At 51.2% G+C, this 70,397-nt stretch overlaps 3 protein-coding genes across 4 annotated transcripts in view; 2 read left to right on the forward strand and 1 right to left on the reverse strand.

The window, feature by feature from the left end:
• Window positions 1–7,048, reverse strand: part of Cib3 (calcium and integrin binding family member 3) — a 9,398-nt gene extending 2,350 nt beyond the window's left edge. The window contains exons 1-3 of the mRNA XM_075984368.1: window positions 6,945–7,048; window positions 3,397–3,508; window positions 458–605 (exon numbers count right to left, since the gene is read on the reverse strand). Of these exons, the coding sequence (XP_075840483.1) occupies window positions 458–605; window positions 3,397–3,508; window positions 6,945–7,048 (364 nt within the window). The remainder of the gene's footprint in view (window positions 1–457; window positions 606–3,396; window positions 3,509–6,944) is intronic.
• Window positions 7,049–27,679: 20,631 nt separating this feature from the next.
• Window positions 27,680–32,950, forward strand: Fam32a (family with sequence similarity 32 member A). Of its 2 annotated transcripts, none has more exons than XR_012911876.1 (4): window positions 27,680–27,831; window positions 27,910–28,476; window positions 28,672–32,532; window positions 32,745–32,950. XR_012911876.1 is itself a non-coding variant. In XM_075986967.1 (4 exons), exons 1-4 carry the CDS (start codon window positions 27,758–27,760, stop codon window positions 32,811–32,813), a joined length of 339 nt encoding a protein of 112 aa, XP_075843082.1. In that variant the 5' UTR covers window positions 27,743–27,757; the 3' UTR covers window positions 32,814–32,950. The 2 variants fall into 2 exon arrangements, 1 of the variants encoding a protein (XP_075843082.1); XM_075986967.1 differs by having other exon boundaries at window positions 27,743–27,831; window positions 27,910–28,051; window positions 32,479–32,532.
• Window positions 32,951–35,777: 2,827 nt separating this feature from the next.
• Ap1m1 (adaptor related protein complex 1 subunit mu 1) lies at window positions 35,778–55,724 on the forward strand. Its single transcript, XM_075986968.1, has 12 exons — window positions 35,778–35,938; window positions 41,871–42,027; window positions 44,797–44,864; window positions 45,863–45,993; window positions 46,567–46,714; window positions 50,811–50,937; window positions 51,973–52,115; window positions 52,346–52,417; window positions 52,677–52,835; window positions 54,523–54,648; window positions 54,910–54,985; window positions 55,100–55,724. The coding sequence occupies exons 1-12, from the start codon at window positions 35,897–35,899 to the stop codon at window positions 55,120–55,122; spliced, it is 1,272 nt and encodes a 423-aa protein (XP_075843083.1). The 5' UTR covers window positions 35,778–35,896; the 3' UTR covers window positions 55,123–55,724.
• The last annotated feature ends 14,673 nt before the right edge of the window (window positions 55,725–70,397 follow it).

Here is a 70,397-nt window from a genome sequence, read left to right on the forward strand (position 1 = left end):
ACATGCCCTCATTCAGAAAATACCGAACACCTATATGCACTCTGAACAGAGACAGATGGGGATATGGCTCAGGGCGGAGCCCCTGCCTAGAATCCCCAGTAAGGGACTGCGGGCGGGCTCAGGGGTGGAGCCCCTGCCTACAACCCCCCCCCAGTGAGATGCTGAGGGCGTGGCTCGGGGCGGAGCCTCTGCCTACACCCCCCCCCAGTGAGATGCTGGGAGCGTGGCCCAGGGGTGGAGCCCCTGCATAGGCTCCCCAGTAAGGGGCTGTAGATGGTGTTACAAGCAGAGAGCACAGCAAAAGCAAACGTCCTGAGGCTGGAAGCATTTGACAAATTCAAGAAAGGATGAACCTAATGTGGCTGGAATAGGGTACAAGGAGGTCTAGGATAGGGTGGAGGTCAGGGATGAGCATTAGATGGTCTCTGTCTGGTTCCCACCCCAGGGCCCCACGCACCATAAATCTTAAAGGCGTAGTAGGCCTTCAGGTCCCGGGGAGCCATCTCACTCATCACTGAGAACATATCGAGGAAGTTCTCTAAGGTCATGTGACCATCCCCATCTTGAGAGAAGACCTGTGCAATCCTCTGGCGGAAAGGGTTGTCCTGGCGACAAGAAGACAAATACCTGCTCTGCAGGGCCCCCCATCCCCACGGGTATCATCCCTGCCCCAATCCCCAGGACCTAGGGGTCTGGGACAGGAAGCCAGGCTCCTACACCTGCGCACCCCAGGCCCAGTTCCACAAGATCCTTGTGACCCAAGGGAGCCAATCAGAACCTGACATTCACTTGCAAGCCATAATGGACCAGAGAGGGACACGTGACTCAAACTAACCAATCAGATACTTCCTGAGGTTTGTGCCTCTTTCCAGAGGGGAGTTTTCTAATCTAATTTTAGTGTGTGTGTGTGTGTGTGTGTGTGTGTGTGTGTGTGTGTGTGTACATGTGAGTGCAGGTACCCTCTTATATCCCCTCTTGGAGGGAAACATCTTTGTTCCTTTGTTGTTTTTGAGACAGGGGTTCTCTGTGAATCCCTGGCCTCGAACTCACAAAATCCTCCTGCCTCTGCCTCCTGAGCGCTGGGATTAAAGGCATGTGCCACCACTGCCCGGCAGAAGGAAACTTCTTAAGGCACAGATGTAGAAAGGGAAGAGAAATGAAGAAATGCTCTAGGACTGTGGTTCTCACTCAGCCTTCCCAGTGCTGTGACCCTTGACACAGTTCCTCATGTTGTAGTGACCCCCAACCATAAAACTATTTTCGTTGCTACTTTATAACTAATTTTGATACTGTTATGAGTCATAATGTAAATATCTGTGTTTTCCAATGGTCTTGGACCACTGTCAAAGGGTCATTTGACCCCCCCAAAGGGATCACTGGTCTAAGGGAAGGAGAAACATTTCACCCTGCAGGGTAGTTCATTAAGACCTGAAGCACATGACTCAATGTAGCCTCAGAAAGTCCCTGAAACTAACCGGATTCACTGGCCCCTTCTTCTCCAAGAGCAGAGATCTCTAAGGACTGCTGAGAGATGCTCTCAGACAAGCCGGACTGCTTAAAAGAGGCTCAGCCATAAAGAGGTCTAGGCCAACTGAGTCACTTGGAGGGGACACTCTCAAACCTGCTGAGCTGCCTGCAGGCTGTGCAGGGCACTCCAGGTTCCCAGCTCTGAAAGACGTCACTTGCACTGGGGTGGACTTTGGTGATGCAGCTGTCTGTGTGTCATTTTTGCTTCTGTAAGGAACTGGGATGGTTAGAATAAGAATGGCCCCCTTAGGCTCATATATTTGAGTGCTTAGTCATCAGGGATTGGCACTACTTGAGAAGAACTAGAAGGTGTGACCATGTTGGAGGAAGAGTGTCATAGAAGGCAGGCTTTGAGGTTTCCAAAGCCCAAGCCAGGCCCAGTGGCTCTCCTTCATCCCGCTACCTGTGGATCCAGATGTAGAAATCTCAACCTCTCCAGCACCACCTTGTTCCCTGCCATGGTAAAGGACTAAACCTCTGAAACCGCAAGCAAGTTCCGATAAGAGCTGCCATGGTAAAGGTGTCCCTTCACAGCAACAAACAGTGACCAAGACAGAACTCCACTGGTTCACCAAATTGGGCTTTGGTAATAATGTGCTTTGGTCTGCCAGCTGGGTGTGTAAATGTCTATTCATATTTCCCCAGATTGATGCCACAACCATCTCTGAGTGACACCACAAGACAGTGTCAGATCCCATGGAGCTGGGTTACAGGTGGTTTTCTCCATACACACACACACATTCTCCCCATCCACACGAGCCCATATTCCCAACACACATCACCCCACACACACACTGCCCCTACACACACACACACACACACACACACTCCACACACACATATGCTGCCACCACCACACAAACACATTCCCCTTTCCCACACAAAACACGGATTCTGCATCAACACATACACATACCCACACATTTTGCCCACACATACATACATTCCCCTCAGAACACACCCGCATAACCTCCTGCATCCCCTCCACACACATCCTCACACACACAAACATCGCCCCCCACATACACATCCCCCACACTGCCCACGCACATCCCCACACACTGCCCACACACATCCTCACACACACACATCCTCCCACACTGCCCACACACATCCCCCACACTGCCCACACACATCCCCCACACTGCCCACACACATCCCCCATACACACACACATCCCCCATACACACACACATCCCCCATACACACACACATCCCCCACACTGCCCACACACATCCCCCATACACACACACATCCCCCATACACACACACATCCCCCATACACACACACATCCCCCACACTGCCCACACACATCCCCCATACACACACACATCCCCCATACACACACACATCCCCCATACACACACACATCCCCCATACACACACACATCCCCCATACACACACACATCCCCCATACACACACACATCCCCCCACACTGCCCACACACATCCCCCCACACTGCCTTATCCTCCCGCACCCTTAGATGTCTCCTTCCCAACTTTCTGAATTCATCTTCCTTTCTTTGTTTTCTTCTTTTCTTTTTCTTTTTCTTTTTCTTTTCTTTCTCTCTCTCTCTCTCTCTCTCTCTCTCTCTCTCTCTTTTCTTTTCTTTTTCTTTTTCGGTAGCAGCTCACTGCGTTACTGACTTGGAACTTGCTATGTAGCTCAGCCCAGCCTCACACTCAAACAGAGACCTACTTGCCTCTGCAGGAGATCCGTGTGCCACCACACTCCAGCCCACGGCCTCGTCTCTCTCGTGGCAGCTATGTGTCTCTCTGAGCCCCATTTTCTTTTCTGTGGGTGCCAGCAGCTCCCACTTCACAAGAACATGATGCAGACACCTCTGTCCCCAGGCCCAGGCATACCTTCAGCTCTGGCATGCTGCCAATCAGCTCGTAGGGAACCTTCACCTCAGGACAAGTGGTATAGTCTAGGGGTACCAGCTGGGGAGCCAGGTCCTGGTAGCGATAGAAGATTCTGGTGTGGGGAGAGAGAAGCCAGGAAAGGCTGAGAGCCAGGAAGCAGTAGGGACTTATCCCTCCCCTTACACACTTGCAGTTCCTCCACAAGGAAGGACACTGGGTCCCCAGGAGCCCAGGCCGGAGTCTGACCCTTGAGCACACAGAGCCAGAGATTGGCACCTCTATTGCCCTCCCCACAGACAAGGCCACGGTGGAGAGGGGAAGCAGAAACAAGGGAAGGAGGAAGAAGGGCTTCCTGGAGGAGGAGGCATTGGTGTTGGGCTTACAAGTAGGAGCAGGAGTTGACTTGGAAGATGGAGCTAGAGGGAGGTACCAATGACTGATCGATCATTCCAGAGCCAATATTTGAGGGACCTGGCTATAGAACCTATACAATTGATTATTACATCAGCAGGATCCTGCCTCTACTGACTCCCCCACCCAAGTCTCAGGCTTCCTTCATTCTCTCCATGCTAGGAGGCAGGTTTCCCCAAGGGTCAGGGCACAAACAGCTAGTTTTTGAAACAAAGTCTCCCTATATAGTCTAGGCTATCTCCTTATATAGTCTAGACTATCTTCCTATGTAGTCTAGGCTATCTCCCTATGTAGTCTAGGCTATCTCCCTATGTAGTCTAGGCTATCTCCCTATGTAGTCTAGGCTATCTCCCTATGTAGTCTAGGCTATCTCCCTATGTAGTCTAGGCTATCTCCCTATGTAGTCTAGGCTATCTCCCTATGTAGTCTAGGCTATCTCCCTATGTAGTCTAGGCTATCTCCCTATGTAGTCTAGGCTATCTCCCTATGTAGTCTAGGCTATATCACACTCTTTCTGCTTCGGCTCCCTAAGGATGGGGATGGCAGGCCTCTAGTTGGATTTTTTAAAAAGAGAATCTACAAAACATTGGTGATGGTGTACCCTCCTTAAGGTGCACAATAAACCTCAAAAAGGCCATCCTTAGCATCTCTGATGTTCCCAAGTTGATAAGAACTTTCTCAGAGGGACAAGGATGTCCCCGGGTTTTCTCATGACTACATACCTGAGGACAGCTGGTGAGCCTCAGTCCTAACCCCATCCCCTTGTATGGGCTGCTCCGGGGAATGCCCTGAGAGTGTTTATCTCTCCTCTGAAAATATTTTTACAGTTATGTATTTATTTGTGTATCTATATGTATATGTACATGTTACAGTGCATATATCAGGGTCAGAGGACAGCTTATGGGAGTGGATTCTCTCCTACCGTATGAGCCCTGGGGTTTGAACTTAGTTCTCAGGCTTGGCAGCAAGTCTCTTTTTTTGCTGAGCTGTATCGAGGACCCACAGTTTGTCTTTCTTTGTGGCATCCAGCGAGTCCCTCTTTGCTCCCAGTCTCAGTTTTTCTGTTTGACAGTCTGGAAGTTGGAGCCAGTCGAAATGTCAGACTCACCAGGATTCTGCTTGTGTGCCCCGGAAATGGAAGTCCTCCGTGCCCAGGCCTCATGATGGCCAACGTGGCCGTGCCAACTGTCCTCACACAGATAAAGGGCTGATGGGTGAGAAGTGTGCCCATCAATAATAGATGCTCTGTGTCCACACAAGAGGGGCTCGGCCCTGAGCACCCCAGAGCTGAACCCCAGCCAGCTTGGGTTTCATGGCTCCAAGTCACAGATAATGGTCCGACAGAAGGACGACACAGGAGGTTCATCTGGGCTCAAGCCAGGGACGCAGTCACCCAGGAGCCACCCACCCGCACCAGGACCTCCTCTACGCCACTCAACTCTGCCCTGAACCCCAGCCTCTAAATGCCAGTGAGCCTCCCCAAGGCTCGGCCCCTTCCTTGGCTCTTTGCTACCTTTGTACAAAACTCTGCCCGTGTGACAGAATGAGACTCCCCGGCCAGCCGTCTCTACCCTGGAGGCAACATCCACATCAAAGCTTTAAGCCTGCCGGTGCTACAGCTTGGCTCCCTTCACACCACAGAAGATCCCGAGCATGATGGAGCACACTGTGATCCCAGCACTCCGGGAGAGGCAGGCAGATCTCGGTGAGTTTGAGGCCAGCCTGGTCTATAGAGCAAGTTTCAGGATAGTCAGGGTTACACAGAGAAACCATGCTTTGAAATAAAAACAAAAATTGAAAAGGAAAAAAGAGAAACCATCCAAAAACAAACAAACAAAAAAAAACCCCAAAAAACAAAACCAAAAAACAAAACAAGGGGAACCAAAATGATGAAATGGATCATCTGGTAAAGACACTTGCTGACTTGCTGCCAAGCCTGATGACCCGAGTTTCACCCCCAAGACCCATATGGTGGGAGGAGAACATCTGAGCCATCTGGATTCCATCCCCAGCACCCAAGGGGGTAGAAAATAACTAACTCCACAAACTGTCATCTGACCGCTACACATGCATCATGGCACGTGTTACACACATCTGCACATTCACATCATACTCCCTGCAGGGCCCAGACCCTCACCCAACCCCTCCCTGCTTTGACAGCCATGACAGGCTGCGGAAAAGACCCAGCAAGATGTAGGCCCTGACTCGGCAGGATGTGCTGAGCCCCCAGCCTTGCCCGTCCTTACCTGCCAGGTGTCCTCCATGTGGTAGGGCGCCAATCAGAGGGTGGTGGAAGGCAGTGCCGCCCCATCCCCATGTCCTCCAGGTATAGCCACCAATCAGAGGGTGGTGGAAGGCAGTGCCGCCCCATCCCCATGTCCTCCAGGTATAGCCACCAATCAGAGGGTGGTGGAAGGCAGTGCCGCCCCCTCCCCATGTCCTCCATGTGGTAGGGCACCAATCAGAGGGTGGTGGAAGGCAGTGCCGCCCCATCCCCATGTCCTCCAGGTATAGCCACCTTTCCGCAGCTGACCAATCAGCTCAAGACAGAGTCCCAGAGTCCCCTAGCCCAGAGGTGTGTGCCAGTCCTGAGACTGTTACTCTGCCACTAGAAGACCTCCTTGCTCTACCCCCAATATATACCCTGCCCCATTGCAGCTCAGGGGGCTCTCCTACTCCACCCACTGTGTCGGATGGACAGAGGACCCAAATTAACTCATAATTAAAAAGACTCTTTGCTTTTGCATCGGATCTGGTCTCTTGGTGGTTTGTGGGGAGGTGGTCCATACTCTGGGCACAACACTCCCTACAATAATATTTAAAAAAAAAACCAACCTGCAACCAGCTACAATGGCACACACTTGAGAGGTAAATTTGAGGCTAGCCCGGGCTCCTTCTCAAACAAAACAGAACAACAATAAGATTTCACAAAGCCCAGGCAGTGACTAGAAGGTTGTTTTGGGGTGTCACCTCCCCCACTGACCTCATGATCTCCTTCCTCGTGAAGAAAGTACAGTCCTGTGGAAGAGAAATGGCTTGGCCCAGTCCTGTCTCTGGTGGTGTCTCCACGTACCCCTTCAGTAGCTCCGAACACACACAGATGTCACAAACGAGGCTCTGCTGAGACTCTTGGCTACCTGGAACCCAGACCAAGCTGCGCCAGCTGGCAGGATCCGCCACCCACACCCACCTGGTATTCCTCCAGCTGCTCATGAGTGAACACAGTCTGCTTGTTGCCCATGCTGGGGACCACAGTCTTGAATCCACTGGAACTGAAATTACAGGTGGCTTCTCAGGGGCACCCAGGCACATAGTGTCTGAGCCGATGTCCCTGCCCTGGCTGTCACCCGCCCACCCATCCAGTCACCCCAAGCTTAGTGAAGCTCAAGTTACAGTCTGGCTCTCTGGGCAACCATTTGAATGTGTCCCCAGGTGAGCAATGAGGGCTGTGGGAGGTCACAGAGGAGCCAGACTCATCTCCATCTGATGAGACTGGTGGCCAAGGACACCTTCAGGAGAAGGCCAAACACACACCCCAGCTCAAACCCCAGCTTTCCCCCTGTAGCTATGTGGCCCTGGATAACTGTAAATGGAAATTACATAAGCTTCTATATCATAGGATCAGTCTAAAGGTGACAGAGAGAGAGAGGGAGAGAGAGAGAGAGAGAGAGAGAGAGAGAGAGAGAGAGAGAGAGAGAGAGAGAGAGAGAGGGAGAAAGAGGAGGAGGATCCAGGCCATGGTTGCACACAACACTTGGGAGTCCATCTCTGTGAATCCAAGGCCAGCCTGGTCTACAGAGCAAGTTCCAGGATAGCCAGGGCCACATAGAGAAACCCATCTCAAAGAAAAAAAGAAGAGGAGGAAGAGGAGGAAGGAAGGGAGGGAGGGAGGGAAGGAGGGAAGTAGACTAGGGAGATGGCTCAGCCAATAAAGGTCTTTCTGTGTACATAAGAACCTTACTGGTGAGGTGTGGGTGAGGTGAATCTGGGTGGAAGAAGACAGGGCGATCCCTGGGGCTCACGGGCCAGCCAACCTGGCCAATCACTGAGCTCTGTGTTAGTGAGAGACTCTGGCTCAAAAAGAAAGGATAGTGAGCAATAGAGGAAGATACCAGGCCGTGCACAAACACTACACAAGGAAACAGGAGAGGAGGGACGACTGACTGGCTGCTGGTCAGGAGCAGGGACAGATGCAGCAAGATGAAACATGCGGTGAACGCTACAGTCCTTGTAGTGCTGAGTTAGATGAAGAAAGAGAGCCAAAGTCTAAAGCTGAGACCCTGCCGTGCTGGTGATCCGGGAAGAGGGAACAGCAACCGAGAAAATGCTGCCGTATGCTTTTGACCCAATTTACAATGCCAGGCACGAGTCCCCTAATGCAGCACACACATCTGGCCCAGCAGGTCAGTGGTGCAGCACACCACAGCCGCAGCTCAGGAAAACGATCGGCCCCGACACCAACCTCCAGTCTGGAATGGGAGAACTGGCTAGCCAGAGAGTCTGTCTCCTCAGCAAGAGGGTCTAATGTTCTAGTTCTGCCTGGATAACCAACAAGCCATTTCTTTTTCTTTTTCTTTTTTTTTTTTTTTTTGGATTTTTCGAGACAGGGTTTCTCCGTAGCTTTTGGTTCCTGTCCTGGAACTAGTTCTTGTAGACCAGGCTGGCCTCGAACTCACAGAGATCCGCCTGCCTCTGCCTCCCGAGTGGTGGGATTAAAGGCGTGCACCACCACCGCCTGGCCCAACAAGCCATTTCTAAGAGGCTGTTCGGGTGTATTTTATACTAAAAGTGGGGAATACGGTAAAAGGTTAAATAGTTCATTTTTCTTTCCTTCCTTTGAGATTACAAAGTAGCAGGTTTCCAACTGTGGTCCACACCCATAGCTCATTCTGGGTGGTAGTCCCCACTTCCCCACCCCTGATCCAGTGGGCCAGGATGTCAGAAGCTGCCTTTGTCACGCTCGGGTACAGGGAAGAAGCTGGACGTTATGCCTCTAGTTGTGGCCACTCCTTTCTACACAACCTGCTTTAGTTACTGCTGTGTGAAGATACTGGATGGCTCTTGCTCCTTTCTTCCTCCCAGCCTCCCCTCTGCTCCTCCTCCCTCTTCCTCCTAGTCCACCCCCTCTTCCTCTTGTCTCCTGTCAGGGACCAGCCGTGGCAAAAACCATTTCTCATCACAATAGCCACAAATAAAATAAGATATCTTGAAGTAACTCTTAACTAAACAAACGGGAAAACCTGTATGACAAGAATTTTTAATCTTTGAAGAAAGAAACTGAAGACACAGAAAATGGAAAGATCTCCTATATAGCGAAAATGACAATCTTACCAAAAGCAATTTACAGATTCAATGCAAATGCCCATTAAAATTACAGCAAAATTCTTTACCGACCTCGAAAGAACAAACTTAACTTTATATGGAGAAACAAAAACTCAGGATAGCCGAAACAACCCTGTACAATAAAGGAACTTCTAAGGGCATCACAATCTCTGACTTTAAAGTTCACTACACAGCCACAGTTACTGAAAACAGCTTGATATTGGCATAAAGACAGACAGGGGGACGCAAGGAACTGATATCAATCCATACACCTACCAACAGCAGATTTTTGACAAAGAAGCAAAAAAATGTGCAGTGGAAAAAAGAAGGCATAGTTAACCTGCTTATTTTTATTCCTAACTGTCCTGAAGCTGCAGCTTCCTGAGGCTACCGTTTTTGCAGCCTTTCTGTTTAGACTTGACTCTTAGCTGAAGCCTAGCTGTGCACCAAGGGGCAGGGCACAGTCCCTCAGTCCTCTGCTTGGCTTGGCTTTCCTGCTGTACTAGGGAGCAGGGAGTGCCCATTCCTCATTCCTTGCTCTGCCTGGGCATAGGCCATGCCGTGTTGGGGCAGCTGGGACATATGCAGGATCTCTGGTGTCTGCTGGCGTGACTACTCTAAGACCATAGCATGCGGTCACAAACTCCCGCAAGTGTAGCTGCGCCGATTTTTACTATCCTTGCCTTTTTATTTTAACTTGTAATCATAAAATTAGGAGAATTCTTGAACCCTCTCCTCTGTAAAAGCTCTGTAATTACCTGTATAAGCTCCTTGGCTCATGGGTCAAATCTTAGCTTCTATGCATTTCTATTGACCTGCTCTGTGCGCTGACTGGGAGTTAAAAATTAGCTCTCTAAACTTTCTTTGTCTCCTGCTTGCCTTTCTGGCTCCACTGCGCAGGCGGGGTAGACTCAGCTGGCTATGACGCTTGTGCACAGCCTTCCGCAATCTCAGAGGTAAACTAGGTGATTCTTGGGCCAAAAGCCGTATTCCCTTCGTTCTTCCCACCCTTTCAGAAGCTACAGGGGTGCCGGGCGATGGTGGCGCACGCCTTTAACCCCAGCACTCGGGAGGCAGAGGTAGGCGGATCTCTGTGAGTTCGAGACCAGCCTGGTCTACAGAGCTAGTTCCAGGACAGGCTCCAAAGCCACAGAGAAACCCTGTCTCGAAAAACCAAAAAAAACCCAAAAAAACAAAAAACAAAAACAGAAGCTACAGGGGGAAAAGCAGCAGCGTAGGAGAAGTCGGTCCTCACCCTGGCCTCTCCAAATCCGGGGGGTGGGGGTGGGGGGTGGGGTGGGGCAAAGCTGGTGCCTCTGGGTACACGGCCAGCACAAGAGCAGGAATATGCTATTTTCAAACTCTAAATATCTCTGCCCTTGTTTCTTCTGGTCCACTTTAGCCCCTTTAGCTATCAACATACATAACTGAATATGATCTCCTTGTCCCATATTTATAACTATAAAAGCTTTACTCCAGATTTACTCTCCTGCTTCTCTCTTTTGCCTTTTAAATTCTACTACTTAAATCTGAGCACTCATCACTCACTTACGTGGTGCAATTTTCTCTCACAGGTTCCTCACATCCTCCTCCGTATGTCTGGTCATTCTTTCATGTTTTTCAGGGTTCACCGGTAAGCCCCACATTGGGCGCCAATTGTTGGGGATCAGCCCTGACATAAATCATTTCTTATACCAGAGTGGAGGCTTGGGAATGAGACACTATTCAGACAGGATTGGGAGGGAGTTCGGGGATCATTCAGATCCTGACTATCTGAAATCACATTCTGAAAAATCACCTGCATTTATTTTCCAAAAAGCTTTTATATCAAGGTGAACAGAGGGAGCAGGTAATGCAAACTTCCTTAGCATTGTTTCCTAGTGGGGGAGGGGATGACTTTGGTCACGTCTATACCTGTGGTCATGTCTATGCCTATTTTGTCATATAGACTGAAAAACATCTCTTCCATCAAAAGGCTAGGCAACCACCTTCTGTGTGGCAGGTGCCAATTGCACCTTGTCAGTTGCTCAGAATTCTCTGACTACCAGACAGTGTAGGAATATGGGCCTGCATGATTTGGCCCCTACAGTCTCCCCTTCTCACCCCTCCTCTCCCCCTCCTCTTCCTCTCCTCTCTCCCTCCTCTCCCCTCCTCTTCCTCTCCTCTCCCCCTCCTCTCTCCCTCCTCTCCCCTCCTCTTCCTCTCCCCCTCCTCTCTCCCTCCTCTCCCCCTCCTCTCCCCTCCTCTCCCCCTCCTCTCCCCTCCTCTCCCCTCCTCTCTCCCTCCTCTCCCCTCCTCTTCCTCTCCCCCTCCTCTCTCCCTCCTCTCCCCTCCTCTCCCCCTCCTCTCCCCTCCTCGCCTCCTCCTCTCCCCTCCTCTCCCCCTTCTCTTCCCTCCTCTCCCCTTCTCACCCTTTGATGTGGGAGTGATTTCTTATTAATAAAGAAACTGCCTAGACCCATTTGATAGGCCAACCCTTAGGTAGGCGGAGAAAACAGAACAGAATGCTGGGAGAAAGAAGCTGAATCAGGAGTCGCCATGATTCTCCCACTCCAGGCAGATGCAGGTTAAGATCATTCCTGATAAGCCAGCTCATGGGCTACACAGATTAATAGAAATGGGTTAGATCGATATGTAAGAGCTAGCCAATAAGAAACTGAAACTAATGGGCCAGGCAGTGTTTAAAAGAATATAGTTTCAGTGTAATTATTTTGGGTAAAGCCAGCCGTGGCCGGGTGCCGGGGACGCAGCCCGCCGCTCTTATTTCAACAACCCTTGCCTCTCCCCCACCTCTCCCTGCCCTTCTCACTCCTTCCTCTCCCTTCCTCTCCCCTTTCTCTCCTCCTCCTCTCCCCTTCTCTCCTCCTCCTCTCCCCTCCTCTCCTCCTCCTCTCCCCTCCTCTTCCCCCTCTCCCCTTCTCACGCTTGCCTCTCCCCCACCTCTCCCTGCCTCTCCCCTTCTCACTCCTTCCTCTCCCCTCCTCTCCCCTTTCTCTTCCTCCTCTCCTCTCCTCTCCCCCTTCTCTTCCCTTCTCTCCTCTTCTCACCCTTGCCTCTCCCCCACCTCTCCCTGCCTCTCCCCTTCTCACTCTTTCCTCTCCCCTCCTCTCCCCTTTCTTTCCTCCTCCTCTCCCCCCTCTCCCCTCCTCCACCTCTTCTCCCCCTCCTCTCCCTGTCCTCTCCCTCTTCCGTTTCCTCCTCTTCCTCTCCTTCCCTTTGACTCTATCCTAGTCATTGTGCAGTGCTTACTTTACTGAGGGCACTGACAGAACTAGCAATGCATCACTAAGCAGAGGCTGGATAACGTCTGTGCCTCTGTTTCCCTATCTGTACAATGAGAATGTTCTATGTAAAGAAATGTCTGTGACTATGAAACGGACCAATCTGAATGAATCCATTCAGAGCATCAATTACTGCTGCCTCCATCTTGTCAGCATTGAAGGTTTATAAAGGAGGGACCAGAGCTCAGAGATGTCACACAGCTTCAGGTGGTCAAGTAAGGATCTCCAAAGTCAGTCACACTTACCTCTGAGGCCAAGCTGCTTGGCTGCCTGGGAAACAGCAGGACTTTATTTATTTATTTATTTAGAGAAGGTGTACGTGTGTGGGTGTATGTGCTGTGTGTGAATGCCAGAGTCTGTTTCTGGAGGTCTACCTTTTTTTTTAACTGCAATAACTACCATGACAAAAAGCAACGTAGGGAAGAACAGGCTCACGTCATCCTACAGTTCATAGTCCACCATGACAGGAAGGACAGGCTCACGTCATCCTATAGCTCATAGTCCACCATGACAGGAAGGACAGGCTCACGTCATCCTATAGCTCATAGTCCACCATGACAGAAAGGACAGGCTCACGTCATCCTACAGTTCATAGTCCACCATGATAGGAAGTGAGGGCAGGAACTCATGACAGGAACCCAGGGGCAGAAACCAGAGCAGAATGCATAGAGAAACACAGTTTTTTGGCTCATTCCTTATGGCTTGCTCAATAGTCTCTTTTCTTTTTAGATTTATTTTATTTTATGTGCACCATGTGTATGTGTGTTCCTGATGTCCACAGAGGTCAGAAGAGGGAATTAGATTCCCTGAAACCAGAGCTATATATGCCTGTGAGCTACCATGTTCGTGCTGGGAATTCAACCCCACTCTCTGCAAGAACAAGCGCTCTTAACCGCTGAGCCATCTTTCCATTCCCTCAGCCTGCTTTCATACAGCACCGAGGACCACCTGCCCAGGGATGGCACCACCCACAGTGGGCTGAGCCTGCCTGTATCAATAGTCCATTAAGGCACTGCTGTTAGGATTCAGGCATTATGCCGGCCCCATCACCTGGCAGGATGAAGCCAGGCAGTACCCTAGTCAGCTCAGGGTCCTATGGCTGCTATGTCATTACGCAGTTGCAAAGGTCCCTTTAAGAGATAAGCTCCGCCCACTCCCAATCTCTCCCGAAGCTCTTCTGAAAGGGCAGGCTGACCTTCCTTGTCTCCTCTCCTCGCCTCCCCTCCTCTCTCCTCCCCTCCCTTCCCCACCTCCCTCCTTCCCCCCCTCTTTCTCCTTCCTCTCTCTCCCTTCCCTTCCCCCAATAAAACTTCCCACTTAAGTTCTATCTGCCAGGCGTCTTAGGCCAGAGTCCCACTGGGGCCACATTCATAATAACCACCCCACAGATTTCCTTAGAGACCAGTCTAACAAGGGTGTTCTCTCTCTCTCTCCTCTCTCTCTCTCTCTCTCTCTCTCTCTCTCTCTCTCTCTCTCTCTCTCTCTCTCCTTTCCTTTTCTTTCTTCTGTTGTTGTTTGTTTTGTTTGTTTTGAGACATAATTTCTCTGTGTAACAGCCCTAGCTGTCCTGGAACTCGCTTTATAGACCAGGCTGGCCTCAAACTCAGAGATCCACCTGCTTCAGCCTCCCAAGTACTGGGATTAAAAGTGTGTGCCACCACTGCCAGGCAAAAGATTTCTTTATGTGTATGGGTGCTCTGCCTGCGTTCATGTCTGTGCACCATGTGAATGCAGTGCCCATGGAAGTCAGAAGAGGGTACTGAAGCCCTTAGAACTGGAGTTATAGACAGTTGTGAGTGCCATGTGGGTGCTGGGAACCAACCTGGGTTACTGCACTAGCAACAAGCTCTCTTGACCAGTGAGCCATCTCTCCAGCCCCACCCCCACAGTATTTTAGTCCATTTCCTACACTGTAACCAAATACTTAACGTGGACTTTCTATGAAGATACATACAAGCACACAGACACACCAGGTGTACAGACTAACCTCAATTCACTCTGCAGCCAGTAATAACCTTGATTCCTGATTCTTCTGTCTCTACCTCCCTATTTTAGGTGGTATATTCTACCACCAAATCCCAGGCCCACCCCTTCCTACTTTCATTAGTTTTGTTTTTTGAGACAGGGTCTCACTCTGTTGCCCAGGCTGGCCTGGAACTTTCCACAATCCTCCTTCCTCTGCTTTCTCCATCCTAGGATTAAGAGCAGGTGCCCTATTCATTCCCTCGCCCTATTTCTGAAAACTGCTTTACATATATGCTTTAAATGACCTGACTGTTCTTACAAAACACTTCTGTCAATGCAGCACACAGCCCACTTCCTCGTCTGTGGTTCCTGCCTTCCCTTGCTGGAACCCTGTGAGACGCAGGGCCTTTCTGAGCCTGAGGACACAACTCAGACCAAATTAATTTCTCTTAAGGGTCTAGATATGGAAGCTCCTTAGAGGTTTATCATGTTGTGTGTGTGTATTTGTGTGCGCGTGCCCGTGGAGGCCAGAAAGCAGGTGTTGAACCCCCTGGAACTGGTGTTATAGGTGATTGTGAGCCACCATGTGGGTGTTAGGAACAAAATTAACTGCTGAACCCTCTCTCCAGTCCCAACACATGGAAATAAAAGAAAAAGAAGGTTGGGGGAGCGGAGACTTGAACTCACCTGAGCAGAAAATAGAATAGCGATACGGAGAGAAGCTAAACACACACAGCTGAAGGTAGGAGGAGTCAGCTGAAGAGCTCTGTGGCGCGGCCTGACTATAACTGATAACAACAGCGCTAGCTTTCGTTGTTTTGAGACACAGTCTCACTATGCAGACCAGGCTGGTACACTTACTTTGATTCTCCTGCCTCCTCCTGCTCCTCTGAGTACTTGGATTGCAGGCCTTTATGACCACCCCTGGCTAGTTCTGACATTTTTTAATTTTATATTATTGGATCTATTTTACTTTTTAAAATGTGCTGTGTTTTCTCTGTGTCAGTGTATGCACCACATATGTGCCTATGGATGGTTGTGAGTCATCACGTGGGTGCTGGGAACTGAACCCTGGGCCTCTGCAAGAACAGAAAGTGCTCTTTTTTAAAAAAAAATATTTATTTATTTATTTATTTATTATGTATACAATATTCTTTCTGCGTGTATGCCTGAAGGCCAGAAGAGGGCACCAGACCTCATTACAGATGGTTGTGAGCCACCATGTGGTTGCTGGGAATTGAACTCAGGACCTTTGGAAGAGCATCTTAACTGCTGAGCCATCTCTCCAGCCCCCAGAAAGTGCTCTTAACTGCTAAGCTACCTCTCTAGCTCCTAGCTTTAAACTGTTTAAAAGAGATTTTAAATGTTCTTAACACACACACACACAAACACTATGGGATGGAGAGATGGCTCAGCAGTACCTGGGTTCTAGTCCCAGCACCAACATGGCAGCTCATAAGCATCTGTGACTTATTCAGGAGATCCAATGCCCTCTTCTCACTTCCCTGAACATTGGGCATATATAGGCAGAGTTTTCCTGTCCTGACCACCTGCTCCCAGATAACCAACATGAAGACTTATTGTTACTTATAAATGTTCAGCCAATAGCTTAGGCTTATTACTAACTAGCTTTTACAACTTAACCCATTTCTATTAATTTATGTGTTGCCTTGAGGCTTGTGGCTTTTACCTCTGTCTCATTTTGTGTGTCTGACTAATTCTCCATGTAGCTGGTGACTTCTCTGACTCCACCCTTCTTCATTCCAGCATTCTGGCTGTTTCTGGCTGTCTCGCCCAATCACTTCCTGCAGACATCGGCGAATCAGCTTTTTATTAACAACGAGAGCAATGCATATTTACAGTGTACAAAAGAATTATTCCACAGTAGGCATACACATGCTGCACTTATATACACGCAAGCAAAACACTCGAACATAGCATAATGAAAGACCCTCGATGAGGACCTTTTTTCAGGAGGAGACCTCCCCAACGCCAAGGAACAGGCTGAGACCGCACGGGTGCAAATCGCAAGAGGGCGGCAAGATCTCTCAGAAGACTTGCACACCTGCCAACTGGAGGGTGGGCTTTTTATAGGGAAGAGCAAAAAGCAAGTTTACAGAAGCAAAAGCGTGGTTATCGGAATGAGGCGGGGGGGGGGGGCATGAATGGTTTCCTCTCTCAGCATGGATGCCTGGCAACAGTCATCCTGTTCCTATCTTATAGATATCCTGTTTTGCAGTCAACCTGCTTTGTTGATGTCCTATCTTATTGATATCCTGCCTTGCAGTCTTCCTATCTCATAGACATCCTGCTCTCTCAAGCACATGGGATGTTCTTAAGCAAACAGGACGTTCCCCCAGGAGCATGCTAGCTGCAGGTTTTGAGGAGGGGTCTGTAGGGTCTTTCATTTCCCCCTTTTTCTTTTTATTATTGAGTTAAATCTTTTACTCAAAGCAATTACAGAACCTCGGTTTCTTGTTGTGGTAACATGTGATACTGATGGGTCAGTACTAGGGCCTGAATGACTGACAGCCTGTCTTTTATAAACTGGACCAGGCGGTTTAAGATGCAGGGCCCAAACAGGAGAATCAGAAGGAGGATAATCAAGGGACCCATCAAAGAAGACAATAGAGTTGTAAACCAGGGAGACTTGTTAAACCATCCTTCGAACCATCCTTGTTGTGATTCGAACATCTTTTGTCTCTGTCTTATCCTCTCTCTAAGCTTTGTCATATTGTCTCTCACCAGCCCAGTGTGGTCCGCATAGAAGCAGCATTCCTCTTTGAGTGCCTCACATAACCCTCCCTCTCGCAAGAACAACATGTCTAGCCCCTCCTGTTTTGTAGGACTACCTCTGAGAGGGAGGTTAAGGACTTTTTGAGTGCGCTAACCTATTCTTCCAGTGCCTTGACATCAGTATGCATGGCTGCCTGAAGTTGTCTAAACTGGCTGGTCTCCATAAGAGCAGTGGTCCCTGTGCCCACCCCCGCCATTATTCCCCCCATAGTGATGCCTCCCAGCAATAAGGCCAAAGTTAGGGAGGCTGGTTCTCTCCTAAATCGGGGTCTCCCTTCAAAATGACTATAGATGTATTCAGGATCATGGTATGTAACTTTGGGCCATAATTCAATTAGAACACAATAATCAGAGGCTTCACTGAGCACAGCAGCTGAAACGCATGGGGTTAATCCAGTACTGCATGCCCAATAGGTCCTGTTGGAGGCAGCTAGGTAATAGGTTCCTCTGGACACCTTTTGGGTAGAGTTACATAAGGCCTGGTGGGTTTTGGGAATAGTCCCTATGCAAAGTCCCTGCCCAGATACTTCAGACAGGGTCAGCTTATGCTGGGGGATGGAAGTGCAGCTGGTGGGTGCAGAGGTTTGGTTGGTGTAGTTACCTAGAACGGCCACTCCTTCATAGTAAGGGGGTCTTGAAACCAGACATAGCCAGCAATCTTGGGTCTTGTTCGGATCTGTGAAATTGAGAGCCAGATAGGCCCCTTGTACCAAGTTGAGTAGTGTATCCCCTGTTCCAGGTTGACGGGGAGACAGGGTAGTGGTAGTAGGTGGGTGTGCTAGGGGTACTATTGCTGGCTAAGGGGGTCATTGAGGTATTATGAGGTGCTGCTGGGGGTAAGGCTTGTGCTGGCTGAGAAGGGGATTTTTGTTCTGGTAGGACTGGATTTGGCCCTATTGATAGCTGAGGGCCTGCATTCATCACCTGTCGGGTTAATGAAAACATAATGACAGGATCATATCCAGAACGGTATAGGCACAATCCCCATGATTTGGGTCCGTCCCAGGAGGCCTTTTTCCCTTGCATAGTGAAATCTAGGACTAAGGGGTTGCATCTACCTCCTGGGGTGGCGCCCTGGACATTGGTAGCAGTAGCAGTATCATAGCAGGGGCCACAAGCTTTTCCCTCCGCAAGTCCAGGGCCCCCTTCCCAAGTACCCAGGCGTGGTTCCTCGTCTGAGCGTGATTAGATCCCAGGTGGAGGAGGGTTTCCAGTAAGCCTCCCCCGTCGTTTCGCAACCCCATTGGGCACAGTAACAGTCCCCCGCCCCTCCACACCCCTTTTGTGTGTTTTGTCCTGGACAAACATAGAAGTCTTTGTTCCTGGTCCCATGCCGCCCCCACCCTGGTGATGGCAGCCATATCCCAGGAATGGTTCCTGATCTGAGGGGTTCCAAGACTCTCCCACCAAATCACAAAGTACAGGGTTGGGAAAGCATCCGTCATTGTTTCCAACAGGGAGGTGGTATTGGCTACTTTTTCCTGTCATGAGATTTGTAACCCTCCAGGTTACATTGAAAACCTGGTGCGGGCTATTTTCTTGTGTCGCCATCCCCAGTCTTAGTAGGGCCCATATAATGGTCAAAGGGCCCCACGGGTAAGCCGTATCTTTAAGGGGTTTTGAGTGCTTTGGATTCTCCATGCTGGGGTCGCGGCAGGCTCCTTCACGTGTGAGGCGTGGATCCAGGCTGCGATGCCGTCAACCTTCAGTGCCATTGGGGTGGTCAGAAGGACAGTGTAAGGGCCTTTCCACAGAGGTTCCAAGTTTTTTGGTCTGGTGTCTGCGGACCCGAACAGTATCTCCTATCTGGAAGGGATGCGGTACCACCGGCTGGTTCAGTTGGTCTCGGTAAGCAGCGGCGAGTGGCTTCCAGACCTCTCTTTCCACAATCTGTAACACCTGTAATTGGGCTTCCAGAGAAGGACTGTCAGCAAAATCGGCAATGTTTGAATCAAAGAAATTTATAAATGGGGGAGGAGCTCCATATAGGATTTCAAAAGGTGTCAGTCCATGAGGCCCCGGAGTGTTGCGGGCCCTGTACAGGGCCAGTGGTAAGAGGAGCACCCAGTCTCTAGTGCCAGTTGCAAGCGTTAATTTGGATAAGGTCTCCTTAATTGTTCTATTCATGCGTTCTACCTGCCCTGAACTTTGTGGTCTATACGCACAATGTAATTTCCATTCGACCCCTAGGAGTTTGGCTACCAACTGACTTACCTGGGAGATGAAGGCGGGCCCATTATCGGTGCCTAAGACTTGAGGCATTCCGTACCTGGGAAAGATTTCTTCCAAGAGCTTTTTGGTCACTACCTTTGCGGTTTCGTGTTTGGTGGGAAAGGCTTCCACCCATCCTGAAAAAGTGTCTATGAACACCAAGAGGTATCTGTACCCATAGAGACCTGGCTTGACCTCCGTAAAGTGGATCTCCCAATGTACTCCGGGACGATGTCCCCGTGCCCGAACTCCTGGACCAAGCTTGGTTCTGCCTGCGTTTACCTGGGCGCAGGCTTGGCATTCCTCAGTCACTTTTTACAGGGCTCCGTCCCTGTTCAGGAGGTGTTGGCCTGACTCCTGTCTGTCCAACAAGGTTTTCATCTTCTTTGGCCCCAAATGGGTCAATTTATGTAAGTAGTCTATTATTTCATAAGTATGTTTTTTTGGCATAACAATCTTTTCCTTAAAAACCCAATGTTGCTTTTTGGGGTCATATGTGGCCCCCATTTTCTTTAGGAGATCAATGTTCTCTCTACTATAGGGTAGCGAACTGGAGGCTGGGGCCTCTTTCGGGTTCATCAAGGGGAAAGCTTGGGAGGTCTTGGTTGATTTCATAGCAATCTCTCCAGCAGTGTCATCTGCCAGTCTATTTCCCTTTGCCTCAGGGCTATGGCCTTTTTGATGCCCAGGGCAGTGCATAATACTTAATTTTTGGGGCAAAAATAAGGCCTTTAGGAGTGCCAGTATCTCAAGTTTGTTTTTAATTTCCTTTCATTCTGAGATCAGCAGCCCTCGTCTTCGATAAATTTCCCCATGTATGTGAGCCATGGCGAAGGCATATTGGCTATCCGTATAAACATTTAGTCTCTTGCCTTCTGCCATGAGGAGTGCCTGGGTCAGAGCGATGAGTTCAGCCCTCTGGGCGGAGGTGCCTGCGGGGAGGGCTTCTGCCCAAATTACCTCAGTTTCTGTTGTCACTGCCGCCCCCGCTCTTCGTTCCCCATTTGCTAGGAAACTGCTGCCATCCGTATAGCAAGTATAGTCAGCATCTCGGAGGGGTTGATCCGTCAAGTCCGGCCTGGTCCCGTGTATTTCCGCAAGGATCTGGAGGCAGTCATGGTGTTGGGCTTCCTCTGGCAGGGGGAGCAAGGTCGCGGGATTAAGAGCGACCACAGGTCAGAAGTGCACCAGGTCTGTATCCAGGAGCATGGCTTGGTAATGGGTCATGCAGGCATTAGAGAGCCAGCGGTCTGGAGGCTGTTTGACCAGGGCTTCTACCGCATGGGGCACCAGGATAGTCAATGGCTGGCCCAGAGTCAGTTTACCCGCGTCCTTGGTGAGGACTGCAATAGCTGCTACCATTCGCAGACAGGGCGGCCACCCTGAAGCTACTGGGTCGAGTTTCTTTGAGAGGTAAGCTACAGGACGCCTCCAAGGGCCCAGTTTTTGAGTTAGGACCCCTTTAGCGTAACCCTGTTTTTCATCCACGAACAAATCAAAAGACTTGGTAATGTCAGGGAGGCCTAAAGCAGGGGAGGCTAATAAGGCTTTCTTAATGTTTTCGAAAGCCCTCTGTTGTTCCTCTCCCCAATCAAACATTGTTCCTTGTTTAGTTAATGGATACAAGGGTGCAGCCATCTCTGCAAACCCTGGGATCCAGAGGCGGCAGTATCCCGCTGTTCCCAGGAACTCTCTCAGCTGGCGGGGATTCCGGGGGGCAGGAATGTTAGTGATAATCTGTTTGTGCGCCTCGGTCAGCCATCTCTGTCCATCTTTTAATTGATAACCTAGGTAAATGACTTGATTCTGGCATATCTGAGCCTTCCTGGCTGATGCCCGATATCCTGCTTGTCCCAATGTCTGTAGGAGGGCCTTTGTACCTTCCTGACATTCTTTCTCCGAAGCGGCCGCCAGAAGGAGGTCATCTACGTATTGGAGCAATGTCAGGGCAGGGTACTGAACCCGAAAGTCTGCCAGGTCCCGGTGTAAGGCCTCATCAAAGAGGGTCGGGCTGTTCTTGAACCCCTGGGGGAGCCGTGTCCAGGTCAATTGATCCGAAAGTCCAAGATCTGGGTCCTTCCATTCAAAGGCAAAAAGGGACTGGCTCTCCAGATGCAGCCGCAAGCAGAAGAAGGCATCCTTTAAGTCTAATACAGTATACCAAACGTGGGATGGTGGCAGAGTGCTCAATAAGTTGTAGGGGTTGGGGACCGTGGGGTGTATGTCTTCCACCCTTTTGTTGACCTCCCTCAAATCCTGCACTGGCCGGTAGTCCCCAGTCCCCGGTTTCTTTACTGGTAAAAGGGGTGTATTCCATGGTGACCGGCAGGGAGTGAGAATGCCCTGATCCAGCAGTCTTTTTATGTGGGGCCTTATGCCTTGATATGCTTCATGGGACATGGGGTACTGCTTGATTGAAACAGAAGTAGCTGTTGTCTTCAGTTGAATGATAAGTGGAGGTTGTTGTAAAGCCATCCCCATTCCCCTGGTCTCTGCCCATGCCAATGGAAAGTCATTGAGCCAAGGGGCCATGTCAATTGTCTGTTGCCCCGGGGGCTCATAAAGTCTATATTCATCCTCCAGCTGGAGGGTCAAAATTTGGAGGGGACCTCCATCTGGGCCCGTTATCTTAGCTCCCGTGTCCTCGAAATGAATTTGGGCCCTTAGCTTGGTGAGGAGGTGCCTACCCAACAAGGGATAGGGACAGTCCAGAACATGCAGAAAGGAATGAGTCACCTTACCAGTAGCCAGCTGAACCTTCCGATTAGTTGTCCATCGATATCTCTTGCCACCAGTGGCTCCTTGGACCAAGCAGATCATTCGCTGAGTGGCCCTGAAGTCTAGGTCAGGACTGAATGCTGGGCCCCGGTGTCTACTAGGAAGGTGACTGGTTGCCCCCCGACATCAAGAGTTATCCTGGGCTCAGGGGGGGCTCCTGGCCCTGAGTTCCCTAATCCTCTAAGGTGAGGAGGGAGGTTTGGGGCCTGGGCTTCCTAGGTTCTTTGTTCCTCCTGGGGCAATCCTTAATCCAGTGTCCTCGTTCTTTACAATAGGCACATTGGTCTCTGTCCACCTTGGCCCTAAGTCGTTCTCCCTTCCTGTCTCCCTCTCTATTCTGTCCCTGAACCACGGTGGCCAACACCCTAGTTAATTCCTTGTTTCTCCTCTTGTCTCTTTCATCCTCCCGATCTTTCATTCTCTGCCATAATCTTTCCTCTTTTTCTTCTGGAGTCTCTCTCTTATTGAAAATCTTGCCGGGCGATGGTGGCGCACGCCTTTAATCCCAGCACTCGGGAGGCAGAGGCAGGTGGATCTCTGTGAGTTCGAGACCAGCCTGGTCTACAGCGCTAGTCCCAGGACAGGCTCCAAAACCAGAGAAACCCTGTCTCAAAAAAAAAAAAATTAAAATAAAAAAAAAAGAAAATCTTCTCCGCCTCTTTTAGTAAGTCTTGTATAGTATATCCCTGGAGACCCTCAAGCCTCTGCAATTTGCTTCTAATATCCGGACTAGACTGCCAAATGAAAGACATGGATACACTTGTAGCTTGCCCTGGATCTTCAGGGTCATAGGGGGTATACATCCTATAAGCATCCTTGAGCCTTTCTAAGAGGGCTGAGGGTGTCTCTTCATTTTCCTGTATTACTTGCTTAACCTGGGCCAAATTGGTGGGGCGGCGTGCTGCCCCTCGGAGACCCACGATTAGCAACTGGTGATAGAAGCATAGATGTCCCCTACCTGCAGCCGTGGTAAAATCCCAGTCAGGTCGCATCAGAGGGAAGGCCTCGTCAATTTCGTTAGGCAAAAGGGTTGGGCTACTGTTGTCGCCTGGGATGTTTTTCCGAGCCTCCAAAAAGACTCTTTGCTTTTCCTCTGAGGTCAGCAGGGCTTGCAAGAGTTGCTGGCAATTATCCCAAGTGGGCTGGTGAGTGACTAAAATAGACTCAATCAGGTTAGTCAGAGTTATTGGATCTTTGGAGAATGGGGGGTTATGGTGTTTCCAATAGTATAGATCTGAAGCAGAGAATGGCCAGTATTGCTGTTGGCCATTTGGGCCCTCTCTCAAGGGTAGGGCATGAGAAGTGGAATCAGGGGGTGGCTTGCGCCTTCCCCGGAGTCTTCCAGCCATGGGTGAAGGGGCTGGGGAGACTTGTGCAGGCTGTCCACCCGCCGCTGCAGTCTCTGGCCCATCCAGACTCTCTGGATCCTCTGGATCTGCATAAGGAGAGGGTTCTTCTGATAGAAGGTCAGTGAGGGGAAAGTCAGGGTTCAGAGGAAGGACGGGAGGGGGCACAGGGGTAGGTTTCGGAGGTTTTTCTTTGGGAATCTTCTCCTTAAGAATGGTGGTGTATAGGGAAGAAGAGGGTGGGGCAGGGGAAGGTGCAGGAGAAAGAGGCACAAGCAGTTGGCTCTCCAGAGGAGGGGGAGCCTTAGGGGCTGTAGGGGTAAGAGGAGGTTGGGGTTTGTTAGAGATGACAAAGGGCTGGACCCATAGGGGCGGGTCACGTGCTAAACTTTCCCAGGTAACGATGTAGGCGCGTTGATCCGGGTGTCCATGTGGTCCCGGGCTGAACACTTTTGCCTTAACCTGGGAAATAATATTGAGATTGAAAATGCCATCTCTTGGCCATTCTGCCCCAACAGTAGGCCACTTGGATGAACAAAAGATCACCCATTTCTTCTTTCGAACATCGACTGACAGGTTGTCGGCTCGGGCGCCGACGTCAGGCCAGTGGTCTAAAGTAAGGCTCAATGGGGTGGTTAGGGTTTGTCCCATCTTCTCGAAGAGAAGAGAACCAAATATAAAAACAAAAAAAAGGACACACAAAGACAGAGACAGAACAAATGCGCAGCGCAGCTCCGGCGTAAAACCGAAAGCAAAAACCTAGACGGAGGCTCTGAGGGTCCGGATCCCTCTCCTCCAACTAGAACCACGTATCCTTTGGATACGGGCTGAGCTCCGAAGAATCGGGCTCCAGAAGTTCTTGCGGACTGACTCTGGGGGCTCAGGTAGGCTCCAGAAACCCCTGCGGGCTGACCTCCAAGGGCCCGGGGTCCTTATGTCCGTGGAACGTCTTCCAGGACTGCGGGGGAGAAGTCCTGGGCTCGTCAGCCCCTTCCCTCCGCTCAGGTACAGCGCACTCAGACCTGAGTGTACAGAATTCGACAAAGAACACGGAGGACCCTCAACAGAGAACACAGAAGACAACTGAACAAAGAACACAGAAGACAACTGACTCGGAGCTGGCCAGCTTACCTCCCGATGGTGAGTCGGTGGTCCCTGGGTCGGGGGGGTCTCAATTTCCCGGCCAATGCACCAAATGAAAGACCCTCGACGAGGACCTTTTTTTGCGAGGAGACCTCCTCAACGCCAAGGAACAGGCCGAGACTGCACGGATGCAAATCGCAAGAGGTTTATTGAGTAGACACAGGTACCTGCGGGCGGCAAGATCTCTCGGAAGACTTGCATGCCTGCCAACTGGAGGGCAGGCTTTTTATAGGGAAGAGCAAAAAGCAAGTTTACAGAAGCAAAAGCATGGTTATTGGAATGAGGGGGGCATGAATGGTTTCCTCTCTCAGCATGGATGCCTGGCAACAGTCATCCTGTTCCTATCTTATAGATATCCTGTTTTGCAGTCAACCTGCTTTGTTGATGTCCTATCTTATTGATATCCTGCCTTGCAGTCTTCCTATCTCATAGACATCCTGCTCTCTCAAGCACATGGGATGTTCTTAAGCAAACAGGACGTTCCCCCGGGAGCATGCTAGCTGCGGGTTTTGAGAAGGGGGTCTGTAGGGTCTTTCAATATGTTTTATATATAAACCCAGAAAACACACAAGGACACTCTTAAAGCTGAAAAGAAAGTCTTTGTTGTGGGCCAGAGTCTGAATGGTGAATTTGACCAAATTACACAGCCCCAAGTCTCACAGTTCTTTGTCTTTTGTTTTGTTTTGTTTTTTTCAGGACAGGCTTTCTCTGTGTGTCCCTGGTTATCCTAGAACTAGTTCTGTAGAACAGGATGGCCTAAAACTCAAAGTAAACTCTGCCTGCCTCTGCCTCCTGAGTTATGGGATTAAAAGCATAGTTCCACCACCACCCAGACAGATCTTTTTCTTTTATGCATAAAACACACCCTGGTTGACACACTTCAGTTAGCGAGAACAGCAAGAAGCACTTTTACAGAAGTGAAAAAGCTCTTAGTACATGCAGGGACTTTCCTGGATCCTCAACTATGGACTGGGGTTTTGATGGGTTATGTCTTTGTCTTTCTTCCCATTTTGGCAGGTGTTGGGGGCCTCTGTGTTGTAAGGTCAGAATGATGCATTCAACGTGGTGTTAGTTATGCTAAGGTCTGGGGTCCTATTGCATATATATTGTATTAGTCAGGGTACAGCACCGATAGAATGAATATATAAAGGGGATTATTAGAGTGCTCACAGGCTGTGGTCCAGCTACTCCAACAATGGCTGTCTGCCAATGGAAAGTCCAAGAATCCAGTAGTTGGTCAGTACATAAGGCTGGACATCTTAGCTGGTCTCCAGTCCACACTAGAATCCTAAAGAAATAGACTCCAATGCCAGCGAAGGAATGGGCTTGCCAGCAAGCGGGCAAGCAGACAGAGAGAGCTCTTGAAGGGACTCTAGCCAGTCTGACCATGGCAAATATGGCTCTGGCAGACCTTGCCCTGTTCCCCCCAATTCCTTCTGCCTTGATAAAAACTGTTAGATTACATTCCTAAAGCTAGCCACAAAAGTCTATTCCCTTAGGCACTTTCTCCTCCTGAGATTGACTATCAAGGTCCAGCTATCAAAAAGTATTGAAATCCAGCAATCAGAAGTCCCTTTTGGCTACCATAATTTAAATCCAATTAAAACACCTCGTCCTAACATGAGTTTTTTTTTTTTTTTAACTTTATAAACTGCCATTTGCCTAATTTCCCTCAGGACAAACACTCTTCACCCTTTCCCTTGTCCCCCATCTCCTTACCACCACATCCTAGCCCATTCTATCACAGACCTCCCCTTTTTCTCTTCTTAAAAATTACATCTGCGCGAGCAGTGGTGGCACACGCATTTAATCCCAGCACTTGAGGCACAGGCAGGCGGATCTCTGTGAGTTCGAGGCCAGCCTGGTCTACAGAGTGAGCTCCAGGACAGTGAGGGCTGTTACACATAAAAGCCCTGTCTCGAAAAAAAAATTACATCTGCAAGGTCATTTGCTGTTTTCTGTCTGAGTCAGAAAGCAACCCCTTTAACTTTTCTTCCCCGCTCAATAAAGAATCTCTCTGTGAAAATGTGTGTTTGGGTGTGGTCTGTGCCTAATCAGGGGTCCGGGAGGAAGTCCCTGCTTTGCAGGGGTCCCCTTCGGAGTGTTCTTCTTCTACTTACTTGTATATAAACTATCAGCAAAAGGTGTGGCCCAGATTAAAAGCAGATCTTCCATCTCAAATGATCTGGTTTAAAGGTGGATCTTCCCACTTTAAATAATTTAATTAAGAAAATAATTCCTCACAAGTGTGCCCAGTTGGGTTTTAGTTAATTCTAAATGGAATCAAGTTGATGACCAAGAAACTGGTCCAGGAACGGCGGCTCAGGTCTATTGCTCAGTACTAAGGCAGGAAGACCAGTAAAGTCACAAGCTTCAGGCCAGACCCTGTCCCAAGCCGCAGTAGAGGGTCCACTCCCTGGATACACAGCGGAAAGAGCAAACCTACATTGCCCTCTCACTCCACTTGCTCACCACAGCGCACAGATAAATTTATCCTCCAAAACATTGCCAAAGAAAACAAAAATCCCCGCACATTTATGATCCCAGTAGTTGAGAAGTAAGGTTGTTAGGTGTGGCGGAGATCCGCTTGCCTCTGCTTCCCGAGTGTGGGATGAAAGGCGTGCACTAGCAGGGGCGGTGGCACACACCTTTAATCCCAGCACTCGGGAGGCAGAGGCAGGCGGATCTCTGTGAGTTCGAGGCCAGCCTGGTCTACAAGAGCTAGTTCCAGGACAGGCTCCAACATTACCAAGAAACCCTGTCTCGAAAAAACAAAAAACAAAACAACAACAAAAAAGGAGTGCACTAACATCACCTGGCTTTAAATGTAAATTCTTAATTAGAAAAAAATATAGTAATTAAGACTTCAAATTCCACAAAGCTAAAGAGGATGCCCACAAAGCCGGAAGTCGACCCTCAAACACACCGCACGGCTTTATGCAAGGTGTGAGCGGGTGTGAGACCGGAAGTATGCCGGAGCTATAAGACCTAAGTACGCTTACGTCTCGCCTACTCGACCAATCAGAAGAAAGCGAGGCGGGCGTCGGGCGGAAATACCGTTTACAAACAGGAAGTGTGCGGAGGTTTCGCGCGCGGCGGGCGAGTCCCATGGAGGCGTACGAGCAGGTCCAGAAGGGCCCCCTGAAGCTGAAAGGCGTCGCGGAGCTGGGCGTGACGAAGCGGTGAGGCCCGGGAGCCCGCGGTCTGTCCCCGAGGGCCGACCCCGGGTTCCGGCCACTTACCGGCCCCTTCTCCCCCAGGAAGAAGAAGAAAAAGGACAAAGACAAGGCCAAGCTGCTGGAGGCCATGGGGACGAGTAAGAAGAGCGAGGAGGAGAAGAGGCGCTGCCTGGACAAGCGCACGCCGGCGCAGGCGGCCTTCGAGAAGATGCAGGAGAAACGGGTGAGGCCGGCGGCGGGGACCGCGGAGGGCGGGCGGCCCCCGGAGTCGCCATGTAGCCCAGGCCTTCCCCAACTCCCCGTGTAGCCCAGGCCTTCCCCAACTCTCTGTGTAGCCCAGGCCTTCCCCAACTCCCCGTGTAGCCCAGGCCTTCCCCAACTCCCTGTGCAGCCCAGGTCTTCCCCAACTCCCTGTGTAGCCCAGGCCTTCCCCAACTCTCGGTGCAGCCCAGGCCTTCCCCAAACCCCCGTGTAGCCCAGGTCTTCCCCAACTCTCTGTGTAGCCCAGGTCTTCCCCAACTCTCTGTGTAGCCCAGGTCTTCCCCAACTCTCGGTGCAGCCCAGGCCTTCCCCAAACCCCCGTGTAGCCCAGGCCTTCCCCAAACCCCCGTGTAGCCCAGGCCTTCCCCAACTCCCTGTGTAGCCCAGGTCTTCCCCAACTCTCTGTGTAGCCCAGGCCTTCCCCAACCCCCTGTGTAGCCCAGGTCTTCCCCAACTCTCGGTGCAGCCCAGGCCTTCCCCAAACCCCCGTGTAGCCCAGGTCTTCCCCAACTCTCTGTGTAGCCCAGGTCTTCCTCAACTCCCTGTGTAGCCCAGGCCTTCCCCAACCCCCGTGTAGCCCAGGTCTTCCCCAACTCTCTGTGTAGCCCAGGCCTTCCCCAACCCCCTGTGTAGCCCAGGTCTTCCCCAACTCTCGGTGCAGCCCAGGCCTTCCCCAAACCCCCGTGTAGCCCAGGTCTTCCCCAACTCTCTGTGTAGCCCAGGCCTTCCCCAACTCTCTGTGTAGCCCAGGTCCTTCCCCAACTCCCCGTGTAGCCCAGGTCTTTTCCCCATCTCTCCCTGTATCCTGGACTTGTGGCCCTGCCTAACCTAGCTTTCCTGTGTACTAGGATGACAGGCAAGTGTCACCACTTTACGCCTGCTGTTAACCACGTTCATTGCTCTTAGGGTACCACAAAGTCTGCTTCCATAACAACTTGCTTTCTATCTTCAAATGGGCTTTGTAGTTGTTTGGAGGTAGTGAGGTGGCCTTGAACTCGTGCCTCAGCTGGTTCCTGAAAGGAATGCTGTGGCCCACGGGGCCACACTAGTTATTTTGGGTGTTTTTGAGGCACCATTTGTCTCTAGCCCAGGCTGTCCTCAGACTCATCTTGTAGACAAGGATGACCTCAGACGTGCCTATTGGGATGACAGCACCCAACACCCTGTCTTTAAACATTAGAGATCGTGAGAGAGAGGAGAGGCCAGTAAGACAGGCTCAGCTTAGACACTCAGTAAGACAGTGTAGGCTTAGACGGAAAATAAGCCTAGGTGTGTGGCTCCTGCTTTGCCATGTAGGATTCCCCGGGACCCAGTGCCTACCTCAGCCCAGCCATACCCTGCCAGGTCTGTTGTTCTTCTCTGAAGGCAGTCCCTCTCTCCTCAGATGAGGCTCTGAAGGTGTTTGGACTCCCTCTGTAGCACAGAGTGAGAAGAAACCAGGGCAACTGGTACACTTACTTCTACAGAGAAAGAGATGGTTTTCTCCCATGTATCAGGCTGAGGCTGAGCATCACCAGCCTGGTGTCTTGTGCACTGGCTCTGAACAAAATGCACGCATCACTCGGGTCTAATTTCTGTGCGCATGGGGCTGCAGGGTAGGCCCGGGACTGGCACTGTCTGCCGATTCCGAGAGGAATAGCCGGTTTTCATCCACTTAGAGGATGGCTGAAGTCACTCTTGCGGGGGAGTGGTGAGAACTGAGGGTGAGCAGCTGGTGCAGCCAAGGGTGATGGTTGGCCTGGGGAGGAAGGAAGGATGGCTATTTAGATCCTTTGTGGGGACGAAGGCAGCGGTGGGATGGGGAATAGAAAGTATCTTGGAGCCAGGAGTGGTGGGCGTTATGAGTTCCAGCCAGTGTAGGCTGCAGGATGAGACCCTTAGTTCAGAGAGCAAAAGTGGTGGCTTTTGGAGGACATGTGTGCACTCCCTTCGGATACATCTACCTCAGACATCGTTAGTCGATCCCCACATTCTCTGTAATAGAATCCAGTTATACCACCACATTTTTAAGACTTATTTATTGTTACCAATGTATGTACTCGAGTGCCATAGTATGTTCATGGAGGTCGGAGGACAACTTGTGGGAGGCAGGTCACTCTTTTCTTGTGTGGGTCCCAGGATCAAACTCAGGTTGTCCAGCTTGGCGGCCAGCAACTTTACCCACTGAGCCATCTCACCAGCCACAATCTGCTTCTTATTCTTCAGCCCGAAACTGTGTATTCAGACTTGGGTCCTCATTCAGTATTTTGGCCTGAGGACAAGAAATGGGGGATAGGAGCAGGACAGACGCCGGACAGACAGACACGGGTGAGATGGGGTAGGAGGGATGCTGACCAGGTGCAGGAGAGTCTCTGCATGAAGACGGAACAAAAAAGAACGGGCTGAGTGGCGGTGCCCACACCTTTAATCATGGCACTCTGGAGGCAGAAGCAGATGAAGCTCAATGAGTTCAAGGCTAGCCTGATCTATAGAGCAAGTTCCAGGACAGCCAGGGCTACACAGAGAAACCCTGTCTCAAAAAACCAAAATAAACAAAGAACAGAAGAGGACTAGCCCTCAGGGCAAGGAGCTTGTATTCAAATTGCAACCTGTTCTGTTTGCGTGGAAGAGAGGTGACTGTGATGAGAGGTGAGGTGGGAGGACGTGGACCAAGGTGATGCCCAGATTGCTAGGCGGCCCCTTTGGGTGGAGTGGGGTCAGCTGCAGATAAGGGGGGCAGCAGATGGAGGGGCCCGGGCTCTGCGTCTTCTGCCTTGTTCCCAGTTCCGCAGTCTGGTCCTCATCTTCACTTAAAAAACACACAAGCAAAACCCCAGCAAATATATATAGTATGTATTGGTCTTTTGCTTGTATTGGTTTTTGTCAGTGCAGTGCCCAAGGAGGCCAGAAGAGGGCAGCAGGTCCCCCAGGGCTGGAATTATAGATGATTCTGAGCTGCTGTGTGGGTGCTTGGAACTGAACTGGTCCTATGGAAAACCTGCCAGTGCTTTTAACTGAGTGTCCACTGAACATTTAAACACTGTCTCCATCTTCATGTTTCTAAAAACCTCTTTTGTGTGCTCAAGACAATCAGAAGACAATAGAGGAGTTGGTTCTCCCTCCCACCATGTAGGTCCCAGGGATTGAACTCCAGGCGCCTTTGCTCTCTAAGCCGTTTTCTGGCCCTGGTCCTCATGTTTGAAATGGGATCCTCTGATCCTCCTGCTTCAGGCCTCCCGTATACCCACCACACCCAGAATAGGTCTTTCTTTTCTGTTTTTGAAAATAACCTGAAGTATTTGGACTTGTGGGGTGCAGTGTTATATGTGATACCCATGTGCCGGGCAAACCCAGGAGGGCACCGTCTCCATCTAGTGAAGGGCTTTGATTATGTGTTGACTCCTCCAGCTGGCCACAGTTCCTGAGATGTGTGGTCTCTCCGCTGTGCCGTGGGACTTGGCACAGCCTGCCCCTTTGCTGTCTTGCTAGCCCCATGCTCTCTGTCTCTCCTCGTCAATCGTGTTCTCTGGTCTAGCCTGTACCTGAATGGAGTCACTGTTTAGCATCTACAACTGAATGACGACGTGGGCTGACTGGCTATGGTCTTGTGGCTCTCTGAGCTCCCTAATGACATCTTAACACAAGCTAGGATGGTGGAAGGAGTCTCAGTGAAGGACTGTCTTGATTTGCACTGGGATGGGAAGACCGGCCATCCTTGCCAACGTGCACAGCACCAGTCTCTGGTGTGAGACGTCTGTGTTTATGTGTACAAGTGTCATGCTGCCAGAGGAGACTGAAAAGGGTGGAGGATCCCTGATCCTGGACTGAGAGAAAATTGCGGGCCGCCATCTTGGTGCTGACTCTGAAAGAGAGCAGGTGCTCTTCACCACTGAACTGAAGCTCTTTAGCGCCAGGGTTTGAGTTTTGAACTGTAAGAGCAGAGAAAACTGAGCGTGAAGCTTGCTCCTATCCATTTCTCTATGCGCTTGCCTGACTTGTGGCCCTAAGACTGCCTTCCCTTTCCCCCCATGGTGGCCTGTGACCTGAAATAGCAAGCCAAATAACTTTGTCCCCCAAGTTTACTTTTTTGCCTGGGTATTTTGTTTTGGTAACAGAAATGAAAAGTGGGACACTGAACATTCATTTGGGTCCTGTCCCCTCAGTTCCTCTTCCCTAGGGCCTCTTGCTCCATGTTCTTTGCTTCTTCGTTTCCTTCCTTCCAGCCCAGTGTTTCACCATGGCCCAAGGCAAAACAAAGCCAGTGCCCAACTTCTGGCAGGATCTGCCTATAAGGGATGCTGGGGTTGCAGGGAGACTAAACAGGGGCCCCTCCTGAGTGAGGTGGCAGGAGAGAGACAGCTATAGACTGTGTTGGGCATGGGAACTCATCCCAGTCTCTTCTCTCTCCAGCAAATGGAAAGAATCCTAAAGAAGGCGTCCAAAACCCATAAGCAGAGAGTGGAGGTGAGCCCTGCACCTGTGGGGAGCCTGAGCCATGGGGGAGCCCAGAGCCCAGGACAGTGCGGCTTGAACAGTTGGAGCATACCCTCAGGCGTGGTGCTTCCCCAGGCTCATTTGGGGTGATTCGAGACCTGTGGTGGAGTGTGTGAGACGGGCTGGGCACAGATGGGGGCACTGCCTACCTGGTTCACGCTGATGTGGCCTCTCTTTCACAGGACTTCAACCGACACCTGGACACACTCACCGAGCACTATGACATTCCTAAAGTCAGCTGGACCAAGTAACTTGCCCCAGTGCAAAAGACAGGTCAGGCTGGCTGTTTTGCTCACCTCGGTGTTTTCTAGAATGCCCTACACCTGCCTGGTATATCTGCTGAAACCAGACTTTTCTGAAACTTGATTAAAGTCAGGCTGTCCTTTCACCGGGTGTACCCTTTTATATTTGGACTGCAACATTGTGCTTTGACAGGCTCGGGTCTTTTCTGGGTTAGGCCCATGAAAGGAGGGTACCCTTCCCACCCTGATTGTGGCATCTGTCTTCATCTGCACCATAATGCCAGGACAGGAAGCTCCTACCTGTGGCCCACCACACAAGTTTCCACAGTGCTGCTGCTTTTGGGCCACCTGGACATCAGACCACACAGCCTACATTGAGCAACAGCCACCTGAAGCAAGGATGGGACACAGGTCTCCAGCACATACCCTGCCCCTCAATCCACCTGGTGGTTGCCATTGCAGACATTGCTAATCAATCCAGTTTTCAATGATGGCGCCTGGGGCTCCAAGCATATGGCACATGTCATAAGCCTGCTTGGTATTCCTGGCTTAAGGACACCAAATACCAGACAATGCCAGGGCAAAGTGCCAGCAGACCTGGTGTGGTGGGAGGGCCCTGGTGCAGATTCTGTAGAGCTTCGTCATCTGAGAGTCTAGGTGGACCTCTTGGAGAACCTGTGCACACACTGGAGAGAAGCAACTTCTGTTACCATGGATACTGAAAGGCTACCAGGAATTCCTGGAGCTGGCATGTAGAATAAAGCAAGTGTCAGTCATGAAGTGGAGTCAGTGTGTCTGTTGTGCATGCTGTTCACCACAGGGACACCTTTCGATTCTGCCCTGTGAAGAAGGCACAGCACGAAACTGCTCGTGGGGGAAATGAGATGCTTCTGTTTTTTTAATGATGTGTGTGTGTTACAATATGTGTTGTGTATGCACACGTGTAGAGAACAGCTTGAAGAATTGTCTCTGTCCTTCTAACATGTGGATCCTGGGGGGTTTGGATCTCTCAGGTTGTGAGACTTGGCTGTAGGTGTCTTTACCCACTGATAAATCATATAACACTCATAGTCCAGTTGACACATTTATTCTACCTGTGTTCCTGACTGAGGGAGATGCATATAGAGTGAACGTGCCTTGTCTCAAGTGTTTAGAACCGTTTTGGATTTGGAATTTTTCTGGATTTGGGCAACACTGATTCTGTGATATGTAATGAGATATTGCAGTGATGTCACAGGTTTGCATACATTTCATTTCTTTTTTTTGTACCTATGCATATAGCCTGAGGTCATTTTATATGAATTTTTCTGTCTTTGAACATAGTATACAAAATACACAGTCTTGAAGAATTTTGTGCATGAGACAATTTAGTGGTGTGAGATTTAGTTATTTGGTTTTTGTTGTTTTGACGTATGGGGGGTGTTGAGACTGGGTCTCACTGTGCATGCAACCTTGATTGGTCTGGAATACTCTAGAACCTCTAGAGTGGTAGGATTGAAGGTGTGCACCACATGCCCTTTTTTGCTGGCTTCTCCTAGGTTCTGTAGCCCAGGCTGCAAAACTGCAGCCTACCAGGAGTTTGGCAGGGTGGCTCAGCAGATAAAGGCTCTTGCCCCCAAGCCTGAAGACTTGTGTTTGAGTCCCAGCATCCACATGGTAGAAGGAAAGAACTGATTTCCACACGTTTTCTGAACTCCACATGCTCACACACAATAAATGTTTAAAAAATAAAGAAGGGAGTAATAAGGAAATAAGCTAGAATGATCAAAATGTAAAAATATGAAATTGACAACGGACATATTAAATTTTTTTTGGTTTTGATTTTTTGAGACAGTTTTTCTGTGTAGCTTTGGAGCCTGTCCTGGAACTTGTTCTGTAGAACCAGGCTGGTCTCGGACTCACAGAGATCCTTCAACCTCTGCTCCCAAGTGCTGGGATAAAAGGCATGCGCCACCACCAGCAACTAAATTTTAAAAAAAAATTTTAAACTTTTGTCTTACTATATGTAACTCTGACTGGTCTGGGACACAGAGATCTGCCTGCCTCTGCCTTCCAAGTGCTGGGATTGAAGGTACACGCTACCATGCCTCACTAAAACATTACTTAAAAAACAACTTATTTAAAATTGTCCAAGTTCAGGCGTGTGTAGAGTGCAGGTGTTCACAGAGGCATCAAATCACCTGGAACTGGAGTATGTGAGTGTTGGGAACAAAGAGGTCTTGGTGGTTAAGAGTGAATTCTTCTCCAGTCGTGAAATTACTTTTTAAAACCTGAGGGGGGGGGGGGGCTACAAGTAAAAACTGCTGCCGAAACTGATGACCCGAGTGTGATCTCTGGGCCCCACGTGCTGAAAGGAGAGAGCTGACCCTTGCAAGTTGTCCTCTGACCTCCCGGTGTGTATAGGAACAGACACACACAAAGAAGAAACCCCCGGGGGCGGGGGGTGTTGGTACTGGTTTGATCTCCCGACGGGGGAGGGACACTTAAGAATGACAGAGTTATACTCTGCACAAGGCACAGTGGCTGAGTAACACACGTGCTAGTCACCTGGGTTCACTGGGGCACGACAGGGTGGAGCAGTCATTGACAGGTTGACACTGGCAGGTGACTGCTGAGAACGTTTGATTGCCTTTCAGAGACTGACTTCCTTTAGTCGCCACCTTACAGCGAATCACAGCTGGTGGCCGGATACTAGTTTACTAGACTTGTGCCGTAGGCAAGGCTGACCTCCCACAGCAGCGGGTGTGAAAGCGTCCACCTTCCTTCCAGCCTGCCGGCCACTGGAGTGATGATACAATTGCCCCGCCCAGGCCCCTCCTGCCAGGGAGGCTCCGCCCGCTAGACTTACTTCCGGTCTGTTTGGGCTTTGGATAAAAAATACTGCCACAAAGTTCGTACTGCGCCTGCACCTATTCTGTTGTGCACCTGCGCACTCGTTGCTTGCCCCTCAGACCGGACATAACGGTCCGCGCGCTGCTTCATGGACCGGAAGTGGGGGGAAGTGTCGCGGGGCGCGCCGGGCCTTGCTGAACGCCGGCAGTTCCTGCCGTTGCCGCCGTCCTCGGCTATTACCGAGGCCTTCCAAAGCAGCCATGTCCGCCAGCGCCGTCTACGTACTGGACCTGAAAGGCAAGGTACTGAAGGGCTCTCCACCCTCTCCGTTGCCAGGCAACAGCGAGGCCCTCGCCCTGTCGGGACCCACCCTGTTGCTAGGTAACTGGACGGCCAGCTCTGCCAGGGCGTCAGGCAGGCGGGGCAGCCTCGCTTGCCGGTCCGCCCTGTTGCTAGGAAACGGCCGGTGGTCTTTGCGAGTCCCGCCCCATCTCTAGCTAGCTTGGTGGGCTGTGGTTGCTAGGTAACCGTCCGGTTTGCCCCTTTCCCGCCTCGTGCGCCCGGTTACTGGATTTGTCCTCTGCCATCGACCGGAAGCTGAGGACCCCGCGCCCCCAGACCGGGCGACCCTTGGCCGGAGGCGTGGCTGGAACTGTGTCCTCAGGTCGGCCCGTCCCTCCGCAGCTTGCAGGCTTCAGCACTTTCTCCCTAGAGCAGCAGCGCTTCCTGTGACTTTGAGTTAAGAGAAACGGTGATGTGATAGGAATGCGGTTTTACCAAGGGGGAAACAGACCGCCCACAGCCCCACTGTTTATTGGGAAGTAGCCGTCTGAAAGTCCCATCCCAAGCATCCTTGCTTTCAGCAGATGCTTTCGGAGAAACCAGGCAGGGTGCTAAGCCTGGTGGGCAAGAATCCGTCACTTGGAAAAGCACAGATAAATGACTGTTGGAACCATGTGTTCATAAAGGACTGGCAGCCCCAGCTGGGGGTCAGAAAGAGCTTTCCTGACTGGGGAAAAACAAGACTGCTGAGACTTTAAGGCCCTGGACAGAAACAGGACCCATCTTCCCGAGGGGAATCTGAGAAAGAAAACTTCATTCATGTGTGTTTGTGCGGGTTTGCCCATGGGGGTGGGGGGAGGAGACCCTACTACCCTTCCATGGGCTCTTGTAATCAAACCCAGTCAGTAGACCAATTCAGCAGGACCTGCCTGGCCTTTAAGCCACATGGATCTGCCTATGTGTACTTCCCAGACGCACCTGGCTAATCCCCACCTCTTGGTTTTATAAGACAAGTTTCTTTGTGTAGCCCAGGCTGTCCTGAGCACACTGTAGATCAGGCTGGCATTCGCCTCAGATAGGCTTGCCTCTGCCTCAGGAGTTGAAGGTGTCATGCACCTGGCTGTTTTGCGTGGGATCTGGGTATGGCTCATTTATGGTTTTGTGACACTGAGGACATAACCCAGTGCCTCGCATCTCTTCAACGAGTGCTCTGCCAGGGACCACAGTGTGCCCAGTGCAAAAGCCTCTCACAGAAATGTATGTTCAGCCTTCAGAAATGGGCCATCACTGTCCACCAGTCCGCCAAGGTCGAAAGCAGGTGACCAGCCTCTTAGGTTTGGAAGCTACCAGAACAGGTCCAGCCACAGTAGACACATTCAGCATTCATTGGTGAGAGAACATTGGTGTCCAGCCACTTGGAAGAGCTGAGGTGTTCAGAAGTAAAGAGGTGGAGTGTCCCAGCCCCAGTGTTTTCCTTAGCCCTTGAGTGTGTGCCTGCCTTGGATGCCACCCAAGGTCAACAACTGGAGTCCCAGAAGTCCCAGATCTGGACTGCCTCCACAGCCTTCTGGGAACCTGGGGAGGCACAGCATTCCCTAGGCTGTATGGCACATGCTCTGCCTTCTGCCCTGTCCTAGAGGTACAGTGGGCTGCCTGGCATGGCTTGCTTGTTCCTTTAGCCAACACCTCATTGACACCTAGCAGGCTGAAGCTTAAAGCTAGACTCGTGTATGGACTCAGTCCATTTCTGCAGCTGAAGCGTGCGACCATAGACAAACCCATGGCCTCTCTGAGCTTTGTCTTCCTGGCTGATCCAAAGAGTCTTATCTAGGTTACTATAGGTATGATTCAGGCCTGACCCTGCGCAAGGCTTACAGAGTGTGGTATTTAGGTTTAGCAGGAAACAGACCAGCAGCCAAAGGGTTGCTTACCTTCTGTTTGGCAGTCAGAGAAATTACAAAAGACTTCCAGGCAGAGCTGGGCACCTGAGCTAGTTCTGAGGAGGTGACAAGTGTCCCAGTTGGCATGTAGGGTATAAGGCAGCCCACAGACTAGTGGTACCACACTAGGGCTCCAATGGGAGGAGGCCCCAGGGCCACTGCAGTTCCAGGGAGGAGAAGGCCCCAAGATGGGCTGTGAGCAGACCTGCCTTTGGAAAGCTCCCCAAGGAGGCTATAAACTTCCCTGCCTCCTTTCAAAATGAAGACCGTCTCATGACAATGTGCCAGGCTGAGTCTCTGATTACCAAGGGATCTCTTGTGGCCACCTTTGGCAAGTAGGAGGTCCTTCAAGAATGCTTGGCTGCTGTCTATTGTTTCTCCAGCTACCCCATAGCTTCCCTGCTTTGCAGCCTGGCCCTGGTCTGGAATGCTGAGCTCTATAGTTTCCCCTCCTTCCCGATGCTCTTCTGGACACTGGAAACAAAGCCCCAGGCTGTTCCCTGTTATTTACAAGGACCTGTGTAGTCTGAGATTTTGTAGTCCCCCAGCCCAGTGGTCCTGGCTCATCCCACTTCAGCCAGTGGAGAACCTGACAGGTCCCTGGACAATCTGTCTGCTTCTGCCTCAGAGCCTTTGTAACTTGCTCCTATAGAGAGCTATGGGTCTGTCTTCAGTTCAGACAGCGCCTCCTCCAGGAAGCCTCTCCTGCTTGCTCTGGCTGAGATCATATTCCAGCTTTCCCCACCCTGACCACACTTCATCTTCTGGCCCATGCTGCCCACTGCATCACATGCGTGTTTATCTGTCTGTTCCTGAGGAAAAAAGAAGCCATGGGAAAGACAGCGTGTGGTGTACCTGGAAAATGTCCAGGATGCAGCCGCTATGGAACCATAGGGCATCCTGGAGACCACAGGTCTCAGAAGTAAACTCCTGAGCAAATTGTAGGGATGTGAGAATCACCCCTTCTCCTGGGGATAGGCTACTACCCCGAGCTTCCTGATGGGTTTAAACAGAGAGAGGCTGCCCTTTCTAGCTTCTTCATGGGGAAGGACCATGGAGTGAGAGGATGGCAGAGAGGAGCTGTGGCCCCAATGTCTCACCTGTCTTCCTCCGTGTCACACCACCTGAATCCCCAGGGCTTTCCTAATACCACTCCCCATCCCATCAAGCCTTGATGAAGGTGGGGCTATTGGGAAAGTCTCCCCCATTGTCTGTCCCAGGCAGCGGTGACAGTCAGGAACCACATCTGCCTTAACCACCGTGGTAGTACACATTTGCTCAACAAGCAAACAAACTCCTGGACAGCCCTGATGAGGTGGCCTGTCAGGTACTCCTGACTGACTCTTTGACCAATCTAGTCTAGTCCCTGGACACCTGGGAAAGAAAGTGGCCTTCGAGCTGCCTAGGACAGCAGTTTCCAGTGAGCACAGGCAGCCACACAGCAAGTGGGAGTGAGGGTGTCACTTAGATCCTGGCCCTGCTCTGCCTGCTGTGTTACCTCAGGCAGGCCACTCCACCTCTCTGGGCACTGTAGTCTATCATATAGGAGATAGCAAGAGGACTAGGAATGGGCAAAGGGAAGTCCCTTGGCCAGGGCGTCAGACCCAGACGCTTACCCAGTGAGTGCCATGTCCCCTACAAGACCCAAGGGCTTAGGAAAGGAAGGAAGGAACCACTTTTGCTGCACTGTCCCAGCTGGAAGCAACAGAGATGGAATGTCTTCTGAAATGACAGGTTCTGAGGCAGCTGGTGCAACGGAGATGGAATGTTTTCTGAAATGACAGGTTCTGAGGCAGCTGGTGCCTGTACACCACTCAGGAGCGCTGCAGCAGGCAGTGTGACAAGATGGGCACTGTCACCCTGTATAACCAGGGCCATCCTCAGCCCTCCCATTTCCTCAGGATCCTTCAGGGTGCACCTCCATCCGTTGTCTTTTACGATGCACAGTGACTCTGAGGGCAGAGCCTACCCTGGACCTCCTCGTGCCTGGCATATAGAGTCCCATGCCCTGCATTCATGTCTTTGTCTGCGCTCAGCTAGCCCTGGATGGGATAAAATGATTTTTAAAAGATTGCGTGTGTGTGTGTGTGTAAGAGAGATTGGGTAGCACAAGAGTGCAGGTGCTTGTGGAAGTCAGAAGAAATTAGATCCCCTGGCGCTGGAGTTAGAAGCAGTTGTGAGTTACCTAAAATGGATGCTGGGAACTGAACCTGGGCCTCTGAACAGCAATGAACTTAAGCAATGAACCATTTTCCCAACCCCTGGGATTTGTTTGTTTGTTTCTTGAGACAGGGTTTCTCTGCAGCCTTGGCTGTTCTGAAACTCACTGTGTAGACCAGGCTGGCCTTGAACTCACAGATCCACCTGCTCCTGCCTCCCAAGTACTGGGAATAAAGGCGTGCACCACCACACTTGGCAACCCAGGGATTTTTATTGTTGTTTTTCTAATGTGCATTGGTGTTTGCCTGCATGTATGTGTAAGGATGCCAGATCCCCTGGAACTGGAGTTTCAGTGAGCTGTGAGCTACCATGTGGGTGCTAGGAATTGAACCTGGGTCCTCTGGAAGAGTAGCCAGAGCTCTTAACCAATGAGCCATCTCTCCAGCCATTGCTGGGTTTTTTTTGGGAGGGGGGTTGTTTTGTTTTGTTTTTGAGACAGGGTTTCTCTGTGTACCCTTGGCTATTCTGGAACTCATTTTATAGACCAGGCTGGTCTCAAACTCAGATATCTGCCTGCCTCTACCTCCCAAGTGCTGGGGTTAAAGGCATGGACCACCACAGCCCAGCTCATGCACCACCACCACCCGGCAACCCTGGGAATTTTTAAAGACAGGGTCTCACTCTGTCTTGTCTGAAACTTGTAAACTCACAGGGATCCATCTGCCTCTACCCACCAACCACTAGGATTAGAAGTGTGTGTCACTATGCTCGGGGAGAGTATTTTCAACAGGGAAAGTGCTTGCTGTATAACTACAATGGTCTGAGTTTAGATCCCCAGAACCCACATCAATGCCAGGAAATTATGATGCCCCAGGATCCCAGGAGCATGCTGACTAGCTGAGGTGGCAAACTCTGAGCTCAAAGGAGAGGCTCTGCTCAATATGTAAGGTTGAGGAAAATACCCCATGTCATCCCCTGGCCTCCACACTCAGACTCATGTAACACACACACACACACAGGGGGGGGTTGCATTTTGGTGTTTCATGCCTATAATCCCAGTTCTCAGGATTGCCATGAGTTTGAGGCTAGCCTGGGCTACACAGTGAAATCATTTTAACAAAAGCTATAGGTGTCTTTCTTGTAATCAAAGTGAGTTCTGAGCAGGCTTTCTGCAGACACCAAGGCACTGTGTAGAGATTGGAGGGCCCTCAGATCCTGAAACCTAGCGGTGGAGTGCCTTGGGATGGTGTGGACCCAGAGGCCCTGTGCATCTGTTGAAAGACATGTCCCTGTCTCTGGTCCACTGAAGTGCTCATATATGTGACGTGAGGTGATAGCTCATGCCTTCCTCCCAGCACTCAGGAGGTGAGGATCAGGGTTATCATTGGCTACATGGTGGATTTGAAACTAGCCTGGGCTCATCGGGCCCAGTTCCTTTCACCTTTGAGTGTCCACTGACACACATAGCTTCTTCTCTACCGAAGATGTCACCAGGAAGAGCCACCGGGTCGTGTTTAACTCTGGTGTCACTTGCTGAGGAAACACTAACTTTGTGGTGTGGTTATCCCCATTCCACAGTCCTTTGTGATAGGCAGTGGTTCAGATGCTCTGTAAGGAGGAAGACCAGGACAGGTCCACAGTGGGGGTCCATGAACTTGGGCTGTCAGGAGAGCCGAGTGTGCCAGCAGGTCTACATGGAGTGGAACTCACCCTCGAGTCTGAGGGATTCAGCACCTCTGCCCTCTGACTGCAGGAGAGCTTTGTGGTGGGACTTGCCTAGGATGGAAGTCAACCTGGCCTGAAGTCCTGTCCCTTCACAGAGGGTTCCCACCCCCTTTCCTTCCTCATGCAGGTGCTCATCTGCCGGAACTACCGTGGGGATGTGGACATGTCGGAGGTGGAGCACTTCATGCCCATCCTGATGGAGAAGGAGGAGGAGGGCATGCTGTCACCCATCTTGGCCCATGGCGGCGTGCGCTTCATGTGGATCAAGCACAACAACCTCTACCGTATCCCTGTGCTACGGAGCGGGGGCTTGGGGTGACATGCCCACTGGCTCAGGACACCTGGGCAGCCAGAGGGCACGCGGTTCAGAGAATGCTAAGTGTATTCCAAAAGCTGCAGCCTGGGAGCGAGGGACACGTGGCCAGAGTGGGGGCCAGCTGGGCCCAAGGATGGCTTTGAAAGCATGTCATGTTAAACAGGGTAGGTCTTTGGATAGGGAGGCCAGATTGTCAGAGGCAGGAGTGGATAAATGAGGGAAATGGGGTAGGAGTAGGGGTGGGGAATTCTCATGTGCCCTGCATCCCCAGCCCCTCTTCAGCCACAAACCAAACATGCTGCCAGCTGGAAACCCACCACTTGGGGCTTTGACTGTTCAATAAGCAGTGGGGGGTACCAGCTCTGCAGTGTGCGCCTCCAACAGGTGCAGACGCTGCCTCTTCCTATGGACACATGCTCTAGCCTTGTAGTTCCGCCCCACCTTCCCACCCTGGAGCCACAGGTTAGCTGTGGTGATAGGTGCCCCCACTTCAGGGTGGGTCCCAGAAATATCCCCATCTCTAGAAGCCCTGAGGATAGCTCTGGAGATGATATAGGTAGCCTGGGACCCCCAAGAGAAAGATGGCTATCTCTTGAAGCACACTCTAGGCTGTGGCTGTCTGGCTGCAGTAATAGCTGAGGTGCTTGTAGTCTGAGCCTAGTTGGACCAGCAGACAAGTCCCTGACACCATAGTGCCACAGTATGACAGCAAAGGCATAAGAGGGCATGCTCCACCACTGCCCTGCCCTCTTCCGTGTCCTATGAGTTTCCAGCTTGTGCCTGGACCCTGTTCTATAATTGGGGCAAGGCTCAAGTAGACATGGCCTTCTCCCTCCTTTCCAGGCCTTCCTGCCCAGCATACAGATTAGGCATGAGGATGGCATAAACAGGAACTGGGGGACTGGTCACAGCCTCCCCTGGTAGCTCAGGCTAATAGGAAAAGGAAGCGGGAAGCTCCTGAGGGCTAGTGGGCAGATTGTGCCAGTGCAGTCGTTGTGAATCTGGCAGCCTCCGCTGGGGAGACCTGGAGGTTTCTGTAAAAGTGTGATTGACAAGTGCAGTCTGCAAGGCTAGGGAGTGCTGTGTGACAGAACTTTTGCTGGGGAGACATTACACAGGGAGCTCGAGACAGACCAGAGTATGGGAACCACCAAAGTCCAGCTGGTGAGCCACTGAGTTTTACTGCAGTTACTTATAGGATTATGGGTGAGGGGTCACCGAAGCCCACTCCAGCGTGGTGACAACTCAAGAAAGCTGAGAGCCTGGAACGCACTGCACAGCCTGCAGCAGCTCACCTGGTTGGAGAGGTGTCCCTCCCAAGTGACTCTGGTCTAGACTTGTTCTAGGCAGCTCCCTCTGCTGGTCTCTCTGCACTGTAAAAACCACCCAGCAGGGTAGGAGTTTTCCATTTCAGTTCCAACTTAATTTCTCCATGTCCTACAGAGTGTGCAGTATCTTCTGCAATAGGGTAGTTCTGCTATACAACCAACAGCAGTATCAGCAACCTTTATGGTTTGTGGGGCCTTAGGGGATTCCCTGGCCAACAAATCACAGGGAGGTATGAAGGAGACACCCACACAGTGAGGGCTTCCTCCCAGACCCTGTATTAGGCACAAACCACACCCAAACACCCGTTTTCACAGAGATCCTTTATTGGGCGGGGAGAAAAGTTAAAGTGGCTGCTTTCTGACTCAGGCAGAATAACAGCAGCAAACGGTCTTTCAGTGAAATGGTGAAGAGGAGAAGGGAGGTCTGTGATAGAATGGACTCATGCTGTGTAAAGGAGATAGAGAAGGGGGGAGAAGGGGAAGGAACAAGGGAGAGGGGGGACAGATCTGGTCCATAGGCAAATGTGGTTTATAAAGGTAAGGGGAAATGGACAAGGTGTTTAATTTTAATTGGGCATGTTAATTCGGTGAACCAAAGGGGGCTTCTGATTGCTGGACCTTGGTAGTCAGCGGCAGGAGGAGGAAGTGGTCAAATGAGGGAATAGACTTTGGTGGCTAGCTTTAGGGGTATAATCTAAGGGAATGGGGAGAAGAGCAAGGCCTGTCAGTCCCGCGTTCCAGTGGACTAGTGTTCCTTCAGGTAGCCTACCTCTGGCCCTGTATTTTCATTCAGTAGCCTTACGGCCTCTGGGAGTGTCTTTTTCTAGCCTGTAGGATACTATTTGTATTTAAACTCTTTACCTGTTTAGCAACCCATTTTTTCTTTACTTTTTCATTTCTAGAAAAAAATTTATGTGTAAAAGTATTTTGCCTGCATGTATGTCTGTGCACAGTGCCTATGCAGGCTAGAAGGTATTGGATACCCCAGGGACTAGAGTTACAGCCGGTAATAAGCTACTGTTTGGATGCTAGGAATTGAACTTGGGCCCTCTAGAAGAGCAACCAGTGCTCTTAACCACAGAGCCATCTCTCCAGCCCCTGTTTTTTTCCTTTCAGTTAACCAAACCTCAGTTGGGTTGTAAGTCAGGTGGAAGTACCATTGTACCTAGTTGTCTTCAGCCGAATTCGGTAGTCAGTGTTAGTGAAATGGCTGTCTCTCTCACTGTCTGTTCTTCGTGGACACCCATGTATACCCATATATAATCTTAGTTGGGCGAAACCCCTAATGGTGGCTAGTCCTAATCTTGGGCCCAGTGGACAGATGAAGTGCTGCTGGGACAGGGAGACATGGGGGGTCTGAGATGTGATATCCCAGTCCCAGAAGGCTTCTTGACTCTGCCACCATGCAGTGGTCGCCACTTCAAAAAAGAATGCTTGTGTGTCGCTGGTATTCTCCTTCCTCTACAAGGTGGTGCAGGTAAGGCCCCCAGCAGTGGGACTTCTCTTGGGAAGGGCTTTGGGTGAAGGATTATAGCATTGTATATCAGGTGATCCTAGGCCAGGAAGCCCAAGCTTCCTTATAGGTGAGGTCTTTGGCCTCCATTGCATCCCCAAGAAAGTGAACAAAATGGGGAGACATCATAGCTGTGCAAATGTTTTGGGCAGGAGGGTACATAGTGTAATCCAGGCCCTATGCCTGAACATAGGGGTTGGGGTCAGTTAGATGCACAGGCTGGGCCTTGGGGACATGTCAGAATGTACAGTCTGATACTGGTTATGCACAGTTTTACCTAGGACACCTCTGGCTGCTGAAACAGCTGGAATGAAGGCAGAAGAGCTATGGGCAGCCTGTTTGTCTGCTGCTGGGATTGAGCAAGGGCTCCAGGGCTGGTTTGGGTTTCCACTGAGTGCCTCTGCGGGTTGGGAACCTTTTTTTTCCTCCCTCATGGGTGCCTTTAGGCTGGGGATGGAGCAATGGAGCCTACTGGGAGAGCCCCCAGGTGGTTTCCTTCTGAGCAGACCCACTGTGAACAGCCTTGCTTTGCCACTTCTGGCAAGTGGGCTATGACTAGGTCGTTGGGGTGAGCAGGGATGTGGCATGTTTCTCCAGGGCTGGCCTTTCCCACTTGTTCTAATGACGGGCTTGCTCCAGTGTTGGTATGAAGACAGGCCTCCTGGTAACCCTCTGGGTCCCCTCCTTACCCACTGAAAATATAGATACTTGTTTACAGCCAGACAGCCAACACCTTAGAGAGGTGGGCAGCAGCTTTGAGTCAGAGACAGGTGACAGGCACAGTTGGGGTTGACTGCAGAGGCCTCAGGCAGCTGCATTGCTGATACAGGGTCATTCCTCCTGGTCAGTGCCTGTGGTCCATTTCAGGGCCTGTACCATCACCCACAGAGGCATCACCCATGGGGGAGGGCCAGAATGGCCCTCAGGCTGGGCTAAGGCCTGTTCTGCTGTGCCCTGCCCAGGTCTTCTCCGAGTACTTTAAGGAGCTGGAGGAGGAGAGCATCCGAGACAACTTCGTCATCATCTACGAGCTACTGGACGAGCTCATGGACTTTGGCTACCCACAGACCACAGATAGCAAGATCTTGCAGGAGTGAGTGCATGTGCCCCAGTGCCTCAGTTACCAGCCCATCAGGGCAGGCAGGTTGCTCTTTTCGTCCCTGCTCTTTTTAGTTATTTTAAGATGGTCCTGATCCTCCTGCCTCTGCCTAGGGAGTGCTGGGCAGACAGGAGAAGGCTGTGTGTCCTGTTTACTGGGCAACCCTGCCTGCACAGGCAGAGGCCAGCAGGACCCATGCTACACTTCATCTCTTCTATGCAGCCTGGGATATCAGGTCCCCCCTTGACAGGAGTTCAGGGAAAGCTGCCATTGCTGTTCTGGTGGGATGGGGGTCACTGGACGGCCCAGGGCTCAGTCAGTTCCAAGTACCCACAGTGCTGACCACTTGATTCCCTGTTCCCCACCCAGAACCAGCACCCTGCCTCTGAAACTAAGTATATGCAGCCCGCTCACGCTAACTGCACACTGTGCCAAGTCAGAGGCCACCCTCCTAGAGCCCGCTGCCGCAGGGCTTCCAGTGGTTGGGCCTACCCTGCTGCTTAGCCCCAGCCCAGAGTCAAGGCCCAACATTGCATGTCATCTCTGTAACTGAGGGGTGGCCCATAGGTACATCACTCAGGAAGGACACAAGCTGGAAACGGGAGCCCCTCGGCCCCCAGCCACTGTCACCAATGCTGTGTCCTGGCGCTCAGAGGGCATCAAGTACCGGAAGAACGAAGTGTTCCTGGACGTCATTGAAGCCGTTAACCTCTTGGTAGGCTGCCTTCTCTCTTCTTTTCCTAACTTGCCATCTTTTCCAGGATGGAAGTCAGAGGGATAACACTGAAAACCAGCAGAGCAGTTGGGGCCTTGGCAGTAGATGCCAGGGCTTCCTCAACTACTGGAGAGACCCTCCTCCCTCTGTCCTAGCCTCCCTCTCACTTAGAATCTGTAGGGATAACATTGTGGTGGTTCTCTAGAGACTGAGGTAGAGGGACCTCAAGTTCCTGACCTTCCAGGGTCACAACTGTCTCAGGAAAACAATAATAGAAGGGCCACTGAGGTGACTCAGCAGGTGAAGGGCCATCCTGGGACCTGTGGTAGGAAAAGAGAACTGACTCCTGCAAGTTGTCCTCTGAGCTCACACATGTGCACTCATGCATACACATGTGCATGTACACACACAGTAATAATATAAATAATGACAATTTAAAGAAATAGGGCTGGGGAGATGGCTCAGTGAGCCAAGCTGCTGCTGAACCCTGCTGACCTGAGCTCCACCCCCAGAGGCCTCAGAAAGAAGACCCAAAGTCGTCTTCTGATCTCCACCCAACACATAGCATACACACTCCTGCACAGTAAAAATAACATTTTAAAGTAAAACAGGTACAGCAGCAGAGCGCTTGTATACAAGCATGAGGACCCAAGATCAGATTCCAGCACATGAGTGGAAGCTGGGTGTGGTGCTGTGCACTGTAACCCAGCACTGAGCTTCAGCTCAGTGTGAGACCCTGCCTCAAACAAAGGATGGGCAACCATAGGCCAAGATAGCTGATGTGAAACTCTGGCCTCCACATGCTCACACACAGGCATATGCATGCATGTAACCAGACCAAACACATAAAGCATGTATAAAGTTGGAAAGCTCTGTTACCAAGAGACCCTGGACTTTTATTGCCACTTCTAAAGACCATACTGCAAGACTGCTAATTTTCTAGAATGCCGAGCTCATGGGTGGTTTGAACTTTTGGCTTCTTATGTTCCTTGCATGGTGTTTGGTTTTTGTGGTACTGGGTGTGTACCCCAGGACCTCTGCACACAGGGGGTGTTAGTTACTTGTGTAGCTGTCACAAAAGAGCTAACAAGTACAACCTAAGGGAGGAAGGGTTCATTCTACATCACAGCCCGTCATGATTGGGAAGTCATGGTGGCAGGAATGTGGGCAGCTGTCATGTCCACAGTCAGGAAGCGGAGTAGTGAAGGGTGCAGTTCCCCTGGCTTCCTCCTTTTCACTTCTCCAGACCCCCAGCCTATGAGATGGGGCCCTCACATTCTGGGTGGGTCTTCCTTCCTCAGTTAACTCCCGGACCTGCCTCTGCCCCGAGACCTGTCTCCTGGGTGACTCTAGAGCCTGTCAAGTTACCAATCAATAGTTACATCAGGCAAAAAAAATTCATTATGTGTGGATGTGTATATGTGTGCATTTGTATGTTCGTATGTATGCGGGGTGTGTATTTGTATGTGTTTGCATATGGGGTGTGTGTATGTGTGTATTTGTGTATATGCATATGGAATGTGTGTATGTATGTATATGTGTGTCTGTATTTGTACGTGTGTACATGTGGGGTGTGTGTATGTATATATATTTGTGTGTGCATATGTATTTGTATGTTCATATTTGTATGTGTATGCATGTGAGGTGTGTATATGTATATTTGTGTGTATATGCATTGAGATGTATGTGTGTATACATGTGGGGTGTATGTAATATATATGTTATATGCGTGTGGGTTGTGTATGTATGTGTATTTATATGTGCACGCATGCAGGGTGTGCTTGTTTATGTATGTGTGTATATGCATGCAGGGTGTGTGTATATATGTGTGGTGGAGTGTGTATATATTTGTGTGTATATTCAGAGTGTTTGTATGTTTGTTGTGTTTGTGTGTGCATTTGGGGTATGTGTATTTGTGTGTGCATTTCGGGTGTATATATATGTGTGTGTGTGTATGCATGTGGGAGCATGTATACATGAAAGTGCAGATGCCTACAGAGGCCAGTAAGGGAGTAGACTCCAGTGAAGTTGCAGTTACAGGCAGTTGTGAGCCACCTGACATGAGTGCTGGGAACCAAGAGCTGAAAGTCCACCTCCCAGGTGCTGGGATGACACGTGTGTTCCATACACTTGTAATTTTTATTAGTGTTTGCATAGCGTATGCTCTTACAACCTGTCTCCTTTGGTTTGTGTTTATTGTAGTCTGTATTTTGTAAGAGGGCCTCACTGTGTAGCCCTGGCTGGCCTGGGCAGAGCACTGGGGTTAAAGCTGTACACCTCCCTACCTGGCCTTGGTTTTGTTTCGTTCTAATTAATACAAGGCCTCTATTTAGCCCTGGTTAGGCTGGGACTCATGGAAATCTCTGGAATAAATGAGATGGTTCTGCTTCTTTATTCAAAGCAAAAGAGTTGAACCTGCTGATAAATACTGATGTTGACAGTCTTTTCTCCTGTGAGTGTCTCAGCAGATGGTGAGGCGTCAGTGGAGGGGAAGCCTGGGCTTGGAGCCTCTGGCACTAGGTATGCAGTGAGCCTGCACCACAAAGAAAGGTAGCATCACTGTCCCTGAACACACAGATATCCACCTGCCTCAGCCTCCCAAGTGCACCCCACACCTATCTCTTATGCTTCCCCTATGTATTAGTTGTTTTTCTCTTGCTGTGATAAAACACTGTGACCAGGGTACCTTTTTAAGGAGAGGGTTTATTGGGCTTATGGTTTCCAGAGGCAGGGACAGCATGGCAACAGGTGGTAGACAAGATATCTGGAGCTGGAAGCTGACAGCTCCAACTGTAAGCATGAAACAAAGGGAACAGGGAATGGCATGAGTTTGGAAACCTGAAAGCCCATCCCCGGTGACGGCCATTCTCCAGCAAGGCCACACCTCCTGAGCCTCCCAAACTGCACCAACTGGGGAATGTGTTCAAATGCCTGAGGCTGAGGAGGGTGTTCCACAGCTTATCCTCTACTTTGAATCTGCCAACATCTTACTCAGAGTGAGTTCTGGTAGACATTATTTGGGCACATTTGTGTGATTGAATGTAGGCATGTGAGTGCCACAGTGGAGCTCAGAGGACAGTCTTGGGTGTCAGTCTGAGCCTTCCACCTTGTTTGAGATGGTCCTTTTCTTCTTTGCTTGTTTGTTGATGTGTTACACCAGGCTTGGAGGCCCAGGGAATTCTGTCCCCACCTCCATTGCAGGTGCTTAGAATAAACATCAGCTTTAGGAGGCTCTGGAGACTTGAACTCAGGTCCTCATGCTTGCATGGCAAGCACTTTACTTCTGAGCCACCTTCCCAGCCCCAGTCTCTGTCTTCTGATTGATGTGTTTAGATCATCTGTACTCACTGAGGCTGCTGTTTTGCCTTCTTTTCTGCTTCCTGTTCTCCATCTCCTTCCTCCTCTTCCTGTGGGTCATGGAGACATTTTAGGGTTCTGTTGTTTCTTCCTTCTGCTTCTTTCTGCCCTTGTCTCGTGGTGTGGTTATCTTAGTGGCTTCTGCAAGGCACCTCGAGCTGTGTGTCACATGGTATTTGGGCAAATGATGGATCACACTCAAAATGGTGCTCCCTTGAGGACCACCAGGACCTGGGAAGTCCCTAAGGCTTTCCCATCCTCACCCAGTGCTGCGAATGCTGACGTACACGTGCCGAGGGTGCTGGGGTTGTGCCCTTGTGCTCTGCACCCTGTTTGCTGTGCCACCCTTTCAACATGGGGCTGCAAATTTAGAAAACAGCCAACAAAATAGCAGCCGTGTTTGCTGTATCATTTGGGGCCACTAACAGGTAGTGTCTGCTGGTGGCCCCCAGCCAGTCTAGGTTCAAGTAGGCCCTCTGTAGTACTGTCATGGTGACATCACCAGACACTGTATGTAGTTCAGTTTCTGTGCATGTAAAACTGGGCTTGGGTTTCCATCTGCTCAGATGAGTGACCGCCTCTGGAAGTGGAACATCACCAGCCCTTCAGGCTTGGGACCTTCTCACCTGCATCTGGCTCATCTGCTTATCCTTGGGACAAACACTAGGGAGAAAGTCAAGTTTGCATTTGAGCCAGAAGTAGTGGAGGTCACGCCTTACATGGTTCCCACTGTCCTCAGGTCAGTGCCAATGGCAATGTGCTGCGCAGTGAGATTGTGGGCTCCATCAAGATGCGCGTCTTCCTCTCAGGCATGCCTGAGCTGCGCCTGGGCCTCAATGACAAGGTCCTCTTCGACAACACAGGCCGTGAGTACCCAGAACAGTGCAGAGGCTGGATCATTCTTGCCTCAGGGAGGTGGCTTCCCCTGACCCTAGTGCCACAGCTAACTGCTTTCAGGTGACAGGCCTAAGAAAATGCCTTGGGTCATTGAGGTGGCTCAGCAGGCAAAGGTGCTTGCTGCCAAGCCCCACAAGCTTGATGTGATCTCGTGAGCCCACAGTGGAAGGGAAGCACTTCCTGCAAGTTGCCTTCTCACTTCCACGTGCACACTGAAGCACACACCCTCCCGTATACAGTAAAAAAGATGTAACAAAGAACTTCACACTGCTCAAAAGGCTTCAAAGGCTAGGGCTGCAGATCGGTTGACACTGACCAAGCAGACCTGGGTTCAGTATTTACCAGCACCAAAATCACAGAAAGATCCAGGCTGATGTGGAGGCTCCTGCCTGTCATCCTATTCCTCAGGACACTGAGGTGGAAGGCCATCGTGGACTACACTGTGAAGCTGTCAGGAGGGTGACAGAGCGCCAAGGTTCTGAACACTTAGACATCATCAGTGAGGCCCAGCCTGTCCCACAAACAGGCCTGTGCTGTTGGGAGGTCACACACCAAGGTGCTTTCTATGGTGAGGCTTCCAATGGTGGAGCACAGCACAGGTGGGTGTGCCTGGGCTTCTGTGGCTTCTCATTGGCCATACCACGGAGGCCTAGTTTCAGGTTCCTGGCCCCTGCTGGCCTCCTGGACTTGCTAGCTCTATATGTGCCCTCTGAAGTGGGTGGGACACCATGGTGTCTCCCATACCCACTTAGCAAATGTGTCCTGACCAGCTGCTGTCTACCAGCTGCTGAAGACTTAACACGGCCCAGGGAGCCTAGACCCCAGGACTCCATGCCAGTGTTAGGCTGAGATGTGGAGGCAGGAGGATGACAGTTGTCTAGGAACTGGCCCCTTGTGCATACGAAAGAGATGTCTTCTGGATATGGGGTAGGCTCTGGTCTGCCAAGGTGGTCTCTGCACAGGGACTCGAAGGCGCATGCCAACCTCACCCCTGCCCCACACAGGAGGGAAGAGCAAGTCGGTGGAGCTGGAGGATGTGAAGTTCCACCAGTGTGTGCGGCTGTCACGCTTTGAGAACGACCGCACCATCTCCTTCATCCCTCCCGATGGAGAGTTTGAACTCATGTCCTACCGCCTCAATACCCACGTGAGTGCCTCCCAGGGTAGCAGGTTCCCAGGGAAGCTCAGTATCAGCTTTCACTCACCTGCTGTGCCACCCTCCAGCCCTGTAGGTGAGCAGAAGCCTTGCCCATTGCTGGACTTCCTTGGGTAGACTGCCTACCTCTTGCCGGCACACTGGCTGGGAAGAAGAGGCTTCAGTTTCCCCTCAGTAGAGTGAGACTTGTTGTGAGTGCCTTCCTTCCGCCCTCCCCGCAGGTGAAGCCTTTGATCTGGATTGAGTCTGTGATTGAGAAGCATTCCCACAGCCGCATCGAGTACATGGTCAAGGTCGGTGGGAGAGCAGGCACCCTGTTACCTGGGACCGGCTCATACTGCAGACACTTACCTTGTCCTAGGGGGGCGGGCAATTGGAGGCCTGAGACAGGAGGGAGAGTCAGGTGTGGGCACTGGCTGGAAAAGCCTGGTGGTAGAAAATGGGGACCCACTGCCAAGTAGGGACTGTGTAGCCCTGGTAGGTGGCTGGGGTGGGGGTGGCTAGACTCCCTCCCCTGCATCTTACAGAGCCTCTGCTCGGGCCTCCTTGCAGGCCAAGAGCCAGTTCAAGCGGCGGTCAACAGCCAACAATGTAGAGATCCACATCCCGGTCCCCAACGATGCTGACTCGCCCAAGTTCAAGACTACAGTGGGGAGTGTCAAGTGGGTCCCCGAGAACAGCGAGATCGTGTGGTCCATCAAGTCCTTTCCGGTGAGCCCCATATTCACACATGCCCCTAAACACCTCCCCCATGGGGCTGGAGAGATGGTTCAGTGGTTAAGATCACCAACTACTCTTCCAGAGGACCCAAATTCAATTCCCAGCACCCACATGGCAGCTCACAATTGTCTATAATTCCAGTTCCAGCAACCTGACATCCATGCACATTAAAAAAAAAAAAATTAAAGCCCAGTCTCGCTCTCTTGGCCTGTGGATCAGGATGCAGCTCTCAGCTACTGCTGCGGTGCCACACAGCTAACGCCTGTCTGTAACTCCAAGATCTGACACCTCACAGGCACATGAGGCAAACCAGTGCACATTAAAAAGCAGTCCCCCAGCCGGGCGGTGGTGGCTCACGCCTTTAATCCCAGCACTCGGGAGGCAGAGGCAGGCGGATCTCTGTGAGTTCGAGACCAGCCTGGTCTACAAGAGCTAGTTCCAGGACAGGAACCAAAACCACAGAGAAACCCTGTCTCGAAAAACCAAAAAAAAAAAAAAAAAAAAAAAAGCAGTCCCCCATACCCACCCATGTCTCACCTCTGGAACTGCATTCTTGGGAACAAGAGGCAGCCCTGGGGAGAGACATCCTGTTCCAGGGCTGGGAAGGGCAGGCTGCAGATCCACCCCAAGACAGCCACCGCAAAAGCCCCTGTAATGTGATGTCATTTGCCACAAATTCTGTTTTCACGTGGAAGTTGTTTTGTATTTTTGTTTTGTGGCAACTTTGTTTGAAACAGGATCTCCCCTGGTAGTCTCGGTGGTCTGCCACTCACCATGTAGCCCAAACTGACCTCCTAACTATGTAGCCCAGGCGGCCTGAAATTCATCATGGATTGTAGGTTGGCCCCAAAATTACCATGTCGTTCAAGCTGACCTCAAATTCACCATGTATCCCAAGCTGACCTTGAACTTGCCTCCATTCTCCTGCTTCTGTCTCCTGAATGCCGGGTTATGAGACTCAGCTTAACTCAGTTTGCCTGAGTTTTCCTATGGGTAGATCTTCTCTTTCCACTTTCTCCTCCCTTTGCTTTTGGGTCCAGGAGCTGGAATGTTATTTTCACCATCTCCCATGGAGATTCCATGGTGTCCTTCATGGCTGGGAGCTGATGCGGAGCACCTATGCAGGAGCCAAGGCTCAGCCCTAGTGCACTCCAACTCCTAGGCAGGGCTGTATTCACGGCCACTCCTCTGCCCCTCAGCCTGAGCTCAGGAGACCAAAGGCCACATTGTCCCAGATAGAGCGAGAGCCAGGGTACCAGGCACAGGGGACAGCCAGGTCCAGACCTGATGCTCTACCTGGCCAGGGTAGGGCAAAGGCCCCAGCCAGTCCTGCCTGACCAATCTCAAATCACCTCCAAGTTATTGCTGGGTTCCCGGGAACCTGAGCCCGCCCATGGTTCAGCACTGTCATTCTGCCTGGGCCTCTTTTCATTTCTTACATGTCCAGAGACTGAGAAGGCGGGCTGTGCTGTGGAACACACCACCCTCAGTGTTCTCCCAGGCTCCCTTTCCCACCGTGGCCAGTCTGGCCTGTCTCTCCCTGGGAGCTGGTGGAGCCCCTGCACAGCCTGCCCAGTTTCGGCTCCTGGGAGCCATGGACAAGCCTGGGAGACAGCACATTGGTTGTGGGCCGCACTGCTGGGCAGCTGCCTAACAGCCCCTTATGTTGTCTACCCAGGGTGGCAAGGAGTACCTCATGCGGGCCCACTTTGGTCTTCCCAGTGTAGAGGCCGAAGACAAGGAGGGCAAACCTCCCATCAGTGTCAAGTTCGAGATCCCCTACTTCACTACCTCTGGCATCCAGGTATGAGTGCCAGGGCACTGCCTGGAACACTTAAGCCCAGAGTCACAGCAGGAACCCCGAACCCCAATCCTGGCCTGGGGTCTATTTCCTTGGAGCCTCTCAGAAGGTGTATGGGTGAGGGGTACATCCTGGTCCCCTGAAAAACTGGGGCCTGAGCACTTGTGACAACCCCTCCTGCTGTGCCTGGCCTGCCCCTTGGCCTTGCCCCTTGGATGAGGGGCGATAGCAGGGATGCGGCACACTCAGAGCCTTTGTGTCCAGGTGCGCTACCTGAAGATCATTGAGAAGAGCGGCTACCAGGCGCTGCCCTGGGTGCGCTACATCACACAGAATGGAGGTGAGCGGCTGCCTGACCTGTGAGGTCTCTCTGGGCTGGGGATTCCTGTATGGAGCTGAGGGTGGGTGTCCCGTGTCCCCATGTGGAGCTGAGGGTGGGTGCCCATGTTTCTAGATTACCAGCTCCGGACCCAGTGAGGGGCCTCTGCAACCACCCCAGCCCACCCGGCCTCAGGACGCATCTGCCACACTCACCGAAACTGAAGCTGGAGGGTGGCTCTGGACATAAGCAGCAACCCTCCTCAATCCTGCGTGAACCCACGCAGAACCTCTTCCCTGATCCCATTCTATTCTGGGGTGGGAAGGAAGAGCCTGCCAGCCCTCCCCAGAGACAAGCCAGCTTGAGCCTTGGCTCCTGGTGCCACATGCCTGGCCACTCGCCACCCTGTGGATGCCATCCTCGCTCACCACAGGGTCTCCTTTCGCTGCCATTTTGTTGAGCATGTTGATCACTGTCATTTGTTACACGTGTCCTGTCACACATGTTCTGGGCAGTCACCACGGAGCACTCAGTGAGGGCAGCTGTCCCCTCTGACACTGCTCCATGTCCAGGACAGTCGCCTGGCTGGCTGTGCTTCCCATGCCAGCCCTAGGCCACAACAGTGTTTCCCCGAGAGGGGACATGGCCTCTCAGCCTTTGCGCCCGGGGGTCCCTGGGCAGGCACGAGCTACTGTCACTATACAGGGCCACCTTGCCCTCTACCCCTGTGTGACAATTGCATTAAAGTCCATTTGTTACACTTGCTGTCTGTCCTTTCTGCTGTGGTTCAGGCCCACTTGGACACCCTGGGTTGTGGCCAAGTAGACCTAGCAGTGAGGAGAAGCTGACCCTCTCCTGAGTAGCTGGAGCCCTTCTGAGGGACACAGGGTAGATTATCCTCACTGTTGTCTCCTGTGGATGGTAGCCTTCCTCGGGTGGTCTGAAATTGGAGGCTTCCATGTTCTCACCTGTCCAGGCTTGGGCTCAGCCCCCAGACTGGTACCCGAGTTCTGATGGGCCTGGGAGTTGTGTCTCCATGGTCTGTCCATGGACTCTGCCCTTTCAGCATCCTCTCACTCTGGGCTCTGCCTCTCTTGGCACCCCACTCCTACTTGGGATGTGTCACGTGCATCTCACCCCCATGGCCAAGAACAACCTTCCTAGTGCAGCAAGGCCAGCTCCCAGCTCGGGGCCTAGAGCAGAACCTGACAGCACCTTGGAGGCCTCACCCTTCCTCACCCACCGGTGGCCCTGAAGGCTGCCCAGTTCGGACTGTGTCCACCACCCTGCCACCCTCCACAGTCTGCAGCACTGCAGGCTATGGCTCTGTGCACCCCCCGCTGAGCTGCGCACGGGAGGGACAGAGATGCGCAGGGTTCTGGGAGGGACAGAGATGCGCAGGGTTCTGGGAGGGACAGATGCGCAGGGTTCTGGGAGGGACAGAGATGTGCAGGGTTCTGGGAGGGACAGAGATGCGCAGGGTATTGGGAGGGACAGATGTGCAGGGTTCTGGGAGGGACAGATGTGCAGGGTTCTGGGAGGGACAGATGTGCAGGGTTCTGGGAGGGACAGAGATGTGCAGGGTTCTGGGAGGGACAGATGTGCAGGGTTCTGGGAGGGACAGATGTGCAGGGTTCTGGGAGGGACAGATGTGCAGGGTTCTGGGAGGGACAGATGTGCAGGGTTCTGGGAGGGACAGAGATGTGCAGGGTTCTGGGAGGGACAGATGTGCAGGGTTCTGGGAGGGACAGATGTGCAGGGTTCTGGGAGGGACAGATGTGCAGGGTTCTGGGAGGGACAGATGTGCAGGGTTCTGGGAGGGACAGATGTGCAGGGTTCTGGGAGGGACAGATGTGCAGATGTGCAGGGTTCTGGGAGGGACAGATGTGCAGGGTTCTGGGAGGGACAGAGATGTGCAGGGTTCTGGGAGGGACAGATGTGCAGATGTGCAGGGTTCTGGGAGGGACAGATGTGCAGCGTTCTGGGAGGGACAGAGATGTGCAGGGTTCTGGCTTCTGTACTTGCACACCAACAAGAAGAAATGTCACCTGAAAGGCAGAGGCGCAGGCTGGGCATGACAGGGCACAGAGAAGCCCAAGCTCAGCCCCAAGCAGGGAGCACGGCTGAGCACCGATGTCTCAAAACACAGACACCAGGAGACAGAGGAGGAAAGCTGGTCTACAGTCTGCCAGCAAATGTGAGTACCAACACCAGCCAGCAAGATGGTGCAGCAAGTAAAATGACTGCCAAGTCTGAGGACCTGAGCTCAACCCTCAGGGCTCACTTGCAAGATAGAGACAGCTGCCCTCTGACCTCCATGTGAGCTAATATACATGCTCAGAATAAAAGGAACCAAGGCAGGTATGGTGGCCCCTGCCTGTGACTCCAGTACTTTGGAGTTTGAGGCAGGAGAATCATAATACCCTGTCTCAGCAAATAACAAGAAGTGGGTAAAGGGGCTGGAAAGGTGACTGTCTCTGAGTTCCGCCCAGCACCCACAGGGAGGCTTACAACTGTCTGTATCCTCTTCCGGCCTTCGAGGGCACTGCATGCGCTTGGCACACCCATACATGCAGGTAAAACCCCATCGCCATAAAAGTAAGTAGATGGGTGAAGAAACTGGAGTGACAGAGACTGTGGGCCACCACAGGTGCTGGGGACCAAACTCAGGTCCACTGCAAGAACAGCATGGGCTCCGCACTACCGAACCAGCTCCCCGGCCACATAAAAGTAAATTAAAAAAACACATAAGGCTCTGGACTCTGTCCCCACACTGCAAAGGAAACAATGTTCCCGATGGAGGGCGTTTGCCTCATATTGTTAGTCCTGTCCTGAGATGACACGGAAGGTGCTGGAAAACATGGCAGCCTCTAGAACTGTGAAGGAATACTTCTTTGCTTTTTTCTGTTGTTGGTTTTGGTTGTTGTGAGACAGGTTCTCTTTCCATAGCCCTAGCTGTCCCAGAACTCACTATGTATACTAGGCTGGACTGGATCTCACTGAGCTATCCTGCTTCTGCCTCCCTGGTGCTGGCCTTAAAGGTGCAAGCCTCTGGGGGCTTGCTTGTGTCCTGCCTACGGCACATGGTCACACGCACAGTGAAATGTGGCCTGGTCTGGACCGGCTTGTTCACTTGTGAGTGGACATTCATCAACCACCAGGGGAACAGGTTGCGTTGCTTAGTTGAGATAGTTTCACTCTGTAACCAAGCTAGTCTGTAACCAAGCTTGTCTGTAATGCATAGAACCACCTGCCTCTGCCACCCGAGTGCTGGGATTAAAGGTGAGCCCAAGCACCTGGCCCACATTCTGGTTTGGAGTCGGTCTTTTCATTCATTTATTTGGTGTGTAGGACAAGTTTCAGGAGTCAGTCTCTCCTCCACCATGTATATCTTGGGCTTGAATTCAGGTCGTCAGGATAAGTAACACCTTTACCCTGTATCCATCTTCCTGGTTCTTTTAAAAAAAAAATAGTTACTACAGCTGGGCAGTGGTGGCGCACGCCTTTAATCCCAGCACTCGGGAGGCAGAGGCAGGTGGATCTCCGTGAGTTCGAGGCCAGCCTGGTGTACAGAGCGAGTTCCTGGACATCCAAGACTACACAGAGAAGCCCTGTCTTGAAGAACAAGAAGAAGAAAGCAACCACACTCTTCTGTTCGCTCGTCTCTGCAGCCATGCTTCGGCAACACAGCGAGAAAAACAACAAAAGGCGGGCCGGAGAAAAAGAATATACATGACCTTCAAAACTCAGACAGACAGACAGACGGGCTTTTCAAAGATTGTGGGATAGCTGAGTGACATTTCCAGCCTGCCTAGGGGAAAGCCCCGGCCCCAGTTACACACCTTAGGTGTCCCCAAAGGTTGAACCACATTCCTCAAACAGTGGACTCAAATGGGGCAGCCCTGGGGTGGGCTCCACCCAGCCTGCACAGGGCTCTGGTCTGCAGCCGCAGGACCCTGGGGGAAAATAGGTCACTAAGTATGCCTGAGTATCCAGATGCACACAGCACACATGAGACCCGAGACACAAAATGACATAGGACTAATTGTGGTCATCTCTCTCCTCTCCCCTGTTCAGAAGCCTGCCATGGCTCCTCAGTGCCCTCAGAGAAAACCCTCACTCCCTACCCTGCTGGCCCCCTCTGTCCCCGCAGCAACCCTGCCCCGCCCATCTTCCCCCACCCCAACACAGCCTGTTCTGATGTTAGCTACGTCTTGACATGCATGAGAGAAACCGTGATCAACATTTTTTGTCCCTCCAACTTGTTGCACACAGACACACAGCTGTCCCTGGTTCCACAGTTGCCTCTGTCCCTAAAGCCTGGTTGTCACTGCTCTGTCTCAGGGAGAAAAGCTATCTCTATCCTTGGGATGTGCAGACTGTTCATGGGACACTTCCAGTTATGACCACTAGGGGGCACACGTGTGTTAGAAATAGCTATCCAGGCAGGCTGGGTTGGGTGTTCTTGTTTTGAATCTTTTGTCTGCATGTGCAAACCTGAGTGGTTATGAGCCATCATGTGAGTGCTGGGTCTCATGTAGCTAACTAGTTGGCCTCAAATTTTTGATGTAGCCAAGAATGACCTCAAACTCAGAATCCCGCTTTTACCTCCTGAAGATGTGGGTGCTGAAGATGTAGGCCTGTGCCACCACACCCCATTTACCCAGTGTTTGGACGTGAACCCCAGGCTTCATGACGGACAGGCAAATGCTCTGCCAAGCGAAGCCCAGTCCAGCCCTGGCTGGTTTGTTTGAGACAGGGTGCGTGAAGTACCATGTCTGACCTACATTTTTGTTTTGTGTTGGCTTTTGATTTTTTTAAATATATTTTTAATATTTTTTTATTTATTATGTATACAATATTCTGTCTGCGTGTACGCCTGCAGTCCAGAAGAGGGCACCAGACCTCATTACAGATGGTTGTGAGCCACCATGTGGCTGCTAGGAATTGAACTCAGGACTCTGGAAGAGCAGGCAATGCTCTTAACCACTGAGCCATCTCTCCAGCCCCTGGCTTTTGCTTTTTTTTCAAGGCAGGGTTTCCCTGGCTGTCCTGGAACTCACTTTGTAAATGAAGTTCCCTGCAAACTCAGAGATTGGATTTCCTCTGCTTCCTGAGCACTGGAATTAAAGGCATGAACCGCCACTGCTGAGCACAACTGTTTTTACATAGAGGTGAAATTCAGGTACCAGGTAGCTGATAATTGATTTTTAATGATTTGAGGCAGTGGTTCTCAATCTTCTTAATACTGTAATACAGTTTTCTTGTGTGTTGTGGTGCCTCCAAACCATACAATTATTCCATTGCTACTTCATAACCATAATTTTACTACTGTTATGAATCATACTGTAGATATTTTTGGAGACAGAGGTTTGTCAAGGGGGTTGTGACTCCCATTTGAGAACTGCTGATCTAGGGGGCCATGTAAGAACGTTGCACGCCAGCCGGGCGGTGGTGGCGCACGCCTTTAATCCCAGCACTCGGGAGGCAGAGGCAGGCAGATCTCTGTGAGTTCGAGGCCAGCCTGGTCTACAAGAGCTAGTTCCAGGACAGGAACCAAAAGGCTACGGAGAAACCCTGTCTCGAAAAATAAAATAAAAGCCGGGCGGTGGTGGCGCACGCCTTTAATCCCAGCACTCGGGAGGCAGAGGCAGGCGGATCTCTGTGAGTTCGAGGCCAGCCTGGTCTACAGAGCTAGTTCCAGGACAGGCTCCAAAGCCACAGAGAAACCCTGTCTCGAAAAACCAAAAAAAAAAAAAAAAGAAAAAGAAAAAGAAAAAAAAAGAAAAAGAAGAAGAACGTTGCACGCCTTTGGATACAGGTGAATACCCTCAGGTGTGGCCTTGCCTTCCACTCCATTCAAGGCAGGGTTTCTTGGTCACTCTGACTGCCCTGCCAATGCTCCCTCCTGATTGCAAGAGCATTGGGATTAGAGACACTGCTGCCGAAGCACTTATTGACCAAGTAGTCTCCCCAGGCTCACGGAGGGCTTTGAAATAAGCATTCCAAACACTGGCGATATTGTGTGACCCCGAATCCTACCATGTCCTTCATCCCCACATGCTTCCCCAAACCCTGGAAGCCATTGCTCTGCTACCATCTGCGTGCAGTAGCCTGGTCTGGATGCTTCAGGTCAGTGAGGTCACACTGTGAAGCCCTACATGTCTGCTGTCACTCAGGAAGGCTTCCAGTTTGGTCTCACTGTGGCACAGGTAAGTGCTTCATTCCCTTTTTGTGCCTGAGTATGACCCAGCTGCACGCGTCTCACTGCTCCTCCGTTGGCTGCCGCATGAGCTGTCCCACCTTCGAGATGCGGCACAAAGATCAGTCTGACCATCGCCCTGCACTTCTTTTAAGTAGATTCCCAGTAGCAGAATTCCTTCTTTCTTTGTGAAAGACCCTTGCTCTTGGCAAGGTAGGAAGGTGGTGTCTTGAAATTTCTTGTAAATTCCTTGCGTGGCACACATGCTTTTTCCACCACCTATCATGAACTGCAGCTCCTGCCCCACACCACCCAACCTCCATCAACCTGAGAGTGGAATTTATATTGTCTCCTTGGTAGGAGCTCTTTCCTGAGCCACGCCCCCAGCCCCTCACTCGGGATCCTAGGCAGGGGTTCCACCCCTGAGACGCGCCCCCAGCCCCTCACTGGGGATCCTAGGCAGGGGTTCCACCCCTGAGACGCGTCCCCAGCCCCTCACTGGGGATCCTAGGCAGGGGCTCCACCCGAGTCACACCCAAGCTCAAGTACAAATGTGTATCCTGATACACGAATCCTCCCTGCATGCCCTTGATTGTAGTCATTCTTCCTAGAGAAAAATATCGGGCAAAACCGCTGGTTAGTTCCAGTTGTCTTAAGATCTTACTTCTTATTTGTGTGTGTGCCCATAAGAGCCCCCGGGGCCAGGAGACCATGTCAGATTCCTGGAGCTGGAGAGTTGTAAGCTATCCTACATGGTGCTGGGAAGCTCTCAAGTCCTCTGCAGTTGTCAGTGTCTCTGTCCTTGGCCATCGTTACATCAGCAGACTCTCCAGTCGCTGTTCTACCTGCTTTGTGCAAACTTTGGCTGTTATATCCTCCTAGTCACCTGTGTGCAGTGAACCGCATCCCTTTTGTCCTTACTGCATACGGTTCCATCATGAGCATGGGCATGAAGCTATTCCCAGCATGCCTGTCTCACTGTGGCAGATGTGTGGCTAGTGTCCAGGATAGAATATTTGGATTATAGGCAGAATCTGAACTCAGCATAAGGGGTGCTGCAGTTTCCCACGCTGGTAAGCCTCTTTTCTTCCACAGCAGCGAGGGAGAATGTTCGGTTGCTCTGTATTCATGCCAGCACTTAGTGATATCAGGCTCTGGTTGCAACCCTGCCCATGGGAGTGGCTTATGCAGGTTACAACCACTTTGCAATCCAGGCTCTGTGCCTGCTGCTGGACATAAGAGCAGGGATTCAGTGGGAACTGATATGTCTACTTTCTTGAGCCATGCCAATTCCAGAGGCCCAACAACTACCTTTATCTCTGCCCTAGAGTTTTTAATTCACTTATATGAATTATGCATATTGAATTCCATTCTTATGTTTCCATACACACATGTGATGTGTTTTTATTGTATTCACTCTTCTGTCCCCCTCCAACACCCACTGATCCCTTCTCCTGCTGCTCCTCCTCTGCTGCTCCTCCTCCTCTGCTGCTCCCCCTCCTCCTCTGCTGCTCCCCCTCCTCCTTCTGCTGCTCCCCCTCCTCCTTCTCCTGCTGCTCCTCCTCTGCTGCTCCCCCTCCTCCTTCTGCTGCTCCTCCTCCTTTTCTTCCTCCTCCTGCTACTGCTCTCCCTTCTCCTTCTGCTGCTCCTCCTCCTGCGGCTCCTCCTCTTCTTGGTTACTTAATGACTTTCAGGAGCATGCAGGGCTGTATACAGGGCACAAGCTCCCAGTGGCTGCACCACTGAAGGAAAGGTCTCTCCCAAGGGGCAGGAGAGCTGAGATGCCTCAGCAGTTACAAGCACTTGCTATGCAAGCATGAGTACTGGAGTTTTGATCTGAACATCCATGTAATGAGCGAGGAGCCCCACAAATGCCTGTAACACCAACATTGAGGGGGGCAAAATGGTCAGTAGAATGACAGCTACTAAAAGACATCCTAAGTTCAGGAAAAGACTGCCTCAAAGGAGTTAGCCAAGAGTGACTGAGGATGGAGCCTGACATACTTCTGTGGCCGCTGTGAGCATGCAGCTGCACAGATCTGAGCACACTTACATGCCACACACTCACACACACTCCACACACACTCATGTCACACACATACACACTCACACACCACACACTCATGTCATACACACTCACATGTCCCACATACACAAGCACACTCAGATGCCACACATACACTCCACACACATGCTCCCTACTCACACACAGACCCCGAGTCAGCAGGCAGTGGCCCTGAAGATGCAAGCCCCACAGAAGCACACCGAGTCCAGGGCGCACAGCCGGAGACACAGCAGGCTGATTCCCGCAGCCCTTTCCTGCAGAAGCTGCACTTCCCGCTCCACTCACCCAGCTGTTTCCCACCCCTCCCCACCCAAGCTGCTTCCAAGAGAAACAGGCTGCACCTGGCACAGCTTCCCAGAAGGCCTGGCAGCAGCAGACGAGCCACGTGAAGGGTTTGTGGGAGGTGTGTTGTCACGTGGCCATGCCCACTACACCTGCTGCATGGGAGGGGCTGGGCTCGAGGGGGCTGGAGCCCACCAAACCTGACTGCCACCTTGCTGGCCTCTGAGTCCCCAAGCCTTGTCTGGGAAATGGGCTCAGAAGGGCCTGAACTCTCAGGGTGAGTCTGGTGGGATGGGGGGTGCATGCAGAAAGCCAGTGACGTCATAGTTAAGGTCTCGAGTCAAGAATGAACCCCTGAATTCCTCCATGACAGTGTAGTAATGTTCTACTCTGGATCCACACCTGCCACATGCTGGAAAATCCATACTTAGTGGGCTGGGACGGTGTAGGGGGACAGAGCTTTCCGTGCAAGCACGCGGGCTCGAATTCAGATCCTGGCACCCATGTGAAAAACTGGCTGTGATCCTGTAACCCCAGCACTGTGGGGGTGGAGACAGAGGATGCTGGGCCTTGCTGGCTGCCAGCCTGGCCCCAGGTTCAGCCAGACCCTGGCTCAAGGGACAAGGTGGAGGGGGACACAGCAGGACCACGGCTTCCGTGTGCACACACCACTCACACAGATACACACAAATAAAGAATTTTTTAAGAAAACAGACACAGGGCTGGGGAGATGGCTCAGTGGTTAAGAGCATTGCCTGCTCTTCCAAAGGTCCTGAGTTCAATTCCCAGCAACCACATGGTGGTCCACAACCATCTGTATTGAGGTCTGGCGCCCTCTTCTGGCTAACTCCGTACAAAATAAATAAATAAATATTTAAAAAAAAAAGAAAACAGACACAAATAAATATATGTGTGTAGTTTTGGGGAACTGAATCAAACTAAATAGCCCATGTTGGCCACAAACTTCAATGGACCTTCTTACCCAAGTGTCCAAGTGCTGGAATTACAGGTGTGTTCCACCAAACACAGCTTTATTTTGAAAAAGGGTCTCATGCAGCCAGACTGGCAGCCAGCCTGCCAAGTCCTAGAGACTGGAGTGATCTCCCCCCACCCCCACCCCCGCCCTCATATGGTGGGGGAGAGTCTTCTGTTTTGTGTTAATTTCATTGGTTAAATAAAGAGACTGCCTTGGCCCTTTAATAGGACAGAAAATTAGGAAGGCGGAGTAAACAGAACAGAATGCTGGGAGAAAGAAGCCGAGCCAGGCAGTCACCATAATTCTCCTCTCCGAGGCAGACGCAGGTTAAAAATCTTCCTGGTAAGCTGCCAGCTTGTGGTGCTACACAGATTATTAGAAATGGGTTAATCAGTTAATCAAGATGTGAAAATTAGCCAATAAGAGGCTAGAACTAATGGGCCAAGCAGTATTTAAAAAAATACAGTTTCCATGTAATTATTTTGGGTAAAGCTAGCTGTGTGGAGCTGGGCGGGACACAGCCCACCGCCGCTCTTCTACTACACTCACATCCCCAGCGCTGAGGTGGCTGCAGGCGGGCACTGCCACCTCTGCTTTGTGCTGGGAATGCCTGCTGGGCAGCCCCTCTGCCGCTGAGCTACAAGCTACATCCCCAGCCCCTAAGAACATTCTAGTTGAACTTAAATCCACACAGCTTTGCATTAAATGCAGCACAGCTATCATTGTCACCAACTTCCAGATCATTTCATTTACCAGAAGGAAACGTTACCCCATCCCCAAGAGCAACCACACCCACCCACCCCAGGCCCTGGCAGCCTGTGATCTGTGTCCTGTGTCCGTTAACTGCTTTGATTTGAGCACTGTGTGGTGCAGGGAGGACATGCTGTGGGGCCTTCTCTGCCCGGCTCTGCCACTCGGTGTCTTGTTCTCCAGGCAACGTGTGTCAAAGCTCTGCCCCTTCCCAGTATTCAATATTCCACAGTGTAGGTGGGCTGCACTGTGTTAGCCATGAACCTACACACACCACACACAGCACATATACCACACACACCACACACCACACACCACACACAGCACATATACCACACACAGCACATATACCACACACACCACACACCACACACCACACACAGCACATATACCACACACACCACACACCACATACACATCAGACACCACACACACCACACACCACACACCACACACAGCACATATACCACACACACCACACACCACACACCACACACAGCACACACACCACATACACATCAGACACCACACACACCACACACCACACACCACACACACCACACACCACACACACCACACACCACATACACCACACACTCCACGTACATCACACACCACACACACCACACACCACACACCACACACACCACACACCACACACACCACACACCACACACCACACACTCCACACACCACACACACCACACACCACACACCACATACATCACACACCACACACACCACACACCACACACTCCACGTACATCACACACCACACACACCACACACCACACACCACATACATCACACACCACACACACCACACACCACACACTCCACGTACATCACACACCACACACACCACACACCACACACCACATACATCACACACCACACACACCACACACCACACACTCCACGTACATCACACACCACACACACCACACACCACATACACCACACACTCCACGTACATCACACACCACACACCACACACTCCACGTACATCACACACCACACACCACACACCACACACTCCACGTACATCACACACCACACACACCACACACTCCACGTACATCACACACCACACACCACACACTCCACGTACATCACACACCACACACCACACACCACACACTCCACGTACATCACACACCACACACACCACACACTCCACGTACATCACACACCACACACCACACACTCCACGTACATCACACACCACACACCACACACCACACACTCCACGTACATCACACACCACACACACCACACACTCCACGTACATCACACACCACACACACCACACACCACACACACCACACACTCCACGTACATCACACACCACACACACCACACACTCCACGTACATCACACACCACACACACCACATACACCACACACACCACATACACCACACACACCACACACCACACACTCCACGTACATCACACACCACACACACCACACACTCCACGTACATCACACACCACACACACCACACACCACACACTCCACGTACATCACACACCACACACACCACATACACCACACACACCACATACACCACACACACCACACACCACACACTCCACGTACATCACACACCACACACACCACACACTCCACGTACATCACACACCACACACACCACATACACCACACACACCACATACACCACACACACCACACACCACACACACCACATACACCACACACCACACACACCACACACTCCACGTACATCACACACCACACACACCACATACACATCAGACACCACACACTCCACACATCACACACACACACCACACACGCCACACCACACACACCACACACACTTGTTTGAACATTTATCTTTTTATAACTGTTTTAGAACCACACTATTTGTGTGTGCTTGTGAGCACCGTGTGCTCAGGTCCTCAGGCTCAATGACTAGTCTCTCTACCCAGCGAACAATCTCTCCTGCCCCATCCTGGCCCATTTTGAAGACAGTATATACAGGTGCCAGGATTTTACGAGATGCAGTAAGGTGAAAATGGAATGTTCTTACCCTAAGTAAAGGATGTCTCTATGTCACTCATGCACGATCTCACTGTTTTGATGAATTCATAGCAAAATAAGTTTCCTTTCTGACCACCTACACATGCAAATGCACACACACTCACAGGCAGACATATAGACTGGGTGTCAGTTATGTATTTTCAGTAGTAAGCTTGCAATAGAAACACTTTTTAAACTGGGCAGTGGTGGCGCACACCTATAATCCCAGCACTCGGGAGACAGAGGCAGGCGGATCTCTGTGAGTTCAAGGCCAGCCTGGTCTACAAAGCGAGTTGCAGGAGAGCAGGGGCTACACAGAGAAATCTTGTCTTGAATCCTCTCCCCTCAAAAAAAAAAACCTTTAAAGTAAAAGAGCAGTGTTCTGAGGCAGGTGACATGTTTTGTGTGTTGCGGCTGAGGCAGGAGATATGAGCTCCATGCCAGCTTGGGCCACAGAACAAGACCCTATATTAAAATTATGACCACAACAATAGCAAAAGAATTCTCCAGAAGTCTGTGTCTTGGTTGATGAGGGCAGGGAAAGAATCAGATTTCCAGGCAGTGAGATGGCTTAGTGGGTAAAGATGCTTTCTGCCAAGCCTTAGGACCAGGGTTCGATCCCCAGGGACCTACTTGGTAGAAGGAGAGAACCTACTTCCCAATTGTCCTCTGACTTCTCCATGTCCACCATGGCATATGCACGTGCACACATGCACACACACACACGTGCGCACACACATGCACACATGCACACACACATGCACAATACAGACACACATGCATGCATACACACACATATAAACACAAACACATTTTAGAAACAAACTTTAAAGAGGCAGGCTTTAGGTTCCATCTTGTACCCTCCATTTGCTCCCCTGGGAAGGGGGCAATAGAAGCTCGATTCTACACGTTGTGCGTTATGCTCCCTCTGCTTGGTCATCCCTGCCATGCCATCTTCCCAGTGAACTCCTGTGTGAGGTTTCTCATGTGCAATGTCCCTCCTCCATACAGACGTTTTTGTGTTCTCATCCCCCTGCAGCAGAGCCCTGAGGCTGCCTGGTCGGGACATCTGTGTTCCCCTACATTGGAGCTCCTTGAGGGACACAGAGGGCTGGAAAGTGGTAATAACAGATGCTCACGGCAGCAGGACTCCCGATACAGTGCTCTTTCTGAAAACGTGTGAATGGGGGGGGGTGCCCAGCCACAGCCACCTGGGCCCTGCCCCCTTCCCGTCCTCACAGCCCCTGCCAGGGCCAGCACAGCCTGTCCCCTGAGTGTCCCCCCGGGTCACAGATAAGGCTGCCAGCGGGCTATCAGCAGGAAACATCTTAGCAAGCAGGAAACCGCGACTTGAGCCAACCGCGCCCGCACCAGGCTCAGCCTATCCTTGGCCTGATATTTTGGGAGCCACTATTTAAGCCCGACTCAGCTCCTGCTCTGAGCTGGACTGTTCCCCGGGGGAAGGCTCCATCTCCACGTCCCTTGCCAGTCTGAGACTGCAGGGACACAGGGACCCGATTGCACAAACCTCTCCAGAGACACAACCTTCTCTGTGACCGCTGGACAACCCAAGCAGGTGGCTTCGCTTTTCTAGGCCCATTTTCCCCGTTCATAACTGTCCCTGGATTCTTTCTGCGTTCATAACCTTCCCTGGATTCTGTCCTAGGTGAAAAACCTACTGGGAGGCCAGGGCCTTGTCTGAAGGTTCCAGACTGAGCCAGCTTGTAAAAACCCCATGTTCAAGTGAAAACAGAGCCCAGAGCTGGAGAAATGGTTCGGCAGCTAAGAGCACTGACGGCTCTTGCAGGGGACATGGGTTCAGTTCCCAGCACCCACATGGTAGCTCACAGCCATCTGTAACTCCAGCTCCAGGGGTCTGACACCCTCTGAACCGTGCAGGTAGAAGGAATATATGCAACACACATACATACATGCAGGTAAACACACACACACACACAAGCCCACATACACAAATACAATCTAAAACAAATAAATGAAACCAGGGGTGTGAAGGGATGGTGCCGTGGTCAAGATCATGTGCAGGGAAGGGATTTAGTTCCCAGCACCCACGTCACCGTAACTCCAGCTCCTGGGGAGTGAGGACCTGCGGACGAGGAGGGCACCTGCAGTCATGCGCACAAATCTGCATACAGACACACATACCCAATTAAAAATTAAACAATAAATGAATAAAAATAATAGCTAGGGCCTGGAACTGTGGCTCAGTTGGTAGAGTGCTTGCTTAGCAAGCATAAAAGCCTGAATTCCACCCCCGCAGCATAACACAACATTCCAGATGTGGAGGTAGGAGGACCATAGTTGCATATAGAGTTTGGGCTTGCCCGAGCTACGTGAGACAGAAAAAAAAAGGAACAGGTGTATTGACTGACATCTGTTACCTCAGCACTTGGGAGGCTGAGACAGGAGGATTGCAAAATATCTGAAACCAGCTTTGGCCACATAGTGACATCCAGGTGAGCTTGGGCTATGATGAGAAACCCTATCTCAGAAAACAAAGAAACATTCCCTAAAACAAAATGGCAGCCACAAAAGGAGTCAGAGAAACAGAATAAAGGCACTGACAGTCCGAGTTTGGTCCCCAGGGCCTGTGACCCTATAAAAACATACAGCATAATAAAGTAAATAAATACGTGTGATTTTAAAGTATATTTTTTTAAAAGAGGAAAGAAAAAACTCTAAGCACGGTGACATACACCTTTAATTCCTGTGCACTCAGGAGGCCGAAGCAGGGGGATCTTTGTGAGTTCCAGGCCAAAAAGCAGCACAAGCTGGAGCAAACTGACAGATTATAAAGACATTGCTGGAACTATTTCCATCTTCCAGGGAAGGGAAGGCAGTAGCCTGAGGTCACACAGCAGTCCAGAGGCCCTGGCCACCACAGCCTAGGCTGACCCTGCTTCTGTTACAAGACTTAGGATTTGTACTTGGTTCCACCTTCACTAGTGCGTCCAGGTGGAGCACACAGCCCAACGCCAGGTCCTCTCGACGAGCGCTGTGCTCCCCAGGCTAGTAAAAGCGAAAAGTAGAAGTGAGACAGACCTGAGCTTTCTGTGTCTGTGGCCCCTGCTCAGAGCTGGGGAGGGGAGAGGTG

The sequence above is a fragment of the Microtus pennsylvanicus genome, chromosome 9 (genome assembly GCF_037038515.1).
Source record: "Microtus pennsylvanicus isolate mMicPen1 chromosome 9, mMicPen1.hap1, whole genome shotgun sequence".
Classification (NCBI taxonomy): domain Eukaryota; kingdom Metazoa; phylum Chordata; class Mammalia; order Rodentia; family Cricetidae; genus Microtus; species Microtus pennsylvanicus.

Coding starts and splice junctions, on each gene's coding strand:
- Fam32a (XM_075986967.1), top strand. CDS start 27,758: ATGGAGGCGTACGAGCAGGTCCAGAAGGGCCCCCTGAAGCTGAAAGGC. Junction 27,832..27,909: donor GAGCTGGGCGTGACGAAGCG/GTGAGGCCCGGG, acceptor CTTCTCCCCCAG/GAAGAAGAAGAAAAAGGACA. Junction 32,533..32,744: donor CCCATAAGCAGAGAGTGGAG/GTGAGCCCTGCA, acceptor TCTCTTTCACAG/GACTTCAACCGACACCTGGA.
- Ap1m1 (XM_075986968.1), top strand. CDS start 35,897: ATGTCCGCCAGCGCCGTCTACGTACTGGACCTGAAAGGCAAG. Junction 44,865..45,862: donor TCCTCTACAAGGTGGTGCAG/GTAAGGCCCCCA, acceptor TGCCCTGCCCAG/GTCTTCTCCGAGTACTTTAA. Junction 54,986..55,099: donor CTACATCACACAGAATGGAG/GTGAGCGGCTGC, acceptor CCATGTTTCTAG/ATTACCAGCTCCGGACCCAG.